Genomic DNA, 72,089 nt, shown 5'->3' with positions numbered 1-72,089 from the left:
TTGTAGATGTAGACTGGGGAGGTGATGTGGATGCCAGACGGTCAATGTCTGGCCACTGTGTTTTTTTTGGTAACTGCCTGGTGTCTTGGTTGTCAAGGAAATAAAAGACGGTCTCTCGATCAACTATGGAGGGTGAGTACAAAAGCATTACTGATGCGGCTACAGAAGTCACTTGGGTGAATGTTGTGCTTGCTGATTTAGGTGAAGCCTCGGGTACGACACCAACTATTTGGTGTGATAATTTGGGTGACATAGCAATGAGTTCTAACCCGGTTTATCATGCATAGTCCAAGCATGTTGATCTCGATGTACACTTTGTGTGAGAAAAGGTGGCTGCCAAAAAACTACAAGTTCAATACGTGCCAGCTTATCATCAGGTTGCTGATGGATTTACCAAACCACTAGCTAGGGGTACTTTTGAATACTTTTATGATCGGATTAAGGTTCATTTAGTTGAGAACAAGGAAAAAAGTATAGGGAATATTGGATGTAGGTGATATGTGTACCAAGGTTGGCTAGCTGTTAGCAGGTAGTTGTGCTGTTAGAAGGTAGTTATGAAGTTATTGCAGTTGTTGTATAGTTGTTACTACAATAGATAAGTTGTTACAGCAGTTAATGCTGAAAGAATACAAGCTGTGCAATCTAAGTATAGTGTATATAAAGTTAAGCCTTGTAAAACATTGCGTATCCAATATATCGATCATTGAAATAAATTGCAACTCATAGTTCATAGCAGTATTCCAATAGGACAATTGTTTAGGAAGTCAAGAGGAGATTTTATCCCAGTCCCTAGAACCCGAAGGAAGACTATCTCACAAACCAAAGTTGGCCTTGGTGAACTGGTGCCTATGTAAAAGAAGCCAAGTTGATTCTTTGTATCTAGCCAATGATCATACCAAAAGTTCGTACATTTACCGTCTCGAATATTTCAAGCTAAAATGTCATTAAAATCATTCCAAATGTACCACCATTTTCCTGTATCTATTACCGAATACAAGAAAGAGATATCACATGAAACATTTAAAACAATTCTTATTTTAAAATCGATAAAATTTTGTTTATTTAAAAATCACTCAAATTAACAATAATAACCAAAACCTTTTATGTAATACCCCAAATATTAGGCCAGGGACTGTATTGAACATATTTGAAATTGGAAGATTTAATTGAATAAATGGTAAAAGATGAGGAAATAATTTGGAATAGTGTTAGACTAAATTGTATCAATAGATGAATAAAGAGGGCATTTTGGTCCTTTAAAGGAAAATGAATTTTAAATTCATTTTATTTAATAAGGTATTAAAGGAAATAAAAGGGGAAAGGAAAATAGCCAAAATGTTATTTCTCTTTTCTTCTTTTTCTAGTGGTACAAGTTCTCCCCCATAGCAAAGTTGAGGTTTTATTTGGATAGTTTCTTCTTCCATTTTTGGTTGGTTTTTGAAGCATTGACTATTATAGAGGCTTAAGGAAAGATTAATTAAGAGTAAACCTAAAAGATGGATTAAATATGGGAGATTTAAAGAAATGGGTTTTCTAATGATATGTTATGATATGAGTGTTTATTGATGTTTACTAGTAGATTTGACTTTTCAATGAAGTAAATAAGAGATTAGAAGCATTGGATGAGTTTAAAAACAAGTTAGAAAATATGGTGTGATTCTTAGATTCAAGTGAGCTTGAGGGATTTTAGATGTTTTACGAAGTTAAATGGAGGAAAGTGGATAGGGATAAGTATATAAGAGTTTATTAGTATTGTAGGGGGTAAACATAAGGAAATTTAACCAAATTTGGGTAAGTTTTGGGCTGAAAAATGTAAAATATAGATAATGGTATCGGTACTGATAGAACAATATCGATACTATAGGCTTAAAATTAGTAGAATTCGCTGAGTAGTATCGATACCAATTCAACTGGTATCGATACCAAGAGGAGAGCATCAATACTTTGAAGATGGTATCGATACCATTGTTAACAAAATGCAGAAATGGTATCGGTACCATATTATAGTAGTATCGATACCATGGTAGGTGTATCGATACTATTGAGCCAGAAATGTTAAGATAAGCTAAGATTGTTATAGAAAATATAATAATATATATTCATGAGTAATGTTTAAGTATAATTGTTAGGAAATATACTAACAATTGATATTGTACATGCCTTTATTAGATGCTTGAGTAGATCGAAATCAATTTCCCGAGTCAGGCAAACCAAAAGGCAAAGACAAAGTACCTGAGTAATCAACTTTGCATTTTGGATATAATAGCGAGGTAATCCAAGTAAGTACATTTATTATGTACATTAAGAGTTATAAATAAATATTGTTAAAAATATATGTTGCAATGGTATCAGTACTATATGTACTACATACACTATATGTGTAAATCCACAGAATTCATCATTAGTTGATGAATAACTGTACAGGGACGATGTGTGCAACCCATGAAATTCATCATGAATTGGTGAACTACCGAATAGGCATTACGTGCGCATCTTAATAAATGAACATGAATAGGAAATTGGTAAATTATCATGTTAGTACTAAGGATGCAAATGTATAAGGTTTAGAATAAATTAAAAAGAGTTAATCGATATTAGAATTTTTATACTATATTTATTTTATAAGTTTATGAATATCGGTATTGGTAATGTGTGTGCCACCTACGTAAATAATAAGTTTGTGAATTTATTGTAATTGGCACTACGTGTGCAAACTATTGAGTTTATAATGAGTTGAGAGAGTTAATTGATATTATAAACAATTATTAGAGTAGAAACTATTACAAAAGTAAAAGACTAATGGCCTAGTTGTGCATTTGACAGAAAGGTGTCAATTATACTAGTTAGATGAAAGGTTAAATACCTTTGAGTAAAAGACTAATGGCCTAGCTGTGCATTTGACAGAAATATGTCAATTATGCCAGTTAGATGAAAGGTTAAATACCTTTGAGTAAAATATTAATGGCCTAGCTGTGCATTTGACATAAAGATGTTAATTATGCCAGTTAGATAAAAGGTTAAATACTTTTGAGTAAAATACTAATGGCCTAGCTGTGCATTTGACAGAAATGTGTCAATTATGCCAGTTAGATGTAAGATTAAATACCTTTGAGTAAAAGACTAATGGCCTAGCTATGCATTTGACAGAAATGTGTCAATTATGTCAGTTGGATGAAAGGTTAAATACCTTTGAGTAAAAGACTAATGGCCTAGTTGTGCATTTGACAGAAAAATGTCAATTACGCCAGTTAGATGAAAGGTTAAATACCTTTGAGTAAAATACTAATGGCTTCGATGTGCATTTGACAGAAATATGTCAATTATGTCAGATAGATGAAATGTTAAATACCTTTGAGTAAAAGACTAATGACCTAGTTTTGCATTTGAAAAAAAGGTATCAATTATGCCAGTTAGATTAAAGGTTAAATACCTTTGTGTAAAAGATTAATAGTCTAGTTGTGCATTTGGCAGAAATGTGTCAGTCATGCAAGTTAGATGAAAGGCCAAATGCTGTTGGGTAAAAGACTAAAGGAATTAAAATGCATTTTGATATAAACAGTGCATAAGTGGTATAAAAGGATGTTGTACATTATATATATATATGTGTGTGTGTGTGTTTATATATATATATATATATAATGTACAACAATGCATAATTGGTATGAATGGATGTTGTCATAATTATTTTTATAAAATAATTAAATATTATTTTTTTAAATGATTATGACTTTAATTTGAAAATTTGAGGATTTTGGATTAATTTGAATTAAATTGAAAGGGATTCTCCATCAACCTTTGGGTTAAGTAGGTCGAATACCTAAAAATATCTTTTAAAAATAATTTTAAGAAAAAATTATTTTTTTAAGACAAAAATGGTCTGTATTTACCAAAAAATCAATTTAATGGGTCCAGGAGTTGGTTACGCGTGGGGAAAGATTAACACCCCACAGCGCCCAAATATTGGTAATGTGTTACTTACACGTTGTCGTAAATGATAGAAATAATGAATCGAATATAAAGTTAAAAATGATCCGTTTATTGATATTTAATTAATTTGTCTCGAATTATTTAATTAGGAAAAATTCTTTAACTTGAAAAGAAACCTCAAGATTAGCAATTCTCCATCGGGAAAGCTATCTCGTCTATTTCTTATCCATAAAGAATATTCCTTCATAGATAAATATGTGAATCGAATATATAAAAAAATCGATGTTTACCTACAACAAAGTAAATTGATTAACTTAAAAAAAAGTGAATCGAATATAAAGTGTAGAATGAAGATCGACAATTTGCATGAAATGAAATAAATTATTATTTAGAGACATTCATTGCAATGTTCAACTTAAAATAAAATGAATTAATAATTAGCAAAATGAAATCGGTTTATTTCAAGTTCTCATTTCGTTCGAACGCCGTATAGGATTGTTCCACTTCGATTAAGTGATACTTTCCACACCCGTTCTACATATACCTGTTCTTGAAAATGTTTGAACAAAAATATTTCTAAAATACGCGTATACTTAATACTATCAAAATAATATCATAATAAATTATGTAAAATATCTATTACACTACGAACATTGGTACAAAGATTGAAACACACCTAAAAGAAATATGTAATATCACGCATGTATGTAATGAGATGAGCAAAGTATAAAATACATTTAACATTATATAATTAATTAGAAACTTTATACATATGCTTAGAAATATACATGGACTACAACGAATAATAAAAAACAAACAATATATCCAAAGTATGAACAACTCAAAGATAGGAACAAACATATGGAATGGATCAGAATAAAAAGAGTAAGAAATCAAGGGCTCAGAACGAAACGATTCAAATTTGATTTAATGACCAAATAACAAAGTTACAAGAGTAACAAGGATCTAAAATGTAATTTTCCCTTTTTCCAAAACAAAGCAATTCTCCAGTAACCAAAACGGCATCACACGGGGTCTTATATAAAGACCATCTTTAAGGGTTTTGAAACCCTAATGTCATTTGCTTCATCCACCCAAAAAAAAAAAGAATTCCAGAGAATTCCCTCAAATCCCCAAACAGCCACAGTTACCCCATTTTGTTAAATTCCAACATCATCAAAGGATAAACCCTAGCCTTAGATCCACCACTCGTTGATCTTAAACATCCCCTAAAAGGTTCAGGGATAATTACCTTTGAAGATCGAAAATCCTCTTCCGAGTTCAAGCTTTTGAAAAAAGGTAAATATTTCCTTTTTATAAAAAAATGGTTGTTGTGTATTTTGGGATGCTTTTTTCAGTTTGAAAGCTCTTGTTCTGCTCTATTTTTTTGATATATTTTTTGCTAGTTCAAATGCTCCTGTTCGAATGGTTTTCCTCCCTCCAATGCTTTCTCCTCATTTATTTCTCTTTTTCCCCTCGAAAACTCTCTGATTTTTCTTTTTTTCCTCTAACCCCAAATCTCTATGTATTTTTTCACCGAATCCCCTCCGAATGGTTCTCTGTCTTCTCACCAATCCTTTTTATCTTCTCTGCCTCTGTGATCCTTATGACTGATGGAAGTTTGATTTGTATTGAGACTGCTACTGAGGAGATCTACTTGGGAAGATAAGTTTGGATTTGTTTTTATTTTTTGATGATTTTTTTTTGTGTTTGATGTTAATATTGGACTGATTGGTGGTAACTGTGGATGAGAATATCGGGTGGTGAACGTTCGGCGATGGTTTGGTGGCTCGGCGGCCGACTCACACGCATAGGGAGAGAGACGGTGGAGTCCACGCGCCGGTTGGGAAGTTGGGAGGCCAAACGGCGACGGCTGTTGATATTTTAAAGTTTAAAACCCTAATTTAAATGGGTCAAGTCTTGGGTTGGTTCGATTCCTAGGTCAGATTGTAATTTGGTTTGGGTTTCAAGGCTTGTAACAAAATGTAAATATAATTTAATAACAATACTAATAATAATAATAAGTAATATACTTAATAATAATAATAATAATAATAATAATATTTTTTGTAGACACGGACAAAAACGGGTGTCTACAGATATTATAAAGGAAAACATAAACAGTACATACTGGGCATGAAATGATGCCCAAACGAAAAAAGAAATGGTGTATTACTAGTATTTAAGATGTTGCCCATGATGATTATAAAAGATACATGACCAATTGGCACTTTGGTGTAATACATGTATAGTACTTTTTAATTTAACGTACACAATGCAAATAAAGAATAATGGGGGAAATATATAGAATGATAGATATGTTGGGTCTACTAAGAATAATTTCGTTGATTTTATGAAATAATTATGGTTTAACTGAGAAGGGTTTATCTGGTCCTTATGGAATATGCAATTTAAATTGTCATCCAGTATTCATAAGATACTTATGTATAAAGTGTGATATCTTTGCAGTATTATGTCTCACTAAGTAAATACTTAATGTGTGTTGATTTCACGTGTAAGGAATAATCAGGGTTTTGCTGAGTAAGGAGTACAGCAGCAGCGATCATCAATTAAGGTTAACTCGTCAGTAACCGTAGGACAATCTGGTTTGTTTTGGAAAAAATTAGTTGGCATGTAATTAAAGTACAAAAAATGCTATGAATTGTATTAATTTGAACCTCTTAACATATTTCAATTAATGTTTAACTTTATATTAAAACGTTATGTTTTTAAGAAAATTTGGGAACAAAATTTTACGGGTTTTTAAAAGAGAAAATATTTTAAAATGGATGTGACATTTGTATCTCGTGTACGGAAAGGTATACGGGATATGGGTGTTACAACATGTAAAATCGAAATATAATATTTAAAAATGTTTTTCACATTCGATTTCAGACAGCAACATAGCAGTTCTATACTATTTCATATCATAAGTGAAACTGCCTAAAAACTACTTAAAAATTCAACTTTATGATGATAAATTTTACTTTATCAATATATAAAACTAAATTTGTAACACCCCAACCCGTATCCGACCCAAATACGAATCCGAGGTGTCACATTAACTTTTCAAAGTACATATATTTATAAAACCATAGTAAATTTAAAACTTTTAGTAACTCAAAACTATATTTACATTACTAAGTTCAAAACAATACACCTCGATCAGAGCGTACATACTAGATGACTCTATTTACATGCCAACACATATATTACATAAACGGGCATACTATGTAGGGTTCTTCTGATCTAATCTTTAAATGATGATATGATGTGTTACTGCTCTTAAGACTGGTCTTCTTGCTTTTCTGTACCTACGTGTAAATCACTTACATGCTAAGTCATAGACTTAGTGAGGCATAAACTTATAATGATAATGCATTTCTTATAAGTATGAACATGTAACATACTATTCATAGAAAATCATCACTATCATTCATGATTCCATTTCATTCATATGACTCATTATGACCAATATGAATATGATAACCTATAATGCAATACACACATTTTTCATATTATTTATAGGCCCATGTATATACTTAGAACTTAAGGTATTCGAGTGCATAGAGGTTGTGCACATTTTTTTGTCACCACAGATCGTATAAATTCCACTGAGTGACATATGAGATTTGTCCCTAAGGAACTATGAATATGTCCCGAATGACCTATGAAACCCTCGACTCTTGGCATGCCAACTATACCTAAAGCTCTCATATCACACCACATGGGCATTATTATTATTATTCATATGTTCATGTATTCATATCCTTTCTCTTGTGTTCACATATGTCTTTTATTTTATCACATATCATATGTACATATAATTATCTATCTCGTATCATATAACATGTGTACTTTCATCTATTCATATCAATCATATAACATTTAACAATTACTATGAACATATATATAACATATATAACTTATGCATATACTTATAATAACCATCATGTATGCTTGTTCATAATGACTATGTTATAACTATTAATCAGAAGAATAGACTTATCACAAGTCATAATTCCTTTGAATTACATCTCTAGTAGGCGCTCGCCTTAGCCTTGTTTCCTTTTAATCGATCCTAGTCCTTCGATTATTCCGGAACGGGATTACGTTTATTATCTACATAATATACATGGATCCATATCAGTATTCTAATTGATATACTCTAATTGTTCATTCCTTACACTAAAAGAAAAACTGCTTTCATCTTTTATTTAAGGTAGGTTTCGGTACACTCTGTAGTGTATCGGTACATTCCTTAACGTGTGTATCGATACACTACCTATGTATCAATACACAATTTACATTCGATGTTTTCATTTTAAAGGGTGTATCGATACACTTCCTGTGTATCGGTACACATTGAATAATTTCTGGAAATTTACCCTTGATGTATCGGTACATGTTGAATATGTATCGGTACACACCAGCCCAGAATTCACATTTTATGCACGAGAATTTCTTCATTTCCAGCTCAAAACTTCCTATTTCATTCCTTTACATATTCTTAGTTCATCTACTCATGCTAAAACTCATTCCTACTCAATAATAACTTCTTTAACCTCAAAATATTATCCTTCATATATAATTCAAGAATCACACCAACTTTGCAACATGTTCTAAATTTAATTCTAACACTTCATACTCCTTAATTAACTTGATGACAAGTCAAATCTAACTTCCAATTCTTATTATGAATTCTATTCCAAGATTTTATTCAATAGTTACCAATCTTTAATCTCTCCTAACTTCATCATCCTTTGATTTTAAGATAACTTAAGTTTTCCTTAAGCTTAGTTATTATTTAATGATCATAACCCAAACTTAAATTCAACAAGAAATTAACTAATTAGAAACCTCACCTTTAGCTTTGCCTCTCACACATGAAGGAAGAAGAAGAGAACTCTGGAACTTGTTTTTACTTCATTCTCTTCCACGTTAGTTAATATAATACCAATCCAAATAATTATCTTGCTATGAAAAGATAATTTTTTCCTTCTATTCCTCATTCTTTATAAATTGATCCTACACAATATTGCCCAAATAAGTCATTGAACTTTTCAATTATTCTACTTTAATCACCAAATTCTGAAACTTTTCAATTTAGTCACTAACCTGATATTAAGGATGTTACAAATCTCCCCTTTAAGAAAATTCATCCTTGACTTTTCAATGAGCAAAGAGATGGGGGTATTGGTTCCTCATATCCTCTTGATGCTCCCATGTTGCTTCCTCCACCTTGTGGTTCCTCCAAAAAACTTTGACCAATGGAATATTCTCAATTTCTTAATCTCATGAGATAAGACTTGAACCAGTTCTTCTTTATACGTCAAATTCAGTTGAACCTCGATCTCTTCTGGTTACACAATATGGGAGGGATCAGATCGATATTTTCGAAGCATCAAAACATGGAATACATTGTGAATCTTTTCCATTTCCGGTGGCAAAGCTAATTGGTATGCCACTGGTTCTACTCTTTTGACAATCTCATATGGTCCAATAAACCGAGGACTTAACTTTCCTTTCCGACCAAACCTCGGCAACTTCTTCCATGGAGACACATTTAAAAACACTTTATCACCAACTTGAAATTCAATTTCTTTCCTTTTCAGATCTACATATGATTTCTGTCTATCTGTTGCAGCTTTCAGACTATTCTAGATTACATGAACTTTTTCTTCTACTTCCTAAATCAATTTAGGACCAAGAACTTCTCGATCCTTAACCTCATACCAGTTCAAATGTGTACGACACTTCCTCCCGTATAGAACGTCATAGGGAGCCATTTTAATACTCGACTGATAGCTATTATTGTAGGCAAATTTAGCAAGTGGCAAATATTTTTTCCAAGATCCTTTAAATTTAATCACACAAGCTCTCAACATCTCCTCTAGGATTTGGATAATTCGCTCGGATTGTCCATCGGTCTGAGGATGAAATATTGTACTGAAATTCAATCGATTTCCCAATGCTCCATGTAATGACTTCCAAAATCTCGAAGTAAATTGAGGATCTCGATCAGAAACTATAGAAACAGGTACACCATGCAACCATATAATCTTCCTGATATACAACTCGACATACTTTTCCATGGAGAAATCAGCTCGCATAGGAATAAAATGGGCCGACTTAGTCAATCTATCTACGATCACCCATATTGAATCTCTTTTGTTTGGAGTTAAAAGCAACCCCGTCACAAAATACATCGTTACATTCTCCCATTTCCACTGAGGAATAGACATTGGTTGCAATAATTCGGATGGAACTTGATGTTCAGCTTTGACTTGCTGACAAGTCAAACCCTTGGATACGAATTTCATAATATTTCTTTTCATTCCTGGCCATCAATATCGGTTCTTGAGATCAATATAAATTTTGTTTCCTCCCAGGTGCATTGTCAATGGACTACAATGGGCTTCTGTTAATAATTCATTTTTCAGTTCCTTATCATCTGGAATTACTAGTTTCTCTCGATAGTACAAATTCCCATTAGCTTTGATCTCATAATCAGTAAGCTCTCTATTCTTTACCTGCTGCAACCTCTTTGAACACTTTTCATCTTTAGCTTGCAATTCTTTGATTTTATCTATCCATGATGGCCTAAGGGTTAATTCCGTACATAAAGCACCATCATTGTTTAAGGACAACTTAGCATCCAGGGCTCGTAAGTCTACAAACGTCTTTCGGCTTAGAGCATCTGATACTACATTTACTTTTCCATGATGGAAATCTATTACAACATCATAGTCTTTCAAAAATTCTATCCACCTTCTTTGCCTTAAATTCAACTTCTTTTGAGTCATAAGGTACTTCAAACTTTTATGATTTGTATACAAGTAACATCATTCACCATACAAGTAGTGACGCCAGATCTTCAGAGCGAATACTACTGCAGCCATCTCCAGATCATGTGTTAGAAAATTCTTCTTGTGTGGTTTTAATTGCCTAGATGCATACGCTACCACTTGTCCCTCTTGCATTAATACACATCCCAATCCGTTATGAGACGCGTTGCTATAGATCACATAGTTATTACCAGACTCTGGTTGAACTAATACTGGAGCTTATGTCGAAATCTTTTTCAACATGTCAAAACTTTCTTGACATTCAGGAGTCCACGTAAACATCACACCTTTTCTCATCAACTTGGTCAAAGGTAAATTGATCATCAAAAAGTTCTTAACGAACTTTCGATAATAACCGGCAAGTCCCAAAAAACTTCGAACTTCAGATACATTCTTGGGAACCTCCCATTCGAGAATAGCTTTTACTTTCTGAGGATCTACTTGAATTATTTCCACAGAAATCACATGTCCGAGAAATATAACTTCATTCAACCAGAACTCACATTTAGATAGCTTGGTATATAGCTTATTGTCTCGGAGAGTTTGCAAAACTATTTTCAAATGTGCACTATGCTCTTCATTTGTTTTTGAATACACCAATATTTCATCGATAAACACCACTACAAATTGGTCCAAATAAGGCTAAAATATTCGATTTATCAGGTCCATGAAAGCAACTGGTGCATTTATAACTCCGAAGGGCATCACAATGAACTCATAGTGGACATACCTCGTTCTAAATGCGGTTTTTGGAATATTTTTCTCCTGAACTTTCAATTGATGATATCCCGATCGCAAGTCAATCATAGAGAAGACCGAAGCTCCCTTCAACTAATCAAATAAATCGTCGATCCTAGGGAGAGAATACTTATTCTTAATGGTTATTTTATTGAGTTGTTTGTAGTCAATGCAGAGACGCATTGACCCATCATTCTTTTTGACGAACAATACTGGAGCTCCCCATGGCGAAACACTCGGTCTTATAAATCCTTTATCTAACAACTCCTGTAAATGTATCTTTAACTCTTGCAACTCTTTTGGAGCCATTATGTATGGTGCCATGATAATAGGCGCAGTTCCCGACATTATTTCAATTTGGAATTCCACCTCTCTATCGGGAGGCAAACCCGGTAACTCTGCAGGAAATACATCAGGAAACTCTCTAAATATGAGAATTTCCTCAATCCTTCTCTTTAGCTCTAACATCCAGCACATTCGCAATAAACCCCTAACATCCCTACAGTAATAGCTTCTTTGTTGACATCACAGAGATAACATTTGCCTATGGATTCCATCATTCACTGAATACTACCACTTCTAATCCATCTGAGTTGACTAGTGTTACCCTCTTAAATCTACAATCGATATTTGCTTGATAACGGTATAACCAGTCCATTCGCAGTATCACTTCAAATTCGTCAAAGGGTAATTCAATCAGATTAGCAGGGAATTCAATTCCTGGAATCCGTATGGGACACCCTTGACACCTTCTATTAACTCGAGCATTGTGCCCTAACGGATTTGTAACTACAACCTCATTACTTGTGTCTTCTAATGGAATGTTCAATTCTTTCACCAGCTTACTACTAATATATGAATATGTAGACCCCGGATCAATCAATACCATAACACATTTATCCAACAATAAAAAGGTACCTGTTATTATTTCTGGATCATCCCGATCTTTATTGGTTTTGAGGTTATACACTCGAGCAGTAGAGCGTACCTCCTACTAAGTAGAAGATTCTGTCTGATATCTTCCTCTACCTCGTCCCCTTTGAGATATTGAAGTAGGTCTCTCTGATGGAGCATGCTTTCCAGCCCTCAAAGGATAATCTCTCATGAAATGCCCTGATTCTCCACATCAGAAACAAGCTCATGTTTTAACTTTGTATATTCCACTATGATTTATTCCACAGATCTGACACTGTCTAACTTGACTCTGTTGTGCTCGCCCTTCACCAGACCCTACAGATTGAGTCTGTCTAACTCTCATCTGATTTGATCCTTTAGTAGAGGATGCCACTGATTCTGACCTTGCTTGAGATCGAAATAAAAAATCTCTACCTCTCTTGGGCGATGCATAACTCAATGAACCTGTAGTTCTTTTTTACGGCTGAGATCTTTGCTCTTCAAACCGCTAATTCTGAACTATTTCTAGAGCTTTGGCATGGTTTACTACTTCTTGAAATGAAGACAAGTTTAGCATAATCAACATCTCCTTCAGCCTCGGGCGCAAGCCCTCCACAAACCATTCACATGCATCCTTCTCTGTAGGCACCAATTATGCTGCAAAGCGACTTAGTTTGTTGAACTCACACTCATACTCATACACCGTACAGTTCATTTGCTTTAGGTTCAGAAATTCTTGCTTCATTTGCTTGATGAACTGGTCTCTTATATACTTGTGCCGAAATTCTTCTAGAAATAGAGACCATGTCACCTGATCACTCGACATCCTCAAGGTGACATTTGTCCACCAGATTCTCACTTGCCCACGAAGCAAGGAGACTACTCCGTCAAACTTCTCCACATCAGAACAGTGAAGTCTTTCTAACATAATCTTCACGTCATTGAGCCAAAGGTCTGCAACAACGGGACCTTCTTCGGCTTCACCTCGAAACTCTAGAGCTCCTAAACCCTTCAACTTCTTTGCAACGTTCATTCTCGGGGGTTGAAGTAGCAGGAAATTGGAAACGCGCCAATACCGCATCCAACATCCTAAAAACACATCTTGATCAGCTACAGACACTCCAGAATGTGTCTGTTCTTCACCTTGCCTGGCCAGGGCAGTTTAATTACTGCTCTCAGCTAATCTCTCATATCCCACTTCACTTCGGGAGCTATCTTGTCCGGATATCTAATAAGACATAACCAAATATCTCTATTAGCTAAACAACATACTCATTACTCTTATCAAATCAGAAGTTCTTACTACTATGTTGGTATGTACACTTTTTAAAATACTTTGGACTCCGGTTTATGCCAAGAATCGACTAAACCGTAGCTCTGATACCATTAAATGTAACACCCCAACCCGTATCCGACTCGGATACGAATCTGAGGTCTCACATTGACTTTTCAAAGTACATATATATTTATAAAACCATAGTAAATTTAAAACTTTTATTAACTCAAAACTATATTTACATTACTAAGTTCAAAACATTACACCTCGATCAAAGCGTACATACTAGATGACTCTATTTATATGCCAACACATATATTACATAAACGGAAATACTGTGTAGGGTTCTTCTGATCTGATCTTCAAATGATGATATCTTGTGTTGCTGCTTTTAAGACCGATCTTCTTGTTTTTCTTTACCTACGTGTAAATCACTTACACGCTAAGTCATAGACTTAGTGAGGCATAAATTTATAATGATAATGCATTTCTTATAAGTATGAACATGTAACATATTATTCATATAAAATCATCACTATCATACATTATTCTATTTCATTCATATGACTCATTATGACCAATACGAATATGATAACTTATAATGCAATACATACATTTTTTCATATTATTTATAGGCCCATGTATATACTAAGAACTTAAGGTATTCGAGTGCATAGAGGTTGTGCACATTTTTTGTCACCACAGATCGTATAAATTCCATTGAGTGGCATATGAGATTTGTCCCTAAGGACCTGTGAATATGTCTCAAAGGACTTATGAAACCCTCGACTCTTGGCATGCCAACTATACCTAAAGCTCTCATATCACACCACATAGGCATTATTATTATTATTCATATGTTCATGTATTCATATCCTTTCTCATGTATTCACATATGTCTTTTATTTTATCACATAGTACATGTACATATAATTATCTATCTCGTATCATATAACATGTGTACTTTCATCTATTCATATGAATCATATAACATTTAACAATTACTATGAACATATATATATAACATATATAACTTATGCATATACTTATAATAACCATCATGTATGCATGTTCACAATGACTATGCTATAACTATTAATCATAGGAATAAACTTATCACAAGTCATAATTCCTTTGAATTACATCTCTAGTAGGCACTGACCTTAGTTTTGTTTCCTTTGAATCGATCCTATTCCTTTTATTATTCTGGAACGGGATTACGTTTAGTATCTACATAACATACATAGATCCATATTAGTATTCTAATTGATATACTCTAATTGTTCATTCCTTAGGCTAAAAGAAAAACTACTTTCATCTTTTATTTAAGGTAGGTACCGGTACACTCTGCAGTGTATCGGTACATTACTTAACGTGTGTATCAATACACTACCTATATATCAATACACAATTTACATTCGATGTTTTCATTTTAAGGGGTGTATCGATACACTTCTTGTGTATCGATACGCATTGAATAATTTCTAGAAATTTACCCTTGATGTATCGGTACATGTTGAATGTGTACCGATACACACCAGCCCAGAATTCACATTTTATGCATGAGAATTTCTTCATTTCCAGCTCAATTCCTATTTTTATTCCTTTACATATTCTTAGTTCATCTACTCATGAAAACTCATTCCTACTCAATAATAACTTCTTTAACCTCAAACTTTTATCCTTCATATGTAATTCAAGAATCACACCAACTTTGCAACATGTTCTAAATTTAATTATAACAATTCATACTCCTTAATTAGCTTGATGACAAGTCAAATCCAACTTCCAATTCTTATTATGAACTATATTCCAAGATTTCATTCAATAGCTCCCAGTCTTTAATCTCTCCTAACTTCATCATCCTTTGATTTTAAGATAACTTAAGCTTTCCTTAAGCTTAGTTATTATCTAATGATCAAAACCCAAAATTAAATTCAACAAGAAATTAACTAATCAGAAACCCCACCATTATCTTTGCCTCTCACGCATGAAGGAAGAAGAAGAGAATTATGGAACTTGTTATTACTTCATTCTCTTCCACGTGGGTTAAATATTAATCCAAATAATTGTCTTGCTATAAAAAGACAATTTTGTCCTTCTATTCCTCCTTCTTTATAATTGATCCTACACAATATTGCCCAAATAAGTCATTGAACTTTTAAATTATTCTAGTTTAATCACCAAATTCTGAAACTTTTTAATTTAGTCACTAACCCAGTATTAAAGATGTTACAAAATTCCATATTTATAGCTATATATTACTTACAAAAATCCACATATAAATTATTACAAAACATTTAAACATTATAGACATATCATAGCATAATTAATGACATTTATAATACATACATATGCCAACTAGAAAATCAAAAATAAAAGTAAGATAACAATATTGATATCAATATGTAATCCTTAATAAATGATGTCCAGCTAACCTCCTTACTCCACTCGTTCTCCCTTTCCCTACTTGTGAAAATCATTATATTCTAAGTATACACTTAGTGATGCATTATCATATATAAAGTAAAATATATCGATACAAAAATATCACATAAGCCATAGTATAGAAAAAAACATATAATAATATATATGAACATGTAAAACAGACTTTTAAAACCATTTACTCATACTGTAACCTACAAATCAACAATTAATATATAAAGCACTTTATGCTAAATTAGAATATTCGAGGAAAGATTTACTTTCACTCGAATCGATCATACTTGCACTTTTCAATTTCATTCAAATCATATGCCCAATGTATAATAAATGAGAATATATGGTACACAAGTCACTAGTATCCACCTATTGCACTTTTAGTGCCAGACAGATATACAAGTGTTGTAAAACACAACATTATGTATAGATAATCGAGAATACCATAGAACCAAATTCACTTACTATGTTTTGCATTCCCTAAAGTAACATGGTACCAAATTAACTTATCATGTACTTACTGAAGCTGCGCCACAATAATATCAAACTCACTTACTATGTGCATAATGCAGCTAATGATACTCCACCTCTATGGCATGCCAATTATACCAATCACTCTTAATGTACATACAATGAGCACTTTTACCAAAATCTTATATCAACCATGTATCAAAGATATCAATATCAATAATCATATCATAATATCATATAACAGTGCATTCGACAGTTCATACCCGAAATCATTCAATTATCATTTAGTAAAATAATATGAAAATATATTAAAATACAATTCAAATCCTTTTCTTTCCAAATCATTCGAGGTTGGCTCATCGCAAGCCGTCCTAATATCATATAATTAAAGAATAGAAAAATCAAGAATTTGGTTATTCTTCTCCACCATTGTTGTGACCTCCATAGGTAAGGGGAAATAGTTTTCTTTTTTATTTTCAAGCCAATTTATTAGGAATTTGGATGAAAGTATAAAATAAAATTCTTTTTACATGAAATTCTCTATCATTTGGTACCAATTGTTCATGATTTCCATGCTTGAAACCTTGAATTCTTGAATTGGGTAGATGAAGGGGAGGTTAGGTTTTGATGTTTTAAGGTTGGATTATTATGTAGTTGATGTTTTTGGTACATTTCCAAGCGTGTATGATAATTGAAAATAATTAGAAATGGTTAAATTGGGGTTTGTCCAAAAAGGTAAAATAGAGAAAAAATTATGAAAAAAATTATACAAGGGTTAGAAATAATGAATGGATGATTCTACAAGCTTTAGAATGTTGTTTGGACCAATTTGAAAGTTTATAAAGGTTGGGAGGTCAAATTTCATAGCGTTAAAAATATGGGTTTAAAGTGGAAATTGTTTAGAAATTGATGTATAATGTGTAAGTGCATTGTTGGAATGCTGGAATGTGTGTTGGAAACTTGAATTTGAAGTTAAATGGCAAGGGACCATTTTGAATAATTTGGAAATATTGAGATGAACTATGAAAGAATTCATTTTAGTGGTTAAATTGTGGAATTGAAAATGATTATGTGAACTATTTGTTGATTTGAATTTTGAAGGATTTGAAATTGTATTTTGAAGTGCTAAAGTTGGCATTTATATTATGAAATAGAACTAATATCGATTATGTATCGAAAGAAATTTTAAGAATTTATTTACTATTTATGTTAGTAAGATACTAACTTTGAAATGTATAGTTTCGTAAATGATGTTCATATAGATCATGAACGAAATCAAGACCGGAGCGAGCTTAAAGATAAGGAAAAAGTTCAAGAATGAAACTTGAATTGCAAAGAAAAGATTGCAAACTAAGTATACTAGATGAAAGCATATTTAGTTTGTATTTATGTGGAAACTTTGGCTTGTTTTGAGCTAGTGGCAGAGTTAATATGGTAAGAAGTGACTCCTGAATATTATGTGATTTGTGATTCTTGCATATATGTCATTTCATATTTAAATGTTAATAGCATTAACGAATAAGCTAAATATGCAAAATAATGAAATCTGTCTAGATTCTATGATCTTGATAGTAGCTTTGGAAAATCACCATAAATTCTATAAACATTATTAGAAGGTGATTCTTATATCGTTCGATTCATATGTCAATATAATTTCTTGTATAACACATGGATATTGGTTTCGGATTGGGTACTAGAAGATATGAATTTTTTTATTGATGATAGGTAAGAAAACTGGATGGTAGATTATGATCAAAACAGATTTTGTAAGTTGGATTAGAAAATTTACCATAAATTGTACAAGTATAATTAGAAAGAGTGCTTTATATGGTTAGATTCATATTCAAGTATAGTTTCGAATGGTATAAAATAAATAAATTTGTAGTGTGTATTTTAATACAAAATATTAATTATTTATGGTAGCGATATAACAAATTTATTCAAATGGTATAAAATAAATAAATTTGTAGTGTGCTTTATATTGTTGAAATATGTTTCGATATAACAAATTTTAAGGCAAAATGTTTTTGGACTTGAATTGAATTTATTCAAAGTTTTCAAAAGGTATCCATACCCTGGGTACCGATACCCCTGCTTGGGTATTCATACCCCTATGACTGCTCAAAAATAGAATGCAAAAAGGGTAAAAATACCCCCTATGGGTATCCATACCCTGGGTACCGATACCCCCTATGGGTATCCATACCCTGGGTACCGATACCCCCTGCAGGGGTATCCATACCCCCTGGCTCTAACGGTTAGTAACGGGGAGCATAATTTGAATTTAATGAAGGAGTAACGATACCCTATTAAGGGGTACCGATACCCCCTGTTATGGACAACCTTGTTTTGCAGAAAAATCATCCCCAAACAGCTCTAAAACATCCCCAACAGCTAGATACGACTTCAAACACATTCCAAGCTATAAATACAAGCTAAGGACACTTGAAGAAGTAAGAGAACAACTATCCAAGCAATCAAACACAAGAGAAGAAGTTTTTCATTCTTATTTCATCTTTCTCTTGTAAATATTTGTTCTTGTGAGCTTAATTCTTGTAAACACCTACCTTTGAGAGGTTTGTTTGTTTACTTTTTTTATCCTTTTGTAAAGGGGAAAGGTTCTAGCTTAGCTCGTGTAAAAGCTAACGAAAGGTTCTAGTTTATCCCGTGAAAAATTACGTAGTTGTAAAGGTTATCTCTTTGTCCTTAAAAAGAAAGAACAAATTAGTGAATTTGTTGGAAAATCCTTCGTCAGGAGCTAAGGTAGTGGATGTAGACTTGGTTGAGAAGTCGAACCACTATAAATCGCTGTGCAAATTTTCTATCTTTCAATCTCATTACTCCCTAAACACAAAAACCATTCCAATCCCTCTTTGCAAACCGTTCCGATTGTCGATTTGAGCTTTCGAAAATCCCAACAGACATCCTATTGTTATTTTGATTTTCTAGTTGGTATGTATACTTGTAATAAGTGTTCGTAATATTTTAATATGACTAGATTTAAAATGGATTAGAAATATTCTGATATGTCTATGAAGTTTAAATGGTTTGTAATAATTTATGTGTAGAATTTAGTAAGTATTGTATGGTTATGAACATGGATTTTGGTTTTATATTTTAATAAAGTTATATTTTATTAGCATTAAGATGGATTTTTATTTAGGCAGCTTCACTCCTTATATGAAACAATATTGAACTGACATGTTGCTATCTGAAATCAAATGTGAAAAATAATTTTAAATATTTCTTTTTGGATTTACTTGATTAAATTATTTATAGTTAATTGATTTTAAATGTTTGATTTTAATAAACAAAATTTTACCGATTTTTGAATAAGGATTGTTTTATTGGTATCATGTGACATCTCTACTCGTATTTAGTAATGGATACGAAACAAGCGTGTTACAACGATTCTTAAATATGATTTTTAAAATTTATTCTAAAGTAATTTGTGTGATCATGCACGCTATTCTTTCCTAGTTATAATGAAAAAAAAAGTACAATCGAGTGAATCCAACCTATTCTTGAAATAAACAATTTTCACACACTCCCTTTTTCGTAAAAAGATCAATACACTAAAGCTACACTTAAATTTATTGGATTTGTTGTTAAAATATCAGCATTAACCCCGAAACTCCGAACGGATGGAATGAAGGGATGAAGAAGGAGAAATTGAACTTAGGGCCACACTTAACTAAGAAATCAAACATTTCATTTGATTTGAATCATGTTTTTACTGTTAAAATGCATCTTATTATTTGAAAATAAAGAAAATAAAGATGAGAGAGACTCAAACTCAAGACTTATGGGTAGAGGAGAAAACACTTGACCACTTAATCACATCTAACATTTGATTTATAATTCACAATATTATATATGATATATATTAATTTAAACTCTACACTTACTATACATTAAGTTCTAATAAATCAAAAATATTTTTCATTGATACCGTGATCTAATTAAACCAAAAAGACATATAAAAATAAAATATATTTTATTCTTATTTTAATTTAAATATACAATTTTTTTATCTTAACTTAAAATGTTTAATTTTAATAATAAATATAGTTCACACGCCTATGTGTGTCTTAAAACTAATAATTTTAAAGTATGACTGAATTTTAATTGATGTCATTTAATTTAATCACATTTATTCAATTGGAAAACTATACAAAAGTTAAATTATAAAGTAAAATATATACATTTATAATAATAATTTAATTTTTCATTAAAATAAAATTATATCAATTCATTTCTTTTTTCTTAAAAAAACTATATGTAAGTTACACTTTTAATTAGTTTTAGTTTTATGAAAAAATTATTCTTTGATTTTTCTAAATAAAAATTAATTAATTATATGCTTTTTAATTTTAAAAAATTACTATTAATACAAATAAAATTTTCACATAGTCTATGTAAAATTGATGTAAATTAGAAGTCAACCAAACCAACAACAATTTTGATCGGCTACCTTACATATAAATAAATCGCCAGCCTAAGCTATTTTCCCATTTTTTCTCTCTTCCGCTCTCATTTTCCGGGAAAAAGGAAAAAGGAAAAAAGAAAAGATGTACGGATACGACCGCGTAAGCAACACGAGCGGCGGCAAGGCAGATGAGATAGATCTAGAGTCGGGGGAGACTTTATACCCGGGACTCAGCTACGGCGAGAACCAGCTCCGCTGGGGCTTTATCCGCAAGGTTTACGGCATCCTGGTCGCCCAGCTGATTCTAACCACCGTCGTCTCCGCCTTCGTCGTTTTGTCGGCTCCGGTCAACGACCTCCTCCGTGGAAATTCCGGCCTCTTACTCTTCCTGTGTTTAATCCCCTTCATCTGTAAATTCCTTAACCTTCTTTTCTTTTTCATTCAAATTTTGTTCTTTCCTTATCCTCTTGCTTTAATCCTACTGAATCTTGAATATTGCATGAATAAAGACGTTTCTGGTTTCCTTTAAATGGTATGTGTGCGTGTAAGTTAATTAGGGCACTTTTCCTTGATTGTTGTAAATTTGATCTCCTTCAAATGTTATGTTAAGGTTAGATTTAATAACAAATCGTGTCTTTGACTTGAATTTTGAACATAATTTGTTTCTAAAGTCAGTTTTCTGGACTGCCAAAATTTTGATTATTGAAGCTGTAAAAATTAAAATTTGATTGAAATATCTGATGCCTAAATTTTAGGAAGAAATGGAGTATGATAGATTGATAGGTTTGTTTTTTTGAACTATATTTCGAAGTATGTGTATTGGGTAAAGGATTTGGCGAACATTTTGGTCGAATCGACATCAACAACAGCATTCTACAGTTGTCTTGCATATGGGTTCTGTCTGTTATTTGCTTTATTCGGATTCCTTTCATGGGGAATTTATGAATTTAGAACTTCTAATTGTCTCCTTTTATCTAGAAAATAATCAATGGACTGAGTAAAGGATTTGACAAAAGTTATGTTGCCTAAACAAGGACAGTATTCTGCACTATTATCAAATTGATATATCTTGTTCTTTGCCTTATTCAAATGCTTTTCATGGGTATTTATGGGTTTAGAATTTATACCTGTCTCATTTTGTATAGACTTTTCTCAAGTATATGCATTGAGTAAAGGATTTGACAACGGTTTTGTGCCCTGAAAAAGCGATTCTGTAAGTCTATACATATTGTTTCTATCTGTTCTCCTCTTTGTTCATATTTCATGGGGAATTTGTGGGTTTAGAACTCTAGCTGTCTTGTTTTGTTTAGTCCAATTATATAGTATGGATTGAGCAAAGGATTTGGCAAAAGTTTTGGCCCTGTAGACAAGGACAACATTCAGCAATTATCTCCATTGATTTATTCTATCTGTTCTTTTCTTTATTCTGATGCTTTTCATGGGCAATTTATGGGTTTAGGATCGCATTTTGCACCTTCATGTTATATTGGGCTTTTACAATGCCGCTATGCACTGTTCTTAACCTACAGGTCCAACACTAATACCGCAGAACTTTGTGTTCTTTTGACAGTTTTTCTGTCAGAATAGGATAAAGGGATGTAGATTGTTAAATACTTTGAAATTAGGATATAGAAAGCTTATGAATAATAGCCTTTTGTATTTGAAATATTTGGAAGTTGTTAGTTCCTATAATAATTTTGTAAACTAAAACCTCCGGAGTTGTTAATGAATACCTTTAATGGTCTCTGATTAATCAATGAGGTAGGTTTCAAACTCTTGGTAGTCATTGCAGTCTTAGTTACCTAAACAACTAAACTATGTTACTCTAATTCTTCATTTTGCTTGAAGTTCTCTTTTCCGGACACGATATGACCGTCTGAAGATCCTCCAAGCAAATTGATAAATTGTTAAAAAAACATTTTTTAAGATTTTACGGAGTTCTATTTGATCCATTGTGTCTTGTTTCTCTTCTTTATCTTAAACTTTAAAACCTATTCCGTGCAGTGTTTGGCCTTTGCATGTCTATCACCAAAAGCACCCAGTGAACTTGGTTATCCTCGGCCTCTTCACCGTGTCACTGAGTCTCACAGTTGGTGTGAGCTGTGCTAATACAGATGGTTAGTATCTTGATGCTTGTCATCAAACATCCTTATCATAGTCGTAAATCATGAATTATTACTAATCATCCATGTTTGTATAATTTCAGGAAGAATTGTACTTGAAGCACTAATTTTGACGGCAGCTGTGGTTGCATCTCTTACCGGCTACACTTTCTGGGCATCGAAGAAGGGCAAGGACTTTAGCTATCTGGGGCCAATTTTGTTCACCAGCCTTATTATCCTCATCTTAACTGGTCTAATCCAGGTGAGATGTTTTACGGTATATGATTAGTCATGCTTCCACAAACCCGAATCGAACTTAGTATACGTGCTTCTATTATTATGCAGATGTTCTTCCCACTCGGCCCTGCATCTACTGCTGTGTACGGTGGAATTAGTGCCATGATTTTCTGTGGGTACATAGTGTACGACACCGACAACCTGATCAAACGTTTCACGTACGATGATTACATATTGGCCTCGGCCACTCTCTATTTGGACATCCTGAATTTGTTCATCTCCATTCTACGGGTTCTGAGATCCGGCGATAACTAGTTATACATGTTGGAAAAGTGATCAAGTAATTGCCTGAAGAATATGTCTACACAGTTAAGTACATTCTCCAGACTTACAAATCTGGTTGCACCAATTTGTACTTATTTTTCTAATTAATCGTACATTTTCTAGTATTTACTTGCTACATGCAAGGCTTTAATAAAATTACGTTTGAACGGTACAATCCTTGTGTAAAATGGCGTCAAAATTCAATTATAAAGTGTAAATAGTATTTTTTGAGAAAAAGTCTTGAGAAAAAGAGTGATTGATATGGGACAGTAAGAAAGTTATTTTCTGAGGTAGGATAAAATGCATAGTAAAGGGGGAGTCGGCCGGAACATCCGACGTCTTTGAGAAGCTGACTGGAGCATCCGACGTTATCCCCGTAAAATTAGATGATGCTCTTCCGCAAACGGCAAAGAGACTACTGAAACTCAAACCAAATACCCATAAAATTTCGTTGAGGGAGGTCAGTTATGGTGTTTCGAGAGATGAAAAGCTTGAAGAGGTTAGATGTTTCGATTGACTTTCGAAGGCATTAGACATTACGGGGGACTTCTGACGTCTATTGTAACATTTAAAATAGATCAGAAAATATTTTCTCCAACGCCTTACATGAAAAAAAAAATCACCACCTTATTCGACTATTTTTGCCGATTTAGATGAAGATGAGTAAAATTCAACTTGACTTAAAAAATCGATTTTTTTACTCAACTCGAACAAATTTGAGTTGAATTGACTTCGAGTTGTAATTTCATAAACTCGAGTAAACTCGAAAAAAATTCAAGTTCAAATCGAGTTATAAAATATAACTCAAATAACTATAAATTTTTAGTAATTAGTGGATTAGTTTTCAAGTCTGAGTCGAGCTTCTTAACTCTATATGATATATGTATATCACATAAGAAAAAATATGAATAATTAGTATTGTATATGATTATAAAAAAATCATTCAAATTGGAATCAAATATATTATAATATTATAAATATTTACAATTAAATTTAAATAAAAATTCAAAAACTCGATTCGAATTAAATTTTGTAAACTTGACTCGACTTGAAAAAGAATTTCAAATCAAATTTATGTTATAAAAGAAGACTGGTCAATTGAGAGTTATGGAGGATCATAACCACGTCCCATATCTAAATATATTTAGTAATCATATTTCCCATATCTAAATATATTTAGTAATCATATTTCAATCAGTACTTCAAGCAAAATGACGAATCAGAGTAGTATGACTTTTTATTGTTACAACAAATAAAACATTAGTCGTTTTGCACGCACTCTGTAGCGAACATCCTAATGACACTCAATAGCATTTTAATAAATTAATTTTCCTAAGTATAGTGTTTTCTACGGTGCGTTGAGGAAGACTTAAAATTTTATATATTTTAGATATTTCACTTGTAATTTCTATTGAAAAATATGTTTTTGTCTCTCTAAAGTATTATAAATTTGTTTTCCCTTAAAATTATATAAATGCGTCCCATAACATAAAATTCTATGTCAATCCTTGGTCGGACGACATGATGTCTTCTACAGATAACCTATATTCACGCTTCTACTGGGTCATGTACGGAGATTAAAAAATATCGTCTCATTTGACCTTTTTTTCAGAAGACGTCTTCTCGTTCGATCGTTTTCCACAAATATAATAGACTTCTCCGTAATTGAGAGAAAAAAAACCAATTGCAATACGCATGATTTTTTTTGATGTTTTATCTGGTCATTTTTTCCACTCTAGCATGTTAGTATTAGATTGACAGAATGATCTAATTGAAACGATATTGATAGTTTGAAGATTTATTAAAATATTTTTGAAGCATGAGGATGAATTTAAAATTTGGATATAAGATAGGGACTTTGATACAATTAACTCAAATTCGTCAAATTTATCCCGACATCTTTCGCTTTGACTTTACTCGTCAAAAACCCTCTGTTAGGGTTTCCAGAATTCCCAAATTAAAAATGAATCCCTTCTGCAATCAACAGCACTAACACTCCCCAGTGTTTTATTCTTCATAGTCTTCAACTTCAAACCCAATTCGAGTTTCAAGCAAAAAAGACGAAAAAAGGGTTTCTTATCCAACACACTGAAGAAAAAATGAATGGCAGAAAAAGAGCAGCCATTAAAGCTTCAACAAGCATCATCCCCTTCGAAAATCAAGAATCACCCATTCTTCCTTGCAGGATTCTCCTACTCCCTCGCCGCACGATCTACGAAATCCTCGCGAGGCTCCCAATCAAAACCCTTTTCCAATGCAGGTCCGTTTGCAAGAGGTTCCTTTGTTTCATCTCAGATCCCGAATTCGCGAAGCTTCAGCTTTTAAAATCTCAAATTTGCATCTTAATCAAGACTCAGCCGCTCCAGAACGCTTCCAAGAGACTCCAGTTAGCTCACGTTGAGTCCAGTGCCTCGAATTTCCAGGTCTCGAAACTCAACTTTACCCCCAAGTCAAATCTCCCAACTATTGAGATCTCTCATATGAATGCTTGCAATGGTTTGCTTTGTTTAATTGGGTCTGAGAAAGATTATAACTTCTATGTTTGTAACCCGATTTTGGGTGAATTCATCACCATTCATCCTCCTTATAAGGATAGGCAAAGAGGTAGCTTTTGGGGGCTTGGTTATTCAACTATGATGGATCAATACAAAGTTCTGCAGAGCTATTATCCGGTAGTTGAATCCAATAATCGATATGTGATGGCTGAGATTTACACCATTGGAACTGGTACATGGAGGAGCATTGGAAATGCACCAATTGATACCGTTGCTATGCCGTTCAATGCTTTCTTGAATGATTGCCTTCACTGGTTTCCTTGTACTCCAAATGGTAGCGAATTCATTCATACTTTTGACTTCAATTCTGAAAAGTTTGGGACACTCCCACCGCCGGATCATTTCCGAGAAGATGATAAGAAGTTCACGAATTACTCGAGGATTGGTGTGCTTGGAGGGTGTCTGTTTATGATTTACTTCACAAATTCGTCACGGTTCGATATTTGGGCTATGAAGGAGTATGGTGTGAAGGAGACGTGGACCAAACAGTTTGTTATTGAGAATTTGTATCCCAAGCAAGGCAGTTGGGATTTCTATGAACCGATGGTTGTTTTGAACAATGGGGAGATTTTGATGTTGTACAATAATGATGCAGTGGTTTGTTACAATCAAAAGCGGAAAAATCTTCGCGGAACTAAGTTTTTCCGGACTCGTTCACAGTTTGATGCCACTGCTTTCACCCCTTCACTGGTTTCTCTTGACAATGTTGCAAAAGGAGAGCAAATTTCTAGGTATTAATATGTGCATATATTATATGCACATATGTATTTATTTGTTTATATACATGTTTGCATGTATGTATACATTCATTCAGTACCCATGCATTTGGTTTGCTTAAAATGAGTGCAAGTCGGCAATATATATATATATATATGTATGTGTGTACATATATTAAGTAGTCGTGTTTGCATTGTTTAAAATGAGTGTAAATTGACTATATTTTTATGTATGTATCTGTGCTTATGCACACACACGCATATATATATTAAGTACTCATGTGCTTGTTTTGTTTTAAATGATTGCAAATTGGCTATATGTATTGTATGCATGCGTGTGTATACTTTCTCTGAGGTTTCATTTATTCCATACGAGCTATGGTATATTTCATCATATATTGTTTTGTTGATTGAAGATCATAAGTTATAGGAATCCTGATGTAGGTAAAGTTTGGAGTGTTACTTGGACTCGAGTTTTAGTGTCAAATGTTGGTATACACTTGACACGGGTATATTCAAATTTTTTTTCTAAGTTTTTCCATTTTTTGGAGGACCCTGGTAGGATCGTATTCTACCTATATCTGAAAATGTATCCAAGCGGTGCTGGACACCCATGTCCAACATGGGTATCAGGATATATCCTCCCCATGACCTTTTAAATTGCGTGCGAAACATACTAGTATACAAAACTAACACCCGAGTCTAACTAACATAGCCCATTGTAGCCGTTTAATGATAAGATGCTTAATAAATTGCGTGCGAAACATACTACTATATGACACTAACACCTCAGTCTAACTAACAATCAGAGCTGGGTTACTACTCTTCTTTTCGTCAGAATGGGGGTCAAAGGGTCGCTTGATTTTGGAAATTGACTGTAGGAATGCGTTGGAGTGTATTAAGAACCCTGCTTCGTGTCCCACATGTTTTGAGTTCATTGTTAGGGATATTTTGTCTATTGTAATGACTCAAGTGTTATTTCGTCCTATCCAGAGAAGCGCTAATTGGGAGGTGGATGAGTTAGCCAAAAAAAAAAGGATAGGCTGATGTTAGGGAAGTATTTGGTCTAGTCTAGGTGGTTTTCATGTAAAGGTGCGTCTTTTATGATCTTGTATCTTTATGGGTTGATTTAAACCCTTTTTCCTAATAATACATGAGGTACACTTTTCCTCCTTCCTCTATTTGTCGATCTACCTTTTTGGCATATTGACAATTATGAAGGGCGTTTTTAATGAGACCTCCAATTCTTATAAAAAAATGATAAGATGTGCTTTAGCTATTTAAAGCTAGGGTATAATTGCAGCTTTGGATCATTTAAGACATGCGTACTCGATGCCCGAGTTGTTAGGTTGATCCCATTGCTTTGGATTTTCATTTTTCTTGAATTACTTGTATCCAGTACCCAATGTCTGACACATATTTGGTCATGGCTATAAGGATATGACTCCCAAAGACCCTCCAAATTCATGGAAAACACAAAAGAAGAAATACTCCCATGTTCAACATATACTTGCATCTGACGCTCAAAAATGAGTTTGAGCAACATAGGTTTTATCATGCCATATTATTCCCGTATATCCATGTGGTTTTTACGCTGAAAAGATACTAATATGTAGGATGCAAGGCACCAAAGACTATGACAGGCTTTGTACCGATGATTTCCATGATTGTGTTGATTGTGGAGCGCAACTCGTTCACCCTATCTGTAGTTTCTCGCCTTTTGGAGTTGCCTATGGTGCTGTAAATTATCATGTGAGTCTCTTTGTTTCCTTGAATTTGTATTCCAGTCTCCGATTGAATATGCATTGACATCAGTTGTGATTGAATGACAAATAAAATGTAAAGAATTTTCAGGCAGATATATATGGGAGAAACCCAGAGAACAGATGCGCAGCATGTACGGATCGGCGAGTTACTCCGACGAAATCGTTTCTTAGCCTGTGGAATCTGTGAAGAGAACAGTGATTGATAGATGACGAGCGAGCTCGACTTGTGGTATCAACTTAATCCTTTGGGATTTACATTATCCAATTCAGCAACTGAACTTTTCTGCCTTATTTTCGAATGTTATTGCTCTTTTGTGCTTGTAAATATTCGAAACAACTTCCTGCTTAACTAGGGAAAATTAGTTTGTTAATTAGTAGCGTAAACCGCGAACTGCCATTGTTGTGCTTTCAATTCCGTAACTGGACATTGTTACTTATCATTTTCTTTGAAATGTCAATGTTTTATACCCGAGTTTGAGTCCGAGTCCGACTCGAATGACGGGTCAATAATCCTTTGAATTCTAAGAAAGCTCGCTCAAAAACGGAAGAAATGTCATGTTTAAAGCCTCAACTGATAAGCATTAGATTGTTGAGGTACATAAGCTTGTATTATATTCGTGTATTTTATTATACTTGTTATATATGATCACGTCAATACGTTATTGATATATATATATATTTATAAGAAAGCATAAAACATTTTGAAAAATATCACTCATGTTTTATGAAATTATTAGTAAATATAATTAACATTTGAAATGTCCAAACGTTAAATTAAATATAACTTTGTTAACAACATTTTATTATAAAATATTTAATGTGTTATATGTTGTATACGCTAATACTGGGATGAATTATTAATAAATATTGTCCGATGGCTGATTTAAATCGGATGAAATATATAGAAGTTTTTTGAAGAGTAAAATTGTTAAAACTATGAAAAAAAAGCATAATGACAAAATTAGTCCTTAATATTTGTGTGAGTGTTTATTTTGTCCTTTTTTTTTTTGAGATTTTAGTTTTTAATGTTTCAATATTTCTCAAAATAATTCTTGTGGGGTGAAAATCATTAATTACTTATGTAACATTTTTGCACGTGTTTGATAATATAACAAATATCATGTCACTAAAAATAATAACGTGATAAAAAAAATATTAAATCCATAAAAATTTAAAATTTTTAAGAAATATAATCTCCACGTCTTTATCAGTCCATCGCTTTATATATTTATATATGTGTTTGTATATATATAAATGTGTGTGTGGGGTTGTTCCAAGTGTCAAAAAACCAGAATGGTAGGATGGGTATTTCTTGTGAGATAAATTCTAAACTCCAAACGTGCCCTGTTACATGCCTTCAACATTCCTTAATATATGCTACAAACATAGGCATTGCCACCTTTGTTAAACATTTCTGCTGACAAAAGGGAACGAGAGATGAGAGAAACATCCCCTACTTTTAGGCACAAATGATGGGGGAATTTGATGAATAAAAAACAGCATTCATTTTTGTGGAAAAAAAAAACCCTAGAGATTAATGCCAGTCCCCCATCCTTTTTTTCTTCATTAATTACTTGGGATCTGAAAATTAGGGACAATGGCAGATTCAAATGACCTTTCTTCTTCTTCTTCAAGGTACCACCTTTATTTTACATGAACCCTTGGGTTTTCTTTTCTTTTCTTTTTAATACGTGTGTGTTTTCTGAGTCTGATTTCGAATGTTTTCAGTTTTTGAATAAAATGATATATAATCCATGAAGAATTATCTGATGAACATTTATTCGATTAAAAAAAAATGAGATTTGATTCTCGAAATACTTTGAAATTTTATATATATTGGTATTCGAGCTCGGGACCTTAAGAAATAATAATAATCTCTTTACTACCGAAATCGTTTGGTTCGTGTATAATAAATTTTAAATAATAATAAGTCAACGTTAACAAAATTTAACAAAAATAATGGACACATTTAATAAGATAAGGGAAATATATCATTATCTCATTCTTCAAACAAAATAATGTTTCTTTTATGAAAACGGCTAGTTCCATTAAAAATTATAAAATATGCATAATTACAATGAAACTTTATAACCATAATCATAAATTAAATACATAATAAATATATTTTTTTATAGTTATTGACGTAAGAAATTAATCACTTAAAGATTACATAAGTATCATATAAAGAAAAACAATTAAAAAATCTAAAAAAATTACTTAACATAAATATGAAGAGATCTGACCGTATTAAAAAACGAACCATAAAATAGATTAAATTGCTGAAAAATTATTAATAAATTGTAAATCAAAATCGAATTACATGAAAAAATTATTCACAAACACAAATCGTCTATCCAAATTTAATTTAAAAGTTTAAAGTATGAAGAAATAATATAATAATAAATAAATATCATCTTAATTTATCAAGATGATACCGGATTAAACTCTAAAATATTAAAAATAAAATAAAAATAATAACGGAGAAAAACTTGCATAGAGTTATAGTTATAGTTATGTATATCACGTGTTTGATTTTATTCCCCAGTGGCAGTGCTGAACCATCAACAGACAACAAAAGTTGGAATAAAGGAGGCAACGAAAAGAAAATATGGGAGACTTTTCGTCTTATTTTGAAGAAGAATCGAGCTGGTTTCTCCGACGCAATCTCATCTCTCGGTAACCTAGTCATCCATTTCTTCGTTTTTTCCATTGTGATGATTGACAATTATAAGTCAGAAATGTGAGTTATTGTTTTCTTCAGACCTGGCACAATTTAGAACTGAATTAGAAAGAACAGTTCCACAATCTGAAGAACCGATTCCCGACGGTTGCTCAACAGATACTGCACAACCCAAACAATCGGTAGCGAAGCCTTTGACGGAAACCTCAGAATCCAAACAATCGGTGGAGAAGCCATTGGCGGGAACCGCCGATTCCAAACAATCGGTAGAGAAGCCTTCGACGGGAACCGCGGAATCCAAACAATCGGTGGAGAAGACTTCGACGGGAGCCGCAGAATCCAAACAATCGGTGGAGAAGCCTTTGACGGGAACTGCAGCATCCGAACAATCGGTGGAGAAGCCTTTGACGGAAAATGCAGATTCCAAACAATCGGTGGAGAAGCCTTCGACGGAAACTGCAGAATCCAAACAATCGGTGGAGAAGCCTTCGACGGAAAAAGCAGAACAGGAGTCGAATTCTTCGAAAACTAGCACTTGTTCAGACTCTAAACATCAGAATAGTTCGCATTGGCGTGGATTCTTCCCTTCTCTGAAAAAAGGAGTTGCAATCCCTATTTATGGTTTCCCGCCATTGATACCCAAGTTCACGAGAAAAAAAAGTAAAAGAATCAAAGAGGAACTCATCCCACAGCCATCAACTGAGTTGGATACGATGCGTTTAATTTAAAGCTCTTGGAAGAACTTCACCTTCGCTGATCTTCAGGAAGCAACTGATAACTTCAGCCGTGGTATATTTCTTCTTTATCTCATTTTTACTGATTTCCAATTGTTTTAAGCTCAATATTCTGAATTTGGGATTGAAAATAGTTGATTACGAAATAACATTTAATTCAATTAATATCTGCAATTCTTTTTCATTTCTCCCTGGAGACTATTGCCTTCGTATAAAATTACGATGGCGCCGCATCATAATATCTTTTTAAGATTATCGCGACACTGTATATGCATCCGTAATATAAAATCATAATTAATTTTAAGAAATAAATCACGTCTACTGTACTTGTATCTGCGAAATCAAAAGCACAACCACAACTGCAATTTATTACTATGACTACCTCCTTCAATTCCTTTTGACATATTCTTATATGTTTGTTTTTGTTGAGAAGAGAATTTGATAGGAGAAGGGGGGTATGCGGAAGTTTACAAAGGGAAAGTAGAAGATGGAAACCTCGTGGCCGTAAAAAAGCTAACGAGAGGGTCACCGGAAGAGATGACAATGGATTTCTTATCAGAGCTGGGAATTATAGTTCATGTGGACCATCCTAATATTGCTAAACTCATTGGCTATGGCGTCGAAGGAGGGATGCACCTTGTTCTTCAATTATCTGCTCATGGAAGCTTGGCTTCTTTACTTTATGGTTCGTTTCTCCATACTTTGATTTCTTTCCGATTGCTTATTAGGATTTAATCAGATATTTAAATGTCTGCTATCGGATTAATGGCCGTTATATTACTGTAATGTATTGTTTGAAATCGTTATTTCACAACCGTGACATCTGCAATGAGCGTAATAGTATTTGTTAGTGTCGCAATTGTGACAAATCCAACACGACCATAACCACCATTTAAATTTTGTGTTTAATCACTTGTTCATACATGCAGGGCCAAAGGAGAAGCTGAATTGGCACGTGAGATTCAAGATAGCTGTAGGAACTGCGAAGGGCCTTAGATATCTTCATGAAGGTTGCCAAAGGAGAATTATCCATAAAGATATCAAGGCCGCTAACGTTTTACTTGCAGAAGACTTTACTGCTCAGGTACATTTATTTTCATATTGAATTAAATCATATAACATGAATTTAAATTGTGGTTATGATTGTATTTTCGATTATGTTGTGTTTATCACAATTACAAATATAACAAACGTTATTGCGTTTACCGTAGATACCAAAATCGTGTTTTTTTTAATTCGCACGATTTATTATGTAATTTTAATTGTTGCAACGAATTGTGATCATGGTTCACCATTATTGCTGTGATTGTCTTTGTCTACTTGTTAAATTGTGGTTGCGATTCATCGTTATTGGTGTGATTCCACCAGAGTTTTAAATCACGGTCCGAAAACGTGATTTCGTCCGCGAAATAGCGGTTTCGCCGTCGTCCGAGTTACCCGCCGCTATTTGAAACCCTGGATTCTGCTTCAGACCACTATTTTTCGCAATAATAATCTCAGATGACAGCATTACTATTATATAGTAACCACTATTCCGTTACTTGACTGTTATTTAAATCCTTAAATCTTAAACCATATACCCTAAGTATTGAAATTACAAATTTGCCCAGATTGCGGACTTTGGGCTTGCGAAATGGTTACCTGATCAATGGACTCATCATACAGTCTCTAAAGTGGAAGGAACATTCGGGTATGTCCTTTTCTTCATCCCAAACATTTAAAATCGATTTTTGTTCCATAAAGATTGTCATCACAGTTATCTTCCTCCGGAGTTCTTCATGTTCGGCATCGTCAATGAAAAAACCGACATCTTTGCTTACGGAGTACTGCTGTTGGAGCTCATCACCGGCCGACAACCGTCATAGTTCCCAGCAGAGCCTTGTTATGGTACGTTCACTTCCCTCCACACTCAACAATATTCAAATTTACATGTTAATTCTTCAATATTATTTATATAATTAATAAATTTGAATATCTGAATATTAAATTTGGAATAAAAAAATTAGCGAAATGCTGGTAAACTTGTGCAGGCAAAACCTTTGATAAAACAAAATAAGATAAAAGAACTAGTTGATCCATGTTAAGGGTGGCTATGATTTGGAACAGATGAACCGGTTATTGCGATCGCTTCTATTTGCTTACACCAGTCTGCAGCGAACCGACCCGAAATGAGCCAGGCAGGTTCTTTCGTCTCAGTTTTCAACTTCTATCATATTAAAATTATTTCCTGCAAGCATTAAAACCATGAATTTCTTTTTTTGTTATTCAAACACCAGCGGCTCGAAACTTTGTTTCTTTATTTAATCGGTTGGTAAATTAGACTGTTAGTCACTAAACTTTATTCGTATTTTCATTCAGTCATTCAAGCATAAAAAATTATAGGGTAAATTACATGTTTAGTACCTAAACTGTCATCAGTTTTGGTCATTTTAATACCTAAACTTTTTATTTTTTTTAAACCATACCTAAAGTTTAGTTTTTATTTTATTTTAATACTTCCGTTCAAAACTTAACGTTAAGTTTAAAGAAAAAAAATGGCGGGCACTAAAATGAAATAAAAAGCTGATCGTTAAATGTGATTTTGAATTTTTTTTTGAAAATTTAGGTACTATAATATATTAAAATTAATAATTTAGGTATTAAATACGTAGTTTACCCAAAAATATAATCATATTAAACATTTTGAATATTCTTTTCTAGTCACTCTACACTAGGTCTTTAATGAGAAAGTCTCACGTGCAGTAGCCTTAATATACGGTTAATGAAAGACGTTATTAATTTTGTTATTATTTTTTAACAAAACTGGTAAAAAAAAACTTACCTGAAACATTATTATTTCTATCGGTTTTGTTATTATTGGGCGCTTTACCGATTTTGTTAACATATCCGATAAAACGTTACTGGTTTTGTTATTTTTTCTATCAGTTTTGTTATTATTTTTTTAACAAAACTGGTAAAAAACTTACCGAAAACGTTATTATTTCTATGTTTTGCTATTATCGCGCGCTTTACCAATTTTGTTCATATATCCGGTAAAACGTTATCGATTTTCTTATTTTTTTTACCGATTTTGTTATTATTGGACATTTTACTAGAAATGTTAAAAAATATTAATGTTTTATGTAAAAATAATAATGTTTTATGTAAAAATAATAATGTTTTAAGAAATTTTTTATCGATTTTATTAAAAATAATAATAAAATTAATAACGTCTTTTCTTATTCATATATTAAAACTGTCGCACGGTAGAATTTTCTGTCTTTAATGGTTGGATGATATGTTATTTCTTTTGTGATGTGAAAGTAAAAAATATTTTATTTTATTTTTGTAATTTGGTATTTTTTTTGTTTATTTTAATCCTTTCCAAAAGAAAAAGATTCTTAAATTTCCTTCTCCCATTTTTTGTTGTTGCTGTTGAAATCACTGTTCTTCAGCCATTTTAGATATAGACAAACTCTTATTATATTTTTAATCATTTTATAATTTAGATTATTATTTTTTAATAATTTTATAATTTGAAAATATTAATAAATTTTATCATTTAAAAATAAATTAAATTGTGGAAATAACAGGTTGTATCAGTGTTGAAGGGTGATATAAGCTGCTTGGAGATGCTTCGGGAACGTCAAAAATCAGTACTTCAAAGAACATATTCAGAGGAGATCGATGACGTGGAAGATTATAATTCAAGTAAACAGTTGAGTGATTTTAACCGTCAGCTTGAACTTCTTCTAGGAAATACTGAAGATACTTTATGATTATTTTCCAAATCAATTATTACTATGGGGGGATTAATCCCCTTTTCTCTATTCTTTTGGTATGTGAATTGTTCTTACTAGTTAGCTCAATATTAGTTTAATTAATAAATTTATTTTAAATTTAGAAATATATATTACTATTAATATAACCTCTAACAAAAAATTGATACAAATAGATCTTTACTAGGATAAGAACTATAGGTTTTCTTTAGGGTGTTCACTTTTCTTGATTTTAATTGAATTAACTGATCGAACTGAATTACTTCGATTAAACGGTCGGTCATTGAAATTAGCTTGATCGAAAAATGGTTAGTTTTTTAACATTTGATTAACGGTTAATTCAGTTTTAAATCAGTTAATTAATTGAACTAATAAAAAATATTAAATATTATGTACATATTTTAAGCTCAACCTAATTAAGAATTGAGATTAAATTGTTAAGACAATTAAATGTTAACTCAAATATATATAAACTCAAATTAATCTAATTAAAAAAATTATCGGTTAATTTCATAACTGAACTTTATACAGTTCGATTAATAATTTAAAAAAATCAGTTTAATTAATGATTAAAGAAAAAATGATTAATTTGATTTTGAGGAATTTGGTTTGGTCGATGATCAAACCGACAATTTGAGCCCTCATAGTTTTCTTTGGTGTATTTTATTATTACATAAGTACAATTTTATATTGTAAATTATAAATTTCATGAATCAGTTTTATTTTTATTTTGATCATTAAAGTTCAAAAGTTTAATTACTAAAATTTTAGAATTTATCATTGTTAAGATGTGATGATAGGACTTATTTTGTTAATAATTTATTAGGACGGTTTATTTTAATAATATTTGTTTGACGAAGTTAGCTTCAAAGGGCACGCTTACCTCCTAAAGGTTGTATCAGCTAAGACAACCGAAAGGCATGCTAAGCATCCCAGGAATCTGCAACAATTCATTAATCATAAATGTTGTGACATAATTAAAAGTACAAACCAAAACCATAGATAAAGAGGCTGCAGAAAAGGGTGCACTTACCTCACTCTAATAATATGTGAATTTATAATCACATAAAAAGAAAAACATAAATGTAGATGATTTTACAATCCGCAAAGTTCTATTTTATGACAATTAAGCACTTAAAAGTATATAATTTTTAATTTAGCTCACCATAGTCTAAAATTCACTTAAACCGTTCTAAATTGTCTCTCGAATTTCTAACCCCAGAATCAGAATGTGACGATAAAACTTGAGTCGATCACCTAAGTTAACCTATCAAACGACTCGGGACAATCTTAATTTCTCTAAGGCATTGAAGGCACTAAGGCTTGAATAAGCGAAAGCAAAAACACAGAGAAAGGCAACAAGGCTAAAAGAGAGCAAGAGAGTTTTTAGTGTAATGGTCAAGGGACTAACTGAATCGACTTATGGAAATTGACTCGAGAAAATTTTAGGATGACTTAGAAGAGTTGGGTTAAGTACTAGTATTAGTAATTGTGATTATTGGTGAGCCTAACTATTAAGCCCAAATGATGAGTTTATAATGCAAAAGAAAAGTAGGGACTTAAGGGGTAATTATCTCACTTAGTTAATAAAAGCGAATAGCTTCTCCTATTTTATGGAGTTGACGTGGGGCGTAGAAAAAGCCAAGAAACATCACTTTTACTCTATTATCAATTCTTCTTCTTCCTATTCCTATTTCCTCTTAATAGATCAAAAGTTCTTGAACCTCAAAGATCTTGGGCAAGGTAAGAAGCCATTGTTGTTGATGTATATTGATTTCTTTGTTAGATTATGAGATAAGGAAACTTGTCGTACTTTGGAAAGTTCAAGAAATGTTAGGGTTAAGTGAGTAGTTATGGCTTGAGAGGGAGGAAGGTTAAAGAATTAGGGTTTGTTTTTGGAGAAAACATTTTGTGGAAATGAAATGTTTTCATAGTTTCCTGTGTTTGGTTCAAGAAAATGTTATGGTCAACTCAAGACATTTTACGGTCAAAGGTATAACACCCGCTTTTTCCCGTAAGACAACTTACCCTTTTCAAATGGGTAAGGCATGTTACAATCCTATTTTCATCTTCTCACTCTGACACCCAAATCATCCGACCAAAAACACCGTCTCCCTCTCGCCAGTGAATCGTTGGCGCGGGTTACTCAAAGATTCGTTCATCTACTCAGGTAAACCACAAATATTTGTTACTCTTTGTTCCATTCTTTTCTGTGAATCTTTTCTCATAGGGAAAAGATTAAGTTTTGCTCTGCTGTTTCTAAAGAAAAAAATTCTGGGATTGTTCATCCCACCAATCTATTATAGTTTTTGTTGTTGTTATCTTTCTTTCCATTAATTTTTGCTGCTGTTTCAAAGAGAAAAAAATCTTTTTTTTTATTTTCTTTGCCTTCTATTTTGTTGTGATTTTGATTTTTACTTTCTTGCTAGGTGGGTTTGTTTCTTAAGAAAATATATTGTTTTTTTTATAAAACCACTACTGCTATAACAATCCAAAAGCAATGAGTCCTAACTTCCTTTGACCAAAAACTCAACCCACAAGCCTAGATCTAGGTTTATACCTTTTGAAATCCAACAACAACGGCGTCCTTTCGACTTCCAGGTAACCGGCGATGAAGGTAAATTTCCCTCTCGGTTTCTTCCTTGCTTTCCATTTTGTACGTTTCTCCTTTTTCATTCTTATTTTTCAAACCAAACACCCCTCATTTTTTTCTTTTTTTCTGTCTTTTCTGTTCCACACTCCCTGTTTTTTCTTTTCGAACCCCCTCAAAAGCTCACTTTTCTTCTCTCTGTTTTTTCTTACATGCAAAACGTTTATTTATTTGTTATTTTTTCTTATTTCGAACACACAAAAACGAAATAAAAAAAAAGGATATCTTTCAACTTTTTTTCTTTGTATTGCTTTCCAAATCGAATGTCGAACCCTTTTTACAGATGTGGTTCAGGGTTTATATAACCCTAATTTTTACAACTTTTTCCTTTCTTTTTGGACGAATCATTACAAACAAACAAAAAAGAAAAGAAGTGTCGTTTTTGCTTGTTGATCTTGGTATTTGGTTGCTTGCAGATTTTTTATTCTGACATTGCAGGGGGCTTCATTGGAGGCAGCTATGGTGGTTGCCGGTTGGTGGAGAAAGGAGGTGGCTTGAGATTGGGTGAGAAGGGCGGTGGCAAGCTCGATCTGGACCGTTGGATGGGTCCAGATCGGACGGTTCAGAGAGCGGCGGCAGCTTCATACACATTAGGGTGAAAACCCTAAATTTGGCAATTTGGTCCGTTGATCCTCAAGTCTATCGAATGGTTGAGATCGCGCGGCGCTGGGGACTCTCAGCAGAAACCCTAATGGGTTTCCACACATGGGCTGCGGCAATGGCCCTGCTTCAGTTGGGCTTCGGGTATTGGGTCTGTTAGACTCTGGTTTGTTGGTCGAATGTCTGATGTAATTTGGGTCCAATCGGGTTTTGTATAAGCCTGCCAAAAATAAAAAATATAATTGTATTAATAATAACATAATAATAATGATAATAATAATAATATAATGATAGTAGGAAAAAACGAGTGTGATAGTATCGTTATATTAAAGTTATATTTTATATCATAATAATAATAATTTTAAATTTATTCTTAAATTTGAGTTTATTATTTATAGACCTAACAAACTTGATCCGAATCTGATTACCCAAATTGATTTACCCGACCCAATACTCGATATTACTTGAATATGATAATCAAATTTGATTCGATGATCCCATACTTGATCCAACCATACTCAACCTAAAATTTATCAAAACTGAAAGTAGTCCAAATCGAAATTAACTCAACCCGAAATTGAAATTACCCAATCTGAAAGTAATTCGAACAAAATTTAACATGACCTGAAAACAACCAGAGTAGAAATTATCTGGACCGAATAATAAATTAATTTAAATAAAAGATAATTTATTAAAATATTAATTTATAATAAAAATAATAGAAAGTTTACTTATGTTATTACATAAGAGGAAATATAAAAGTAAAAAAATCTAATATAAGATTGAAAATAGTAATAAATAAAGTTTACTTATCTTACTTGTAATAAAAATATTAGATTTTAATAAAAATATAAAATAACTAAAACAAAAGAAATAATATTAGATTTATAATAAAATTAATATAAAGTTTACTTATGTTACGATTAAAACTTAACAAATAAAGTCGTGTATTTTTTTTCTTCTAAAATTTAATAAAATTTTAAATTTATAATTAGAAATAAATTTTTTATTTATCAAATAGTCCTCATTCTAAACTTTTCGTACAAGATCAATATAAAATTTTGATAACAAATTTTAACACACATTATAGGACCATATTTGTGTCAAATTATAGATTTATCATCTCTAAATGTTGGTTTAATTCAAAATATTGAACGATTGAGAGTTGAAATTAGGCTTAAATGATAAGATTAACAAACAAAAAGACATTTTTTTTTGCAAAAATATATCAATAATTCTATATATACTTGATTAGACTCATAATCAATTCAATTCGAATTAACTTGATCTAAAGGTTGATCTAAACTGAAAATCAATTAATTCGATATTGACTCGACCCGACATGAAATCTAACTGATATGGTATTGACCCGACCCAAAAATAACTGATCTGGTATTGATCCGAACCGAAAACAACCGATCCGATAATCACCAGACTCGGAAATTAACCTAACTCTATACCAACCTGATCCGATTTACCGTACACTCGATTCAGATCCGATCCGACCTGAACAAAATTAAACCGAATATAATCTAGATCCGAAATAACTCAACCTAAAATGACACAACTCAAACCCGATCCGAATGTCCCGGTTTTAACCTAAAAATCATATCAACTTTTTATATCCATGAGACTCCTAAATTTAAATCAAATCAAATACATATAGAAGATTTCAATTTTTGAATCGACTTCGAGTGGGTCAAACTTACTGCCCAAGTAATCTTCGATGGCTTGAATTTGAATGTCCTTGTGATACAAGTAATCATCTCCTTTTTAGATTAAGTAATTATTTATTATTTTATTATTATTTAAAATATTCATAGACCTAATCAGCCATCTAAAATATTTTATATTAATTAAATTGTAAAATGGTTAGAGGCTCCAAGACTCATAACACATTCAATAAATAGAGAGAAATAGTTCAAAATTATTTATTTTAAGAATTTTAGAAATAGTGTTTGTCTATTTTGTTTAGAAGACTGCTTACGGTACCATGTATTCTTGCCATATGTGACCCTCAAATATATAGAAAAGATCAAACGATTAGAATTCGAAACAAGTTTAGTATAATTCACAGCATCTCTTTGACCGAAGATTTTAGAGGTCGTTCATAAATCGTTTTGAGTGATGCTTACACTTATTTTTTAAAAACGGACATAGAAGTTTATGTTAAGAGTAGAACTTATAATATTTTTAGAGGAGATGAACTTATAAAATTTTAAGGGTACGAAAACATATTATCAATAAAAAATATGAAAATAAATATCTAAGGTATATAATAATTTAAAATTTTTAAGAGAACGACTGACCTTACCCATTTCTCCTCGATCCAACCCCGCTTGAAACAATATATTTTCATGTCTTGTTAATAATGTCCCTTAAATCTTTTGATCTCAGGTTTTATAACTAGACATATATATATATATATATATATATATATATATATATGTGTGTGTGAAACATTGTAGATCCTTATGACAATAAATGTTGAATCAAAAATCAACTTTCCACTATTAACAAAATTTCCTTTTTTCTCTCTCTCTCCCTAAATAGAAATTATTCAATAAGAAATCAACCTCCCCACGTTTTAAATTAGATACCTTTCAATTTCATAAACTCAATTTAAGAAAGGATTATTTATATTGTTATTTTTATGTCTATATTTTTCCTTCTTTTTTTTTTTGAGTTTCTCATTTTTTGTGATTTTCTTTTTTCCCCTTATTCCATTTATTTTCTTAATTTTTTTATTGTTTTATTTTAAATGATTGAGAGGAAATTTTTTTTCTCTCCCGTTAGTTTTTCAAGTGTAGAGACCGGCACCAAACCAACCAGACAGGGATGTAACTAGGGACGAGTGGGGTGGGTGTCGCCCTCTAAAAATTTAAAATGATCATATATTTTAGATTGTATATATGTATTTTCTTTCGCCTTCTAGAATTTTATAAGTTTAAATCTGCCTCCTAAAATTTTTATAAGTTCAAGTTCGACCCTAACATAAAATTTTGCATATGTTCCTGCAATCATATGACTTTATTTTATTTTTTAATAGTCTGGAATAATTTTGAAATAGTGTCTTTATTTAGATAATTTGAAATATATTTAATATCAAATCATTATTTAAACAATTGAACAAAATATCAAAAAATTGATCTGTTCAATCTCCAATCAAATTTCTAAAATATTGAATAATTTTGGTTTATTTCTATTATGCCCTAGTTGAGGTGAACTCCTGCAAATAGTCGTTACAGTAGAGTATCGAATGAAATGATGAATAGAGTCAAGTAGCAAAAATCCTGAGATCTTTGAGTAGTGTTGATGAAAAATTTATGGCTGTCACGGTTTTGACTATTCATATCATTTTAGTTGGGGGAAAGATATAGACTACATATCATTATAAATAAAAATGGACCTACAATTTTATATTAGAAATATAAAATTTTAAAAGATTATATTAAAAATTCAAGGATGTAAAATTATAATATTTGAAAGAATATGAAACTATATGTTTGTATGGGTTAACTACTTCAAATACCACTCACCTTTAAGCATTGGTTTGAAAATGCCACTGACGTTTCAATTTTATCAATTTTAACACTGATGTTTATGTTTAACTCCAATTATGTCACCCCAATTAATTCGTTAATGGGACACTGACATGACATCTCCTTACCGTAACGATGATGACATGGACTGTTTATTAATTCATTTAATCCAAGTAAGATCCATGTTGGCATTTTAACAATAATTTATTTGATATAAAACCCTAATTTACAACTCTAAACCTAAATCCTCTCATTCTCTTCTCTTCTCTTCTCATAAGTGACAGAAATTAAAAATCACAAGGAGAAGTTTGACGGTCGAAGAGGCAGAACAATACGATGGAATGGAGCAACCCATTACATATTCGGTCTGTAGGTGTGGACATCCGACTCAATTGAGGACGTCATGGTCCAACGATAATCTTGGAAGGAGGGTTTTTGAGTGCAAAAATTATGGGAGTTTGATACAACCTGCTTGTCGATTTTTCTATTGGTTTGATCCTCAAATGACTCCACGAGCACGTGTTGTTCTCGTGGGATTGTTGAAGAAAATCAAAGCAAATGGAATTACAATAAGGAATGAGAGAATTACTTGGAATGTTACTTTTATTATGGTTTGTATTGGTATGGTACATAAACCATTTATGTTACAACAATGGTGATGAAAATTTAGGCTGGAATTTGTCGATTGCACTTTTGGTTTGTAATTGGATGAAAATTTGAGGGTGAAATTTTGAGGATTAATGAGTTGCATTTGGTTTAGGGTATAGATGCATGTGTAACATTTTTTGTGAATGATGTAATGGATATAAAATGTCACCCTTTGATTTATGTGAAATTGACAAATTTATATATATATTTTTGAACTTGAAATGCATTTAATGTATGCAGTTAATTAAAGTAAAATGGAACCATGCCAGTGAATAATATAAGACAAATGAGTGGTAAACAAAATAAATGTCATTCAATTAGAATCATGGTCGATTATAAACTCATGTGTACAAAAACATAAAGTGCACATAAGCACCTAAGTTGAAACAATATCAACCTATTAAACCCATCAAAGTATGAAACAAAATATCAACCAAAATATCTTAGTTCACAAACAATATCAGCCTACACGATCATTGGTCATTTTGTAAAAACATATGCACAGTCTTCTCGGGAAGTTTAGGTTATAGTGCTTAACTGGCTTAAATGTTGGTTGGTAGTTACATCTTCTTATGAGGCTGGCATCCATCTAACTGTCATTACATTTTCTACTTGTTGGTTGGTTGGATAAGCTGCTGGCTTGGAGTAGGGATAAAGACAAATGGACTAGCTTGTGTTGTTTCAGCTTGTGAGAATGGTGATTGTGATATCGTAGACCATGATGATGTTATAGTCGTTAATGTAGTTCTTTTCCTAACTTTTATTCACATGTGTATGAAAATGAGAAACATAATTATGATATTTGTAATTTTGTTCTATTGTGTCTAAATTCAACCATTCTTTGGTTGGTTTATCTTGATGTGTTGAAATTAGGCCGCCTAGGTGACATGTTGCCTCCAACTATCCCTTTACATGTCCTTTGGTTGTGTCCTATTTGACCACACTTGGAGAAATACATTGTCAGTCTCATCTGATATAAGACTTAATCTGACATAAGGTGTTGATCTCATTGTTTCTATCAACCCTTGATTCCCAAATATACCATAGTCACTATTCCATGCAAACAACATGCATCCTTACACTGTTAGTTCTTTTGAATATGATATCAGCCTTATTCTTAATCCCATATTGTCTGACAGCCTCTTTCAACTTCAACTTATCACCAAAAACCATTCCAACTTTAAATTATGGGTTTTCTATATCAATTTCAATGTTAAACTCGGGATATCTACGTTTTCCTCGACCATCTGAGTCAGAATCAAATTCATTTTCACTATGTAATGACTCTACTACATTAGTCACATCTTCATCATTCGAAGAGAAATCAACCTCGTCCCTATTTCTATTGTGCAACCCTTTAAATTATCTTTCAAAATCTAACTCCCGCATGTACCTCGTGTACATACTCCTCTTAAACACTCGTATCTTCTCATTATACTCAAACCTTCTATCATAAGAATCACTTTCATCAGCTACATATTTTGTATCTTCTTCATAATGTAACTCAGTCATAAATGTTTCATGAGTTTCAGTTACAACAGTTTCATGAATTGTTTTATGTCCAAAAGTTTGCTTAATTTTCTTCCAAGTACAAATGAATTTATCTATTTCTGGGTATATATTCTAACATGTTAATAATAACAAAATATGTTCTTAATGACTTAATAGTAAATATTAGAGGTGGCAAACGGGTCATTCGAATCGAGTTTGGGTCGGGTCATTTCAGATCGGGTAATTTTAGGTCTAGATTAAATTCAGTTTAATTTTGTTTGGTTTGGATCGGATCTGGTTTAGATCTAGTTCGGGTGTACGATGAATCAAATTGGGTCGGGTATCAGGTCGGGTCAATTTTCGGGTCAGTGATTATGGGATAGTTTTTTTGTTCGAATCAATATCAAATCGATTGATTTTTGGATCGGGTCAATATAGGGTCGGATCAATACCGAATTGATTGATTTTTGGGTCAGGTTAATACTAAGTCGGTTAGATTTTGGTTCGAGTCAATATCAGATTGGTTGATTTTTGGTTTAGGTCAACCTTTATATCAGGTCAATTCGGGTTGAATTGGTTATGAGTCTAATCAAAATCAAGTATATATAGAATAATTGATATATAATTGTAAAAATATGTCTTCTTATTTGTTATTTTATCATTTAGATTTAATTTCAATTCTCAATCGTTTCAATACTTTGAATTAAATCATCATTTAGAGATGATAAATCGATAATTTGACACAAATACGACCCTATAATATGCGTTAGAATTTATTATTAAAATTTTATATTAATTTCATTTGAAATGTTTTTAAAGAGAATTATTTGATAAAGATATACATTTTTATTAAAATAGTTATTTCCAATTATAAATTTAATAATTTTATTAAATTTTAAAAAATAATACATAACTTTATTTGTAAGTTTTAGTCGTAACATAAGAAAAAATTATATTTTTTATTAATTCTAATATTATTTCCTTTGTTTTAGTTATTTTCTATTATTTCTATTATAAATCTAATATTTTTATAACAAGTAAGATAAGTATACTTTATTTATTATTGTTTTCAAACTTATAATTAGATACTTACTTTTATATTCCTCTTAAACTTTCTATTATTTTATTATAAATCTAACATTTTTAATAAATTAACAATTTTATTTAAATTAATTTATTATTGAAAATAATGTTTATCGTTTATTAACTTTTATCAATTTCAATCTATTCGGGTTGCTTTCGGGTCGGGTTAAATTTGGTTCGGGTTGCTTTCGAATGAGGTTAAAATTCGGTTCGAGTTAATTTCGGTTTGAGTCGCTTTTGGTTTGAGTTAATGTCGATTTCAGTTAGGGTTAATTTCAGTTCTGGTTGATTTCAATTTCGTTAAATTTTGGATTGAGTATGGTTCAAGTCAGGTATGGGTCGGGTATCAGATTAAATTTGATTATTATATTCGTGTTAATATCGAGTATTGGGTCAAGTAAATTGGCTCAAATAATTGGGTTCGGATCAAGTTTGCCAGGTCTAGTTAATATCCCCAAGTTTTCCAGAACAGTTTCATCATCACCAGAATAACCTAACTCTTCGACAATATCATACGTCTCAAGCATTGAAACACTGTTCACATGGCACATACAAAAATTACCTTCTTTCCAATGTAATTCAAACTAGATGAATTTATCATAAAGTCACCATGGTGCATGACAGTTGTAAAATATTCAGATTTTGTACCTGTAAAAATCATAAAAAATAAGTCCTTAAAACATAAAATATTACTTTAGCATAATGGTGGTCCCCTTACCCAACTTTTAGAATAATTTTTTCAGAGACAAAAAAACGAGTAGATGGGCCATTATTCGTATGAAAACTCGAGAAAAAATAGACCACCATTAATGACAACTTTATAACGATGAAAACCCTATCCAGCAGCAGCAATCACAACACATATAAAAATAATCATAAGTAGCAATAATCATAAGCCGAAAATACATATCAAAAACAACAAATGAAAACTCTATTCATCATAAATATCCAAAAACAAACCCTATTAAGCATGAAACAAACAATATTTCGAAAAAAACCCTATTTCAGGTAGATTATTACCCAAACAAAACAACAAATGGAGTAACTTTTTTTAGATAAAACCCTAAAAATATTTCGAACAAAAAAAGGCACCTTTCATTTTAGAAAATCTTTACCATATTTTTGCTGTCATTCTTTTGGATCGCAGGAATCATTTCTCCATTTTATTTTTACAGTGAAAAATCAAATGTAAGAAAATTCTTGTCAGAAGAATTGTTCTTTCGACTGAAGAGTTTTAGGGATTGGCTAGGAAGGGTTTAATTTTATTTTGGGAATAAGAATAGATTAATGAATAGTTTAATGGATTTTGGGAATAATAAAAGTCATTCACAAAACTACATCGTTTAGAGAATAACAATAGTCCTTATAAAAACTATGTCGTTTTAATGAAAAGTCCATGTCATCACAATTACGGTAAGGAGATGACATGTCAGTGTCTCGTTAACGGATTAATGGTGGGGTGGCATAATTGGAGTTAAACATAAACGTTAGTATTGAAATTGAAAAAAATTGAAACGACAGTGACATTTTCAAACCCACGCTTAAAGGTGAGTGATATTTGAAGTAGTTAACCCTTTTTGTATCATCTTCTTCGTTTTCTTGAATTTGTTTAGCCAACGGTGACATCAAATATTAGTGTTGGTTGTCGTTAGTGATTATTAGTTATTTTGTTTTTATACTACATCTTTTGTTTTTTTTTCTTGGGTCTTTTTAATTTAGAATAAGAATCTTTGTCCCCGTAACAGGTTTTTATGCTCTTGTGGCATGATCTTTATAATTTTTGGTACATTTTTTGTTGTTTTGGTACTCACACAAAAATCATCACAATATTAATTTTCTGATTGGTTTGTCGGCGGTCAAGTATAGTCAGATCCCCTCTTTGGTAAAAGGTTGTTTGCCCATGTAATCAGAATTGTGTAGCGAAGCAGCTTGCCAAAATATTTGGTTCGCTCACCACTCCTTTATCACTTCGTAAGGCATCTCTTTGACAAAGATTATTTTATAAAGGTTACTAGACTCTTTTGATGTTGATTGTCATTCTCAATAGAAGATTATGTTTTTCTTCGTATCTTTAGGTTTAAATATTTTGTTTTAAATTATTACTGTGGTGAGATTGTCTTCAATTTTTTCTATATTTTGATGCATTGTAATTTTGATTACTTCCATTATTAATGAAATCTAATTGTCATTATTAAAATATATGAAATTAAATCTTAATAAAAATATTTTAATTATATAAATATTAAAATTTCAAATATACAATTGTCCATAAAACAGATCAACTCTTTATTAAAAGATCTCAAACAGATTGTTTCTCTAACAAGCACTACATGTCAACTCTAAACATAACATGTGTGAGAACTAAATAAGCATAACTGTGCTGCACCTGCAAATATGAATATACCTAAATTATCTCTGGTTATAATAACAATTGAGCATTGTTTTATTCTCTTATTTTTATTAGTTTACAAGGTGGTCCATATTCTTGTATCTTTATAAAGAGTATTTTGAACCTCACTAATCCAATCTTTTTTTCCATTGAATTTCTCATAATCTTTTACCAACATCGGATGATCATAATCACTTTTTTTTAATATGAAGCAAGTATAAGATAATATATGTTCAAAGATAATTCTCAATTGTTTTATGTTAAACACTCACACTCCTAGTATTTATGGTACTTGAACCCTATATCTCAAAAAATAATAATTCTTTTACCACTAAGGTCGTTTATATATTTCAATTAAATATGTATAATTTATATATAAAATAATTAATTATAATTACATAGAAATATAAAGGGTGTGCAAATCAGGGTACCTGGGTTTCGAGTACCTAATTATCGGGGACCCACAATATCAGGTCGGTGATTTCTTGGCCCGTGTCACGACCCGGATATACGGTACCCAGTACCTAGTTTTTTTTCATTTTCAAATTATTAATTTTAAAAAAAATATACACAATTTTAAATGTTCGAAACTTCGAATTACATACTCCAACATCGAACTTAAAATTTAAAGTTCGAATACAAAGTCTAAAATCCATATAAATAATGTATATATATATATATATATATATATAAAAACTAACGAGTACTCGGGTAACTGGGTACCCAGAAAACTTCAATTTTGGACCCGAACCCTACCCGAGAAATGTCGGGTCAGAAACCAAACCGGCCGGGTAAATTTTTTTAGAAAAGTACCGATTTATTAGGTCCAGGTCGACGGGTGAGTCAACCGGATCAGATAGTTTTGCACACCCCTAAGAAATATACTAATTTAATTTTGTTTGCGCCTTTTTTATCTTTTTTATCTAATGGTATCTTTAATATCAAAATCGGAACTTAAAGTATTTAATCTTTTCATTTAAATTCTAAAAAAGTTTACACACGACATTATTTTAAAAGAACTTTAAGCATTTAGATGAAAAAATCGATTCTTTAAGTATCTATTTTTGAAAAAATATTTTAAATCATTAGTTTGACAAAAAAATACTTAAAAGAAAAACACATGATTTAAGTAGGGTAAAGTATATAAATGGTCATTGGACTTTTTAGATACTTATATTTAGGTCCCCAAACTTTTAAAATTTGCAATACAATCACCAAACATTAGTTAGTTTGCCATATGGTCGCGACGTAACGACCGTTTCATTACGTTAGGGGTAAATATATAAATGGTCACTGAACTTTTCAGGCACTTGCATTTAGGTCCCCCCACTTTTAAAAATTGTAACACAGTCATTAATTACATTCTAAACCCCAAAATCTAAAATACTTCAATACATTCTAAACCTCAAATTCTAAAATATTTTAATTATGGCCAACCCCAAATCAAATCCATTCTCAAAATCTAACCTAAATAATTAAACTTAAGCAACAACCCTAAACCCTCAAAACATAATTGTTTCAAAAAATTTAACCAACTATAAGTGAATAATAAGTGATTATGTTGGGTTAGGATTTAGGGTTATGTTGGACCTAAATATCAATTCATTTTAAAAATATTTGACTCAAAGTTTTTCGATTTGAGTTTATAAAATTTAAATCAAATCGAATTGAATCGAATTTTCTATTTTCTGTTTAAATTAATTATAAATATTTATCATATTATAATATTATTTGATTTTAATTCAGTTCAGTTTATAAAATAGTTGACTATAATTGTTTTCAATTTGAGTTTATAAAATTTAAATCAAGTAAAATTGAATTGAATTTTCGAGTTTATGTTTAAATTCAATTATAATATTATAATATATAATATTATTTGATTCTACTTTAAATAGTTTTTAACCATATACAATACATATATTTCTTCATATTTTTTCCATAGTGATATACATATATCATACATAATCAAGGGACTTGACTCAAACTTAAAAATTAATCCACTAATTACTAAAAATTTGAGATATTTGAGTTGTATTTTACAACTCGATTTTAACTGAAATTTTTAAGTGAGTTTATGAAATTACATCTCAAAGTCAATTTGTATCAAATTTTATTATTTTTCGAATCGAATTGAGTATTGTCACTATAGTTGGTTAAATCTAACTTTTAAATCCTAAACCCAACATAATCACTTATTATGGACCCAAAATGAACTAAATATTGTTGATTATGTTGGGTTAATTGGTGGGGGAATTTAGGTTTAGGATTATGTTTTGAGGGTTAGGTTACTGTTTTAAGTTCAGTTTGTTATGATAGATTTTGAGATGGATTATAAATTTGGGGTTGGGTATGTATTGAAGTATTTTGGAATTTGAGGTTTAGAATGTAATGATGATTGTGTTGCAGTTTTAAAAGTTAGGGACCTAAATGCAAGCGTCTGAATAGTTCAATGATCATTTATATAATTTACCCTAACGGCAGTGAAACGGCCATTACCAGGGACCATATTGCAACGAACTAAATGTTTGGTGGTGTATTGCAGTTTTAAAAGTTGGGGGACCTAAATGCAAGAATCTAAAAAGTTCAGTGACCATTTATATACTTTACCATTATTTTTATTTTTATTATTGTGGATTCTAGGAGAATCGTTGCCGTTGGGAGACTTTGGAGAATCATAGCCGAACAAGTATGTATCCAGTATGACTTTTTTTTGTAAATTACATTCCTGTCATTCAATTATTGTAAGTTATAAATAGGTTAATTAGTTTTATTTTTTTAATAAATTACTCAATTAAACGATATTATAAATATGTCACTCTGTCATTAGTTATAATTGAGTAATTTGGTTGTAATAATTGATAAATTGAGATATGGTTGTTATAATTATAAATAGAGTGACTAGGGATTGGCATGGGTCAGGTCAGATCAGATTTCGGTCCACCCGACCTCACTCGAAAATCATAAATCTTCAACTCGACTCGAAAATATATACCTTCCACTTGACCTGATTTTTTGAGATAAAATTTGAACCTGACTCGACCCAAAATAATAATTATTAAAAATATTATTTTTATTCAATAAAAATAGAGATTTAATTGAAATAAAATAATATATAGGGATATTATTGCAATTATCCCTAAGTATATAAGGTAAAATTACAAAAAAAATTCAGGTCAAGTTAGATCAAGTATTTTTTCATTATAAACCTGAACCTAACCAGATCTGAACATAACTTAAAAAAAACGAAACCTATCCGGCTTGAACCTAAATTTTTATAAAAAATCCAATACAATCCGATCGAGTTAGATCAGAATCTGTTCGATTCGGGTCCATGTCCATCCCTAAGAGTGACATGTTTGTATCTACAAAATTCATGTTTGTTTCAATTTTAATGACATATCGATATATTTGTAATCATCGATTTTTTTTTGGGTATAAATTATACATACTCAGATATCAGTAAAATTACAAATAGATCAATTTTAAATATTTATAAATAGATTACTCGGTTAATTAATGGTTAAATAAGTCACTTGTCGTTATTTACAATTGAGTAATCTGGTTGTAATAATTGATAAATCAAGTAATTGATTGATAGAATTATGAATATAGTAACCTATTTGTAACTAAAAAAATTAACATTTGTTTTATTTTTAATGACATGACGACTTATTTGTAACAATCGATTAATTGAGTGATCTGCTTATAACAGTTGATAAATTGAGTACTTGATTGTTACAATTCATAAATAATGTGAAAATATGTAACCATATTAAAGCGCGTCTCATTTTTAGATAGAAAATATTTTTATAACAAATCAATTAATTGAGTGATAGATTTAGAATTTTTTAAAATTTAATGACCAATCTATAATCTTATTAATAATTAAGTTACTTATGTTGAATTTAACTTTTTTATGATAATATTATTTTTAAATTTGATTGATAATTTTTCTTATTGTGCAAGAAATAGAGGGCGTTATCGAGTGCGGTTCAGTGTATGAGGATTTTTGTTTTGGATAAGTAAAGTTTTTATTTATCCAAAAGGAAACAACAAACTGCTACAAGGTACATTACAAACAGCTAATCAAATTCCAAACAAGACACAACATATTTACATTATCCAATCTATTCATATGACACCTATACAACTTGATTCTAACTACCTTTCTAACTCTATCAACAATTTCCTCAGCCGGACGAATCACACCTCTAAAATGCATGTGATTTCGTTCTTCCATAGAAAGTAAACAAAACCAGTCCAAGCTAACTGAGAATTAGAATAGAAGGGATTTACCTTTCAAATTCGATGTAAGCCAGCGCAAAGCATCATTCCAGCAATGCAGTATCTGGAGTTGGAGTCCACAAGCTCTCAAAATAGCACCCCAAACCTCTTTCGCAAAAGAATATTCCAGGAAAAGATGATTTTGGGATTCCTGGCCAACATCGCATAACCCACATATATTATCAGTCATCATGCCAAATCTGACTAATCTGTCCTTTGTTGCCAGCCTATCGAGGATCACCATCCAAGCTATAATAGAAAATTTAGGAATATAAGCTGTGAACCAAATAAGCCTATGACAATCAACCTTGTCCCTCCTATCGCGAATACTATCCTAAATCCAATCACCTTTGATTTGTGTCAAATTAGTAGCAGGCCAGAACAGTCTTCTAGCTTCCTCCCTTAGCTTTATCAGAGAATCCAGCTGAAATGAGGATTTTGGGAGATTTAAGAGAAATCATAATGATTGGATAGTACATATGGCCCCATGCGTAATAAATGGGCTGAAATCTGGTTACTTGTTTGTCTTAATATACCGGGTTGATCGGATATTTTTTTTTCGGTCGTCATGAAAATTTAAAATTATCATATATTTTATATAGAAAATATTTTTTTGTCTCCTCTAAAATTTAATACGTTTAAGTTCACCTCTTAAAATTTTAAAAGTTTAAGTTCACTTTTCGAACATAAAATCTTGCATCTATCTGATCTTTCCTATACAAAAATTATAATTTTATTTATATGTATTAGAGTCATTCAGAGTCACCTATGTAAACCGTCCTGTAATAAAGATGGATGTAGATGGAAGTTGATACGTATCTTGGTTTATGCAAGCTTATTTTCCGGATAAATTATGAATTTTAACATTCGATTTTCTTTAGAGTCCTATTTTAATCATTAAAGTTTTAAAAAAATTATTTTACCCATTATACTTTTGATATACTCTTATTTTAGTCACTAGAATGTCAAATCATAAATGAAAGCATGACATTGAAGCAAATGATGTGGACTACTTTTTATTAGTATAGAAATCATATGTACTTCACGTCATTTTACATTTTTTATTTTATCTTATTCATTTAAAGATAAAGGTTTACAATTTTATCTGTCACGTTAACATTGTAATTATCATTCTTTAGTGTCTTTTTCGACTGCTCCAGATATCAATGAGCTCGCCTAATTTTCTCATTTCATTCTATCAGTTAGAATTTTTACCTAAATTACTTTAAAACCTATAAAACTCTAACAAAAAATTCAAAACTCATGAAATTGCAAACCACTCCCATCTATAATAACACTATTCGATCAATGTGGAATCAAGTAAAGCAACTTGCTTCCTACTTCTCTACCTTATCTACCTTCTCTACCTTTCTACCATTAAGATTAAGAAGAAGAAGAAAAACACATCTTAGACGAAAAATCAAAGAGAAATCAAAACTATAAGTTTTTCATATAAAAAAGAAGAAGAAAACATTGGCATCAATCATCATTGCATAATTTCAAAAAGAAAAATATATTACGTATCCTATGCATGCATGCATGCATGCATGCACGTATCAGTATCATATTACATGTCTTGGAAACATATTTTTCGTTTATAAACGTATGACGACGTATGCATGTATACGTTATTTTTATTACAACTGAATGATCACCATGGGATACATTATTTTTTATTAGAGTTGACAAAACAAATTAAAATACTAAGATTATGGTGGCCAAACTTGGAACCTTCAAACTGGATGACTGAATTGATCACTTGGTAGAAAACCTAGCTATTAAGAGGGGCCTCTGTTTAACAGAAAACTGGGCAAGCTTTTCGAGGTCAGGCAAGAGATCCTTGACGACTGGATGGGGGAAGAAGCTCTTATGAGCCCATCGGCGCAAACCTGGCGTCTTGTCGTTGGAGAGCAGCTTCACCCATGAAGCTTGCCAATGACTTGGATCCAGAGAAAGAATGGACCGAATGCGATGTCCAGGTAGCCAATGTTATCCCACTGAAGAAAGCTTTCCCTTTGCTGAGCTCTCTCAGGCATCCCTCCATCGTCACCACCGCTTCTTCCAGTTCTGCTATTGCGCCTTTTTGGCATCCTCCGTCTCGGCGATCACCGCTAATATCAGTGCAGGGACCAACTAGAGTCACAGAAAACAACAACAAATTAATGAGACTCCACACTCGACATGCTATATCAAGATTCAAGGCGCGAATACTAAAAAAATATCTCCAACGTTTAATTAAATAATCAATTTAATCTTTATTTTTTTTGAGTAATTGAGTCCTAATATTTTATTCTAATGACAAAAATACCTCTAACATTTAATTAAATAATTAATTTTACTCTAACATTTATTTTAAAATAAAAATACTCTTAATATTTTATTAATAATCAATTTAACCCCTATCAAATGCGAATGTACTAAATCCGTACGGGCAAGATGGACTATGTGTAAGGTTGGGGCCCATTGCCCCAATTTTTTTTATTAAAAAATATAAAAAGAAATATGTATTGAGACTTCCAATTTTAATTTATTTTGGTTTTTCCCTCCCATTTTGGTTTATTTTGATTTTGTCCCTCTTTTCTTGTTAGTATACCTTGCCCTCTGAATTAGAATATTGGTTCCGTCTATCTAGGGGAGTATGTGCATACCCATTATTTTAGAAAAGTTGTTAAATTTAGTTAATGTGTTAAAGGAAGAGAAAAAAAAATTAAAGAAATTTGCATATCATTTTTTAAGAAAAGAGAAAATTAAATTTTAGATCATATTATTAAATTATGAATTCATTATTGACCCCTATTCTTTTGTTTTTGTTTTTTTTTTGTGGTATTTTATCCCAACGTTTTATTTTAGGACAAAAAGACCCATACTTTAGAATGTTGACCGTTTGTTGACATTATGTGTTATACGAATAAACCTTATCCTTTTTAACTAGATGTGACCAAGATTAAACGAAGAACCTTTTCGTCAATGTAGGCAACCCAGATTCGAGCGTCGGCACATTGTCGAGGATGGGAAGGGAGAATGGAAGGGGGCATTGGGCCAAACCTCATCGATGTATTGGACGATGGCTTGGGACTCGATGATGGGTTTGCCGTCATGGACGAGGGACCGGAACTCTTGTGAAGAGGGTTAAGTTGAGAAGAAGCTCACTTTGGGTTCCATAAGTTCTCCTCGATGTACTCGTAGTCTATAGATTGAGGTGAAGGGCGATCCTTGCCCTCAACATGAAAGGGCTTGGCCATGAACCTATAAGCGTCACGTTGCTCTCGCCCATTGTTGTTTTGTTCCTTCTTCGATGTTGAATATAAACGTAGGAAGCAGTGAATAAAGCTGCCTTGTAAACAGGGCTACGCTGAGGATATATTTATAGTACGTAGGTTGCTTGAAGATGGTGGCCATGACGTGGTTTGGAAAGGTAAAAGTATACTCCACGCGTTTGAAATTGAAGTTGAAATATTCATGGCATTGGCCCTTTGAAAATGAGAAATTTATCTTTAGACCCTCTAAAAAACTAAAGAATTTTAAGTTAGTATAATGATATATCCATACACGCACGCCATATAACTATGTCGGCGGTAGAGATAATGTATGATTTTATGTCATCGTGTGAATTTTAGAAAATTATATTAAAATTTCAGGGATGTAAAATTAGATCATCAATTAAAAAAAATACATAAACTATATAAAATTTAAATTTTTAAGAATAAAACAGTATCGAACACTCCTTCAATTCATCGCACATAAATAACATATTCAGTCATAAATTAAAAAACATGTATGCACAAGACAAAAAATGAAAAATCATATATTATCATACATACATGCATGGCCTCCATTATCCCAGGTGTATTTGCTAAATTTGCATTCGGGTCTAAATCTTCTCGAAACACATAATCAATGAAAATCAAAATTATATATAAAAAAATTGAATTTATTACAACTGTGGACGGAAAATCAAGCAAGACAAATGGCAACAAGCTTGAATTTATAAAATGAAAATTTAAAAAAAAACTTATTAAATGGAAATGAAAATCTATTCTCATTTGTACAGAAAAAATGAAATATTTTAAATTTAATGACTTTTATTATTTATTTACAATGTTTCTAATGTCAAACATTTTTTTCGTTATTATAAATAAAAATAAAATTTTATTTTAATAAATTTAAACGTTGACAATTCCTCAATTAAATTTAAAGTCTATGACTTGATTTTATTTTGAATTTTCAAAGTCTTATCCTCGATATAATTAATTTCTTGATGATGTAAAACTCTAGTTGTTTCTTTTCTCCTTTTCCTGTTAACCTTGTTCTAATTTTATTACATTTATCACATTGATGACAACACTAAGTTCGATTAATTATCGACGGTTAGTTTTCTTTATTTCCCCCTTATAATTTGAATTAGTTTAACTATTTTTTTAATAAAAATTATAGGTTGTTTTATAGGCTATTATATCACATTTTTTTGTTCTCGTAGCACACATTTTCTTTTCGTCTCATTATTAGATTTGACAAGTATTTTCATATTTAGATTACGTTTACTTTGGTTATACGGTTGATATTCACAACATAAATTTTAGAGTAGGATGACAACAGGTTGAGTTAGGGTCGATTTTTTATCAATTCGATCTGATCCGAAAATATTACTCTCCACTCCAATTTAATCCGACCCGAAAAATATGTATCATTCACCCGATTTCAACCCGACCCAAATTTTTTAGAGTATAGATCTGACATGTCTCGATATAGAATAAGGAATTAATTAAAAAAATAATATCTTTAAAAAGGAAATTACATTATTGTCCTCAGATCGGGTCGAAATTTTTTCATCCTCCACCCGAATCTAACCCGACCTGCCCCGATATAATATAAGAACTTAATTAAAATAATAATGATTTTTAAAATATATTAAATTATTATCCTCAAGTCAGGTCAGGTTCGGTCGGAATTTTTTAGCCTCCACCTAAATCTAACCCAACCCGACCTAGTATAGAATAAGGGATTAGTTAAAATAATAATAATTTTTTAAAAGAAATTACTTTATTATCTTCGAATCGAGTCAAAGTTTTTTTCCCTACAGCCGAATCAGACTCAACCTGACCCGATATAAAATAAGGACTTAATTAAAATAATAATATTTTTAAAGAAATTATATTATTGTCCTCGGGTCGGATCGATCGGAGTTTTTCACCCTCCACCTGAATCCGACCATACCCAATCTCACCCCTTAAAAAATTTGACCCGACCCGACCTGGACCCATTTTTTTAAAATCTAACCCCAACAGGTCAAGTCAGGTCAAAACATGTTAGATTCAGATTAAATTGTCATTCTTACAAATATATGCTAATGACATAAAATTTATACAGGGTGGGTACAACTAAAATTTCAGGGTGAACACACCTATTAAAATATGTAATTATCAGAAAAATTCGAATTTTAGTGCACACCTTCTATCTTTAATAAATCTGCCATTGCATATGCATGTTTTGGACCCTAATACTTAATACTGATAGTCATTTGCAATTACTGAAAATAGGTCACGATTTGAATTAAGGTAATGTAAGTTTGTCAACGAGTTATCACTATTATATGCATTTTTATGTTAATGTGATGATATTATCCTTCATCGCCCATAATGATGTTGTTTGCATTTAGTGGTGGATCCAAAAATATTTTTCAGATTAAAAACACATATATTAATCACACGAAGTTTTATACGAGATGGGCACAATTAAAATTTCAAGGTAGCCACAATCATTAATATATATAATTATCCAAAAAAAAAATCAGATTTTAAGGTGGGCATGTGCCACCCTAATCCTTCATGGATCCCTTGATTGATCTATTATTTATTCAAGTTGTTGATTAAGTTTTTAACCTGTTTGTATTTTTATTTTTAAACAACTTTGCATTTAGATCCCTAAACTTTTAAAACTTACAATACATTCACCAAACATTTAGTTCATTTACAATATGGTTGTTTCACTGCCGTTAGAGTAAATTATATAAATGGTCACTAAACTTTTTCAGAGTTGCATTTAGGTCTCTCAACTTTTAAAACTTGCAAAACAGTCATTAATTATATTCTAAACCCTAAATTCCAAAATACTTTAATCATATTCTAAACCTCGAATTCCAAAATACTTCAATTACATATCCAACCCCAAATTCATAATTTATTCTCAAAAATCCATCATAACAAATTGAACTGGAAACAACAACCCTAAACCTCAAGACATAACTCTAAATGCTAAAATTCCCATCAATTAACCCAACATAATCAACAACATTTAGTTCATTTTGGGTCCATAACAATAAGTGATTATGTTGGGTTTAGGATTTAAAAGTTTGATTTAACCAACTATAAGTAAACAATACTAAATTCGATTCGAAAAAATTATTTTTCGACTTGAATTGATTCAAAAAATTTGATACAAATTGACTTTGAGTTGTAAATTCATAAACTCAACTTAAAAAAAATTCAAGTTAAAATCGAGTTGTAAAATACAACTCGAATATCTCAAAATTTTTAGTGATTAGTGGATTAATTTTTAAGTTTGAGTCAAGTCCCTTGACTCTGTATGATATATGTATATCACATATGTAAAAAAAATATGAAAAAAAATATGTATTGTATATAGTTAAAAAAACTATTTAAATTAGAATCAAATAATATTATAGTATTATAAAAATTTATAATTAAATTTAAACAGAAACTCGAAAATTCAATTCAATTCGACTTGATTTAAATTTTATAAACTCAAATCGAAAAAAATTTGAGTCAACTATTTTATAAGCTGAACTAAATTAGAATCAAATAATATTATAATATGATAAATAGTTATAATTAAATTTAAACAGAAACTCAAAAATTCAATTCGACTTGATTTAAATTTTATAAATTCAAATCGAAAATTTTTTGAGTCAACTATTTAATAAACTGAATTGAGTATTTAGGTTTAACATAACCCTAAACTCAACATAATCACTTATTATTCATTATAGTTGGTTATTTTTTTGAAACGATTATGTTTGAGGGTTAGGGTTAATGTTTCAAGTTCAATTTGTTATGACATATTTGAGAATGTATTATGAATTTGAGGCTGGGCATGTAATTTAAGTATTTTGAAATTTGAATTTTAGAATTTTATTGAAGCATTTTGAATTTTGAGGTTTAAAATGTAATTGATAATTGTTTTACAAGTTTTAAAAGTTGAAGGAATTAAATGCAAGCGCCTGAAAAGTTTAGTGACCATTTATATAATTTACCCTAACGGTAGTGAAACGACCATTACGTCGAATACCATATTACAAATGAACTAAATATTTAGTGATTGTATTGCAAGTTTTAAAAGTTAGAAGACCTAAATGCAAATATCTGAAAAATTCAGTGACCATCTATATACTTTACCCTTTAAGTATTTATTTATTATATAAGCCTTTTTTTTTACTTTAACAAAAATACTTGAAAGCATAATGCTAGTAGTCCAGCATCACAACACCTTCACTTTCTTCTAAAACACTAAACCATCAATCAAATTTCCTAAATTATTCAGAATGATCAAACGGCCAAATCAGATAAACTCCATGATTAACAAGAGGGAAAATCCCCAACACTAAACCTAAATTTCAATCTCCTTGAAGCTTGCTTACCTCGATTTCCATGGACTCCAGAGTCAGATTCATCACTAAACCACCCCACAGATTCTGAGCCTCAAGCAATCTGTGAAATTCCTGCAAAAGAAATTAACGATCTCAGTGATCTAATACATGGATAAAATCATTGTTTTAAACTAAATTAAGAGTTCTTTTCGCAGATCAAAAATATTTTTTTTAAGAAAAGAAGATAAAATCAGAAAGCAGTGAGAGAAAAAAAGGAGATTATAAAACTGGGTTTATTTTCCTTCCTTAACAGTAACCAAATGCGGGATTAAATCAATCAAAATGAACAGCTTTAAAGAAAAATGAGTTCCTTCACAGATCAGAGAATTTATAATAAGAAACATGAAATCAGAAACCAGAGAAATTAAATAAAAGGATTAATTCCATAAAACTTCGGTTTTACCTTCTTGAACACTAACCAAATGCATTGATTAAATCGTTATATAAAACAAAATTAAGAAATTAAAAAAAAAAACAAATGCTCTTTTTACAGAAAATAAATTAAGGAGGAAGAACATAAAATCAGAAACCAATGAAAGGATAGAGAAAGAGAGGGTTCGAAAACTAGGTATTTTTTAAGTTCACTTTTACCTTCTTTAACGGTTTGTTTGTTGTGGCGGATGTCGTGGACGGTGGCGGAGATCTTCCAGTAAAGTGGCCGGCCGACGTAGAAGAGAACCGAGAAGAGGAGCGCCACCAATACTACGCGAAATGCGAGCTTAGATGTCGGTGGAGCCATTGATTTGATCGATTATTTGCTTTGATTTAGCGAGGTCGAAGATTATTATTGGGAAGCTGAAGAAAAGAGGATCCATTAGTGACTGAAAAAATCAACAAAATAAAGGGTAAAGTTTACTATAGGTCACTAAACTTTTTCAAAATGATTGTTTTTTCCAGTTCACTTTTAAAATACTATACAATAGTCATTAAATTATAAAATAGCTCCTATAATGTTATAAATAATAATAAATTTTCATAAGTTTTAGGATTATATTGTAATATGATAAAATTAATAATTATTTTATCATATTTTAATAATTTTATAATTACTGAAATAATTATTTTATATTATTTATTTCAAAATACCATTCTTATCATTTAACTTATTTAATAATTAGTAAACAAAAATTAAGATTAAATCACATTTTTTCTTAAATAATATTATTTTCAATTATTAAAATGTAAACACTATTAATATTGTTATGTTATTAATCATGTACAAAAATATTAATTTGAGTTATTAATTGTAAAGTTGAGTTATTAGGACAAGAGTTTTATAGACCCAATAATTAAGCATATAGGCAATCTTTGTTCGATGTTGGAATCTTACTTATCTTCTAATTATAAAAAAATATTAAAAATACTTCCTACGATTTTATTTGGTTTAATTAGAAATAAGTGATTAAACTATCGTTTTTCTTAAATAGATATATAAATTTTTTCGATCGATTCATGTATCTAATGTTTCAAACATTAATATTTTAGATATATCAACCGTAACGACCGTTAAAAAAGTTTGATTAATGACATGTGTCGTATTTATAAATTTTGAAAATTTCTATTAAAATAAAAAGCTTCAAGTTATATATATATATATGTTTAAATAAACCTCAATTTTTTTCAAATCTTAAAAAAACACCAAAACATTTAAAACTTTAATTATAAACCCCAAACATAAGTCATTATCGTGTCGCATCAGATATCACTGACGTCGATGTGATCCTGGTTGACGTCATTGATTAACAGTCACCTCAGTGATCGACCATCATCCTAATCCTCTGAAATCCTAAATATAAATCCCTAAATTCAAAATATTCAAATTTATTGAATCTCTTTGACTGGCCATTTGGCCGATCGAAACTAGGGTGCATAATGAGTTGAGCAGTTCGTGAGCAACTTGAACTTGACTCGGTCAGAACTCGGTAAAAGATCAATTCGGGTTGACTCAACTCGAATTCGACTCGAGACCTTAACGAGCTAAGTCGAGCAAAGTTCAACTCGACTCGATAAGTTAAAAAACAACTTATTAATTTTTTATATAATTTTTAGTAGTTATTTTTTTTAAAAAAATTCATTAAAAATTACTAATTTACTAGATAATAAAACATGATAAATTACTAATCTATTACTTTATAATATTATTAGATTTTACCTATAGTTAAAAAATAAGATAAAAAAATCAAGGAGTCGAGCAACAAATATTTTTAACGAGCACGAGTCGAGTAAAATTTTAACAAGCTTAACAAACAACGAGTCAAGTCGAACAATAAAAAAATTTAATGAGCACAAGTCGAGCACTGCCCAACTCGCGATTGACTCGCTCGATAAACACCCCTAATCGAAACAGTAAGACAATCGACTGTTTGGGCCAAAACACCACATGCATTCTGCTACAATTTGTTGTGAAGTGAGGAGGGCGAGGGAGATGTTGCAGGAAAAGTTAGGGTAGGGAGGGGAGGGTGATGACACGGATGGGGGAAGGGATTTATGTTTAAAAAAAAAAAGGTTTTTTAAATAATATTTCTAACTTTTTAAAAATATCTTTTATAATTTTATGAATGCAACATTAACGATTTTTTTTTAAAGAGAGGTTACGGACGAGACATAAAAAGTGACAACATTATAACATTATATACTTAAATTGATTAAAAAAATTTTGGGCACCTATTTGAAAAATATGGCATAATTTGGAGACTAATCTAATTAAACCTATATATTTTTAATGTTTTTATGTATTCTTTTATAACTAACAGTATCCGGGGGTTTTTTTTTCTTGGCAAAAGAAATTTTATTAATAGAACAGACGTTAGAGCTTGGTTAAAAATTTCCCTAAACCTATTTAGAGAGACAATACTCTTAACTAAACACGGGACAACTCGATATGGCGAAATGAAGCAAAACCAGCCAAGAACACCTATGTAAGCCTTCAACCCATATACACACAACACCCGAATAAATAACACGACTAGACAATTACCAACTCTATACTACCAACAACAACCCTGTGAAAATATAAACCAAACGAAACACGGCAGTAGAACCGGATTGCACCCACTCTTCACACAACATAGGTCAAACTATTGTCACCCTCACACTACTGATCGCACACAATGATTATCGATGTAAAGAGCTAGAGAAAAAACGAGCTTCCTGCAAGAGGGACCAACTCCGTAAAAACTATGGCAAGGTATTGGCACGCCCTGAAGCATTACCACCACGCTTTGAAAACGTCTCTTCTCGCCATACCAGCTTTTGTTAAATGATCAGCTAAGCTGTTCTGCAATCTTGGAACGTAATTGAAGGTGATGCCCGAAATCGCTCGAGACAACGTGCCTATTTCATCGAAAGTATTCCATCATTTCCAAGGCCTCAGTAGCGGAGAAGTGATCCAATTTAAAACCGTTTGGCAATCTTATTCAACTATCAAATTCAGTTTGCCGAACCAACTTGCTTCTAAGAAAATTTGCATTGCTGTTTTGATTGCCATCGCTTCTGCAAACTCAGGTCCCAAGGCTGGAACTGGACCTGAAAACATTGCTCTTATATTTTGTATTGCATAACGATCCTCCCAACCCAAAATTTATTTACATATTAAATTTATGTTTAAAATATTTATATTGACGTAATTTTTTATAAGTTATTAATATTTTGTATCATTTAATATTTTAATTGTTAATTTACATTCTTATGTGATGTGAGCATGAATCGCAAGTATAATTGTTAATTTAAATATTTGGATTATCACAATGAAACGAAACCGATTAATTCTATTTTAATGGATGATTATGGGTTGAGGTTTGTATTGGAACTTTGATGAAGATTGCACAATATTCCTAAGGGCTGTGGTGAGGTCCCTGAAGGAGGTGTCATCATCGATCCATGCATCATCTGGAATGCCCATCTCGTCGGTCTCTGGGACAAACTCATCGCCCGTATCTCTGGTGAGTAAGGCGCGACTCTCATCATGCCCGTCTTAACTGTGAGTCGGGTCGTTAGCCATATCCTACAATGTTTAAAGAAGGGAGCCATTATCTCCATTCCAGCTAACCGAGTATATTGACACTCTAGGGGTGTAACAACCTTAATATCGGGTTAGTGACTAAATTATAAAACTTCAGAATTTGGTGACTAAAGCAGAATAATTGAAAAGCATTGTAATTTGGTATATGGTTAAATTTGCAAGGAAGAAGGAATAGAAGGACAAAATGGTCATTTGCAAGGAAAATAATTAATTTGGTTAGATATATATGGAGGCCACGTGTATGAGAGGAAGCAAATATCCAATCTTCCAGACATCTCTTCTCCTCCTTTCTTTTTTGTGCGTATGAGCCAAGGCAAAGGTAAGAATTCTTACTATTTGTTTATTAGTTGAGATTTAAGTTTGGTTTTGCTCTTTAGATGCTAATTAAGCTTAAGGAAAGCTTAATTTGCTTTAAAACAACAAGATGAAGGGAGTAGGAAGAATTAAAGATTTGGAGTTCTTGAATGAAATTTTGAAATAAAGTTCATAATGAGAATTGGAAGTTGAATTTGACTTGTCACCAACTTGATTAAGGGATATGAAGGGTTAGAATCAAATTTAGAACATGTGGGAATTTGAGTGAGATTCTTAAATTCTATGTGGACGAATGGATTTTGAAGTTTAAGAGATATTGAATGAGAAGTAATTAGTTTAAATAGGTGTATAAGAGTTAAGAATATAAAAAGGGCGAAATATGAAAAGTTGCGAGGATTAGGAAGGGATTTTCGAGCTCAAAGTATCATTTCTGGGTTGTGTGCATCGATGCACATTCAATGTGTACCGATGCACTCTCAAATAAATGAACATCGAATGACATTAGTGCATTGATGCATAAAGAGTGCATCGATGCATAAGGAGTGCATCGATGCACCCGCTTAAAATACAAACATCGAATGAGATTTGTGTACCGATGCACAGGTAGTGCATCGATGCACCCGTTAAGGAATGCATCGATACACTGTAGAGTGCATCGATGCATACCTTCATTAAAAGGTAAAAATAACTTTCTTTTTAGCCTAAGGAGTGATAGTTTAGAATATATTAATTAGTATACTGATTAGTATCAATGTATTACTATGTAGATATAGAACGTAATTTCGTTCCGGAACAAACAAAGGATTAGGATCAAGTCAAAATAAGCAAGGCCAAGGTGAGTGCATATCCTAGATGAAATGGAATTGAGACAAGACTTGCGATAAGTCTATCTCTTATCATTGAATTTATGATTTTATATTCATACACATGCATTCATATATACGTGTTAACGTTATAGTGATTTCATGCATTTTTCATTCATGATTAACGGTATTATATGAATGAATGCCATTATCAGAGAATTCTTCCAGATATGTGAAATAATGAAAATGATCATATGAAGTGACTTATTATTTACATGGACAGTGATGAAATAGATATGAAATGAGTAATGTATTTATAATTAAGCCCATGTTATTTAATATGAGAGCTATATGTATAATTGGCATGCCAAGAGTCGAGGGATTATCAGTGGTCCTTCAGGACATAGTGGTTCTTCGGAACAATCAGTGGTCCTTCGGGACATAGTTGTCCTTCGGGACAAATATTCAGTGCCCCTTGAGGGAATTATACGAGCTGTGGTGACAATATAGTGCACAACCTCTATGTACTCACATACCTTTGTTCTCCATAATGTACATGGGCAATTCAAAGATAAGTTAAAGTGGAATTAGCATAAGAATATATGTTTTATATGTGCATGTTACCGTCATATATGTTATAGTGAAATAGATGCATACAAATAAAGATGTCATGATCAGATGGTAAGAATGCATGTTCATGAATGCATTGTTATATATATATATATATTTATATTATGCCTCACTAAGTCTATGACTTAGCGTGTAAGTGATTTACACGTAGGTACCAAGAATCAAGAGGAGTAGTAATAGAGGCGGCAATGACAACATCACTACTAAAAGATCAGATCAGAAGTAATTAACAAAGTAGGTATTTTGGTTGTGTATAGAGTGTTGGCATGTAATAAGTGGTTAATTACGAATGCTCTGATCGATTTTGTATTTTGTGGTCTCTTTTATGTAAATTAATGTATTTGGTTTTAATGAAAGTTTAAAATTTCCCTGTTTTTCTTTAAGTGTCAAAGTTTGAAAAGTCAATGTGACACATCAGACTCATATTCGGGTCGGATATGGGTTAAGGGTGTTACATTTAAGGGTATCAGAGCTACGATTTAGTCGATTCTCGACATAAATCGAAGTCTAGAGTGTCCCATAAGGTATACATGTCAACAAAATAGCGAAAACTTCTGATCTGATATAATAATAAGTATGTTGTTTTGCTGATAGAATGATATGGGTATGTTTTTATAGATGTCCGGACATGGTAGCTCTAGAAGTGAAGCGGGAGACGATAGGCCCGCTGAAAGTAGCAATTCACCTACCCTGGACAAGCAGAGTGAAGATCAGGCACCCTTTGGAGTGCCTGTGAGTGATCAAAATGTGTTCTTCAGAACACTGGACGCGGTATTGGCGCATTTCCAACCTTCTGTTACTTCAACTCCGAGAATGAATGTTGCAAAAGAGTTGAAGGGTTTAGGAGCACCAGAGTTTAGAGGTGAAGCCGAAGAGGGTCCTGTTACTACGGACCTTTGGCTTAATGATGTAAAAATTATGCTTGAGGGACTTCATTGTTCTGATCCAGAGAAGCTGGATGGAATAGTCTCATTGCTCCAAGAGCAAACAAGGATTTTGGTGGACCAACGTTACATTGAGAATGCCCGGTGATCAAGTAACTTGGTCTTTATTCTTAGAGGAGTTCAAGCATAAATATATCGGAGATCAGTTCATCCGACAGATGAAGAAAGAGTTCATGAATTTGAAGCAATAGAATCGTACAGTGTATGAGTACGAATGTGAATTCAACAAGTTGAGACGTTTCGCTGTGGAGTTAATTCCTACAGAGAATGATGTTTACGATTGGTTTGTTGAGGGATTACGTCATTGTCTGAAAGAGATGCTTATTATGTTGAATTTATCTTCATTTCAAGAAGTGGTGAATCGTGCTAAAGCTCTGAAAAGAGCTCAAAATGAGAGGTTCGAGTATTTTCGAGTTCAGACTTCGAAAAGATCAGGTGCATCATCAAGTGTTGTACCATAAAAAGGGGGCAGAGATGTGAGTTCTCGACCCCAAGCGAGATCAAAGTCAATTGCATCTTCTGTAAGGGGATCAAATCAGATGAGGGGTCGACAGAAACAGTCAGTGGGATATGGAGCTGGGAGATCTAACCCGAGCCAAGTCAGACAATGTCCACATTATGGAAGGAACTATTCGGGGATATGTAGAATGATTTATGGAGCTTGTTTTAAATGTGGAGACACCAGACATTTTGTTCGGGATTGTCCCATGTTAGCGGGTGAATCTGCTCAGCCAGAGAGGTCTGCCTCGGCTACACAGAGAGAAAGAGGTAGAGGTAGAAGAAGAAGTCAGTTAGAATCATCGACTCCACAAGAGATACGCTCCACAACTCGGGTGTATAATCTCAAGACTAGTGATGATAGAGACGACCCAGAAATAATAGCATGTATCTTTCAGTTGTATGACAAGAATGTTTTTGTATTAATTGATTTGGGGTTTACATATTCTTACATTTACAGTAAGTTAGTGAAAGAATTGAATATTTCGTTAGAATCTACTAGCAGTGAGGTAATAGTGACTAATCTGTTAGGATGTAGTGCTCGAGTTAATATAGTATGTCGAGGGTGTCCATACAGATTCAGGGAATTGAATTCCCTGTTAATCTGATGGAATTACCTTTTGACGAATTCGATGTAATACTGGGAATGGATTGGTTATATCGTTATTACGTTAATGTTGACTGTAGACTGAAAAGAGTAACGTTGAGAAGTTCAGAAGATATAGAAGTTATTGTATTTAGTGAAGGATGGAACCCATTGGCTAATGTAATATCAGTGATGTCGGCAAAGAAGTTATTGCTACATGGATGTCAAGGGTTTATTGCAAGTGTGCTGGATGTGAGAGCAAAAGAGAAGGGGATTGAAGAAATTCCTATAGTCAAAGAGTTTTCTGACGTTTTTCCTGCAGAGTTACTGGGTTTACCTCCAGACAGAGAGGTAGAATTTCAGATTGAGGTAATGTCGGGAACTGCACCTATTGCCATGTCACCATACATAATGGCCCCAAAAGAGTTACAAGAATTAAATATCCAATTATAAGAATTACTGGACAAAGGGTTTATCAAACCGAGTGTCTCACCATGGGGAGCTCCAGTTTTGTTCGTCAAAAAGAAGGATGGATCCATGCGTCTTTGCATTGATTATAGGCAACTCAATAAAGTGACCATCAAGAATAAGTATTGCCTCCCCCGAATTAATGATTTGTTTGATCAGTTAAAGGGAGCTTCAGTGTTTTCGAAGATTGATTTACGTTCTGGGTACCATCAATTGAAGATTCAAGATAAATGTATTCCAAAGACGGCATTCAGAACGAGGTATGGTCATTATGAATTTATCGTGATGCCGTTTGGAGTTACGAATGCCCCGGCTGTTTTCATGGATCTCATGAACCGAATATTTCAACCTTATTTGGATCGATTCATTGTGGTATTCATTGACGATGTTTTAGTGTATGCGAAGTCGGAAGAAGAGTATAGTTCGCATTTGAAGATCGTTCTACAAAATTTGAGAGAAAAAAAGCTTCATGCCAAACTATCCAAATGTGAATTCTAGTTGAAGGAAGTAACATTTCTTGGACATGTGATTTCTGCAGAAGGGATTCGAGTAGTTCCCCAAAATATTAAAGCCATTTTAGAGTGGGAAGTTCCAAAGAATATGTAAGAAGTCTGGAGTTTTTTGGGGTTAGCTGGTTATTACCGAAGGTTTGTTAAAAACTTTTTGATAATAGCATTACCCCTAACTAAATTATTGAGGAAAGAGGTAAAATTTTCTTGGACTCCGGAGTGCCAAGAGAGTTTTAAAAAGTTAAAGAAGATTTTGACAGAAGCTCCAGTCTTGGTTAAACCCGAGTCTGACAAGAACTTTGTAGTGTACAGTGATGCGTCTCATAACGGGTTGGGATGTGTGTTAATGCAAGAAGGCAAATTGGTGGTCTATGCATCGAGGTAATTAAAACCACATGAGAAGAATTATCCAACACATGATCTGGAGATGGCGGTAGTAGTGTTCGCTCTTAAGATCTGGCGTCACTATTTGTATGGTGAGCGATGCAACTTATATACGGATCATAAGAGTTTGAAATATTTGATGACTCAGAAGGAGTTAAATTTAAGACAATGAAGATGGGTGGAATTATTAAAGGATTATGATGTAGTAATCGATTTCCATCCGGGAAAGCGAATGTGGTAGCGAATGCCTTAAGTCGAAAGACGTTTGCAGTCTTAAGACCTTTGGATGCCAGACTATCATTAAGAGGAGATGATGCCATATGTGCAGAATTGACTCTCAAGCCATCATGGCTAGATCAAATTAAAGAATTGTAAGCTAGAGATGAAAAATGTTTAAAGAAGTTACAGTAGATAAGGAATGGAGAGGTTACGGATTATGAAGTGAAAGCTGATAGGAACCTATATTATCAATGGAGACTAGTGATTTCAGATGATGATGAGTGGAAGAAAGACTTGTTAACGGAAGCTCATTGTAGTCCATTGACTATGCATCCAGGAGGAAATAAAATGTATATGTATCTCAAGAGTCAGTATTGGTGGCCTGGAATGAAGAGAGACATTATGGAATTCGTATCCAAATGTTTGACGTATCAGCAAGTCAAAGCTGAACATCAGGTTCCGTTCAAACTGTTGCAACCTATGTCTATTCCTCAGTGGAAATGAGAGAATGTAACAATGGATTTTGTAACGGGGTTACCTTTGACCCCGAATAAAAGAGATTCCATTTGGGTGATTGTACATAGATTGACTAAGTCAGCTCATTTTATTCCAGTACGAGTTGAATTTTCCATGGATAAGTATGTCGAGTTATATATCAGGGAGATTATACGTCTACATGGTGTACCTATTTCTATTATTTCAGATCGAGGTCCTAGATTTACTTCACGGTTTTGGAAATCATTACATAAAGCATTAAGAACTCGATTGAACTTTAGTACAGCGTTTCATCCACAAACCAATGGGCAATCCGAGAGAACAATCCAAATTTTGGAGGATATGTTGAGAGCTTGTGTTATCAAGTTCAAAGGATCATGGGAAAGGTATTTGCCTCTTGCTGAATTCGCATACAACAATAGTTATCAATCAAGCATCAAAATGGCACCTTATGAAGCTCTTTATGGAATAAGATGTCGTATGCCTCTAAATTGGTTCGAGCTTAAAGACAAAGAAATTCTTGGTCCGGAGTTGATCCAAGAAGTGGAAGAAAAGGTTCAAGTAATTCAAAGTAATCTCAAAGCAGTAGCTGATAGATAGAAATCATACGAGGTTCTAAAGAGAAAAGAGATCAAATATCAAATAGGAGATAAAGTGTTTCTCAAAGTATCTCCTTGGAAGAAGGTTTTGAGATTTGGTCGAAGAGGAAAGTTAAGTCCTCGATTCATTGGACATTATGAGATTATAAAGAGAGTTGGATCAATGGCATATCAACTGGCGTAGCCACTTGAAATGGAGAAAATTCACAATGTCTTTCATGTCTCAATGCTTCGGAAGTATCGATCTGATCCTTCTCACATTGTGACTCTAGAAGAAGTTGAGGTTCAACTGGATTTGACTTATGAAGAGGAACCGGTTAAAATCTTAGCTCACGAGATTAAGCAACTAAAAAACAAGACTATTCCATTAGTTAAAGTCTTGTGGAGGAATCACAAGATAGAGGAAGCAACGTGGGAACGTGAAGAGGACATGAGGATTCAGTACCCCCATCTCTTCTCGCAATGAAAATTCGAGGATGAATTTTCTTAAGGGGGAGATTTGTAATAGCCTCAATATTGGGTTAGTGACTAAATTATAAATCTTTAGAATTTGGTGACTAAAGAAGAATAATTAAAAAGTATTGTAATTTTGTATAGGGTTAAATTTGCAAGGAAGAATGAATAAAAGGACAAAATGGTCATTTGCAAGGAAAATAATTAATTTGGTTAGATATATATGGAGACCACGTGTATGAGAGGAAGAAAATATCCAAGCTTCCAGACATCTCTTCTCCTCTCTTTTTTTTTTTGTGCGTATAAGCCAAGGCAAAGGTAAGAATTCTTACTAGTTGTTTATTAGTTGAGATTTAAGTTTGGTTTTGCTCCTTAGATGCTAATTAAGCTTAAGGAAAGCTTAATTTTCTTTAAAACAACAAGATGAAGGGAGTATGAAGAATTAAAGATTTGAAGTTCTTGAATGAAATTTTGAAATAAAGTTTATAATGAGAATTTGAAGTTGAATTTGACTTGTCACCAACTTGATTAAGGGATATGAAGGTTTAGAATCAGATTTAGAACATGTGGGAATTTGAGTGAGATTCTTAAATTCTATGTGGAGGAATGGATTTTGAAGTTTAAGAGATATTGAATGAGTAGTAATTAGTTTAAATAGGTGTATAAGAGTTAAGAATATAAAAAGGGGTGAAATATGAAAAGTTGATAGGATTAGGAAGGGATTTTCGTGCTCAAAGTATCATTTATGGGTTGTGTACATTGATGCACATTCAATGTGTACCGATGCACTCTCAAATAAATGAACATCGAATACCATTAGTGCATCGATACATAAGGAGTGCATCGATGCACCCGCATAAAAACAAACATCGAATGAGATTTGTGTACCGATGCACAGGTAGTGCAACGATGCACCTGTTA

At 32.1% G+C, this 72,089-nt stretch overlaps 2 protein-coding genes and 1 pseudogene across 3 annotated transcripts; all 3 read left to right on the top strand.

The window, feature by feature from the left end:
- Positions 1-21,115: 21,115 nt before the first annotated feature.
- Positions 21,116-23,710, top strand: LOC120152862 (BI1-like protein). The gene is made up of 4 exons (XM_039164974.1): positions 21,116-21,435; positions 23,029-23,139; positions 23,229-23,386; positions 23,470-23,710. Exons 1-4 carry the CDS (start codon positions 21,165-21,167, stop codon positions 23,674-23,676), a joined length of 747 nt encoding a protein of 248 aa, XP_039020905.1. The 5' UTR covers positions 21,116-21,164; the 3' UTR covers positions 23,677-23,710.
- Positions 23,711-25,591: 1,881 nt separating this feature from the next.
- Positions 25,592-29,153, top strand: LOC120152861 (F-box protein At3g07870-like). Of its 2 annotated transcripts, none has more exons than XM_039164972.1 (3): positions 25,592-26,971; positions 28,573-28,708; positions 28,802-29,153. In XM_039164972.1, the coding sequence occupies exons 1-3, from the start codon at positions 25,785-25,787 to the stop codon at positions 28,907-28,909; spliced, it is 1,431 nt and encodes a 476-aa protein (XP_039020903.1). In that variant the 5' UTR covers positions 25,592-25,784; the 3' UTR covers positions 28,910-29,153. The 2 variants fall into 2 exon arrangements, with proteins under 2 accessions (XP_039020903.1, XP_039020904.1); XM_039164973.1 differs by having other exon boundaries at positions 28,811-29,150.
- Positions 29,154-30,319: 1,166 nt separating this feature from the next.
- Positions 30,320-33,549, top strand: LOC120152760 (annotated as a pseudogene).
- Positions 33,550-72,089: the final 38,540 nt, after the last annotated feature.

The sequence above is a fragment of the Hibiscus syriacus genome, unplaced genomic scaffold, assembly GCF_006381635.1.
Source record: "Hibiscus syriacus cultivar Baekdansim isolate YM2019G1 unplaced genomic scaffold, ASM638163v2 tig00111095_pilon, whole genome shotgun sequence".
NCBI classification, from domain to species: domain Eukaryota; kingdom Viridiplantae; phylum Streptophyta; class Magnoliopsida; order Malvales; family Malvaceae; genus Hibiscus; species Hibiscus syriacus.
The sequence above is the reverse complement of the archived record's forward strand: the minus strand, read 5'-3'. Positions and strand labels throughout refer to the sequence as shown.

Bases quoted from the DNA above. Each gene is read 5' to 3' on its own strand.
- LOC120152861 (XM_039164972.1), top strand. From the start codon at position 25,785: ATGAATGGCAGAAAAAGAGCAGCCATTAAAGCTTCAACAAGCATCATC. The intron at 26,972-28,572 runs GTATTAATATGT...ACTAATATGTAG, and splicing joins AAAGGAGAGCAAATTTCTAG to GATGCAAGGCACCAAAGACT. The intron at 28,709-28,801 runs GTGAGTCTCTTT...TAAAATGTAAAG, and splicing joins ATGGTGCTGTAAATTATCAT to AATTTTCAGGCAGATATATA.
- LOC120152862 (XM_039164974.1), top strand. From the start codon at position 21,165: ATGTACGGATACGACCGCGTAAGCAACACGAGCGGCGGCAAGGCAGAT. The intron at 23,140-23,228 runs GTTAGTATCTTG...GTATAATTTCAG, and splicing joins GAGCTGTGCTAATACAGATG to GAAGAATTGTACTTGAAGCA. The intron at 23,387-23,469 runs GTGAGATGTTTT...ATTATTATGCAG, and splicing joins TCTTAACTGGTCTAATCCAG to ATGTTCTTCCCACTCGGCCC.